This window comes from Sciurus vulgaris (genome assembly GCF_902686455.1).
Source record: "Sciurus vulgaris genome assembly, chromosome: 15".
In the NCBI taxonomy this organism is placed as follows: domain Eukaryota; kingdom Metazoa; phylum Chordata; class Mammalia; order Rodentia; family Sciuridae; genus Sciurus; species Sciurus vulgaris.
Window position 1 is genome coordinate 78,785,850 of NC_136476.1, and position 72,089 is coordinate 78,857,938.

At 37.5% G+C, this 72,089-nt stretch overlaps 3 protein-coding genes and 1 pseudogene across 4 annotated transcripts; all 4 read right to left on the minus strand.

The window, feature by feature from the left end:
* Nucleotides 1-3,505: 3,505 nt before the first annotated feature.
* LOC306645745 (olfactory receptor 1J21-like) lies at nucleotides 3,506-4,498 on the minus strand (the record flags this gene model as incomplete). Its single annotated transcript, XM_079113827.1, has 1 exon — nucleotides 3,506-4,498. The coding sequence occupies one exon, from the start codon at nucleotides 4,496-4,498 to the stop codon at nucleotides 3,506-3,508; it is 993 nt and encodes a 330-aa protein (XP_078969953.1).
* Nucleotides 4,499-19,645: 15,147 nt separating this feature from the next.
* LOC306644909 (olfactory receptor 1J21-like) lies at nucleotides 19,646-20,584 on the minus strand (the record flags this gene model as incomplete). The annotated part of the gene is made up of 1 exon (XM_079112163.1): nucleotides 19,646-20,584. One exon carries the CDS (start codon nucleotides 20,582-20,584, stop codon nucleotides 19,646-19,648), a length of 939 nt encoding a protein of 312 aa, XP_078968289.1.
* Nucleotides 20,585-40,432: 19,848 nt separating this feature from the next.
* On the minus strand, nucleotides 40,433-41,425 carry LOC306645743 (olfactory receptor 1J21-like; the record flags this gene model as incomplete). The annotated part of the gene is made up of 1 exon (XM_079113825.1): nucleotides 40,433-41,425. The coding sequence occupies one exon, from the start codon at nucleotides 41,423-41,425 to the stop codon at nucleotides 40,433-40,435; it is 993 nt and encodes a 330-aa protein (XP_078969951.1).
* A 15,137-nt stretch (nucleotides 41,426-56,562) lies between these two features.
* Nucleotides 56,563-57,466, minus strand: LOC306644910 (olfactory receptor 1J21-like; annotated as a pseudogene). The gene has a single exon. The product of its transcript is annotated as an olfactory receptor 1J21-like (transcript).
* Nucleotides 57,467-72,089: the final 14,623 nt, after the last annotated feature.

Consider the following 72,089-nt stretch of genomic DNA (forward strand, 5'->3'; position numbering starts at 1 on the left):
ACAGCATCTCCAAGTGACCCCTTAGGGACTTTCTGCTGCAGGAACCAGAGTTCACAGCAAGCTTAGCCGACTGCCCCTGCATGCACATGCCCTGAGATGTAGGGTCCACCTGGAGGGTCCACTAACCTAGTACAGAATGGATTGCACCCAGGGAGTGCTCAAGCTGGGGATATAGAGCAGGATGGGGCTCACTTTTCTTTGGGGTCAGGAGGCTTGTGGAATTAGCCAGACAGAATCCAGAAACTGAACAATTGGGCATATTTGCAGTTGGGACAAGACCAGTGGAGAGGTGGGCACTTTCCTCCAACAGTAGAGTCCTGATGCATATTAAAAAGAAAATAGAAGTAAGGTCTATGGGTGAATAGGTGTAGACCCATATAAGAAACAAGTACATACAAAAAACTTAAAATGATGCAGCTGGCATTACAGAGATGTGGAGAAAAGATGAATTATTTAAAATAATTTTAAATACTTTATATTAAAAGGAAAGTATTTAAATGAATTCATACCTCAAACTACATTAAAAACAACCACCTCCATACATTTTTTTAAGAATTTCAAGGACTAAAGGCAAAGCTTTAAATTTTGACATGAAAATATGGCATACTCTCATGAGGCTCATAGGGCAAAGGAGTTGTTTTATAAAATTCAGATATATTTGGTTAAAGAATCGTGTAAATTGTATGACTTACTAGCCAATGCCAGCACCAAATTCCTTCTGGGAATAGAATATTCATGTGCCATAAACGGGTCCTGCTGAATTGTCATCAAATCATATACTATTGTAATCCCTGACGACATCTAGCTCAGTTTCTGAACCAGGTGTTAATTAGATTAGGTGCATGTGTTTCACTCAGAGAGCTCAACTGGTTTCTAATTTCCAAAGTCACAAACAATCACTTGACTCTGGACAATCTCTCTCTTCTCTCTCTCTCTCTCTCTCTCTCTCTCTCTCTCTCTCTCTCTCTCTCTCTCTCTCTCTCTTTTTGGCTTGGTCAGTTTTGTGGGTTGGTTGACTAATGCATAGGGACATGTATTCAAAGTCAAAGCAGTATATGGAATACATTTTCTACATTGTAAATCCCTTTTGCTTTATCCCCTTTGCTTTCCCCTACACCAAACCCTTAGAACAACTGATCATTTTGTTGCCTCCACAGTTTTGCATTTTCTACAATGCCACGTAACCCTTTCAGACAGGCTTACTATTGTACGTGTTTTATAGAAGAGATTAGCAGTGAGAGTTAAATACATGCCATGAACTCCAGTATTTCTTCCGTGTGTACAATTTACAGAATCTCTGTGATAAACACACTGGATACGTGCACTAGAATGTTAGCAGCATTGCTCATAATAGCTGAATGTTGAAAGCAAAAAAAAAAAAAAAACTCCATGAAAACAGATCAGAGAAGTTTGTTATAGTTACACAAGTGGCAGATGAAAATATAGAGATGAATTTCACAAAGGCAAGAGAAGACCACAAAAGCCAGACATAGCGGAACACATGTCGTCTTTCATTTACATGCGTATCTAGAGCAGACAAAATTTATGGATCACTGAAGTGTTAAAACTCCCCTGAGAAGTGAATATTGACAAGAGTGAAGCTACTGAGTACCTCCAAGAGAAGAAAAGATAAAATCGAGGAGGGACTGAAAAGGTTTCAATGATATTGTTAGTTTTTTTTTATTATTTAAGCCTACAGAGTTTTAAGTGAATATTTCTGTTAACATTATTTAAAATGCAATCATACCCCACATATGAAGAACACATAAATGCATACATGCACATTAAGACATTGTGGATACAAATACACATAGCTAAACTATATCTTTTAGGTATGTTACTTCAATATTTTCCTAATGCGTAAAGTAAAATTTTTAGTAAAATGTTTAAAATATTGCTTTGGTTTGAAAAACATTCAAGTGGCTAACAGGCTTCAGGATCCGACCTCTCACACACAGGGTGACTACTCTAGAACTGCAGACAGGAGGCTTTGTGGCACATGGCTAGTTACTAAAGGTCTCTCAAATGCGAATTTCCTCTTTTATACAAAATACTGGAGTTAAAGGAATACAGATATGTCTGTCAGAGTAATCAGCTTATAGCAATGGAGTTCAGTGCCTTTGCCTGGAGCAGAAACAAGTGTCTTAAGGAATTAAGAGAAAACTTGGCCATTTCTGATGGAAACATAGAACCCTGCATTTATGCAGTTGGGTTAAGAAGTAACTGTTTTCATTTTTAAATGAAATATAGTTGGATTAAACTAAAACGAAGACCTGCTTGAACTCCCTGCATGCCTGGACTTCCTGACCTCCTGCCCAGCCTTTCTCCAGTCCCCAGCCAGAGAGGCTGAACCCCTTACTGGAATGGGCCCATCTCCCACGTAACATCACCACCTGAAAGGCCTTTCAACAACCGTCACTCTCAATGCCCTGCCTCACACCCACGTGGCCCCTGCAGGTCCTGGAGGACTCCAGTCGACTTGCTGTTCCTACGTGAGTCCTGCACCCATTCTGTGTAGACCACTGGATGACTGGCAATTTGTGACAAGGGACCCTCTCCTTGAGAAAATATTATGTGCCTAGTTATCATCACTCTAAGAACAAATGCAAAACAGTTTTTGACAATGATTAAGAAATAACCAACAGTTTAGGAAAATAGAAGAAAAGTTGAGGAAAAACTGGTCATCAGTACCAAATTAATCCAAAAAATCTGCTGTTCTGCTCGGAACTTGGACCAGGGACAGTAACGCCATGCTATGTACTTTAAGAAAGCTATAATAAAAACTTTTGAATGTTTCACCACAAAGAAATGAAAAATGATTGAGAGAATAAATATGTTTGCCACCATTTGAACATTACACAATGTAAATACATACCAAAACATCACACAGCACAGCATGAATATGTATAATTTTTATGAGTATTTTAATATAAATGAGTAAATAAGAAATTAGGAAAACAGATAAAACTGCATTTCTTATTACACTTAAAAGGAAAATAAATTCAAAAAGTATTACAAAATTATACGCAAAAGTATAATCATGAACCCACTAGTAGTAAAATTTTAATCATCTTCAGAAAGAAAAAATAAACTTTGTTAGAACCAGTGAGGGCATGGGGGCGAGACAAAGATAAAAGCTGAGACTACATAATAATTTTAAATGTATTTAGGATGAGTACACATGAAAAGGAAAAATTAGAAGCAGGTAATTAGGCAGGGGTGTTTTCAACATTAACAATTAAACATAGACCAAAGCTATGTCCCCTGTGAAACACAGCTGAATAAAGTGTGTCACATCAAGATTCACTAAGACACAGGGTTGGGCACGTGACTCCATGGGAGAGAGCTTGCCTAGTATCGTGAAGCTCTGGGTTCAACTCGCAGTATGGTCAAAAAAAAAAAAAAAAAAAAAAAAAAGATTTGCTAAGAAAGAGCAATTCAAAGAGGAAATGATGCATGTACACTATTTAAATCTCACATCCAGCAATTGTTAAAATAATGGCCATCATGCTGAAAATATTCCCCTACTCAGGACATTTTCCAGAGCTCCTTTCATATCCCGATTCCTCAGACTGTAGATGAAGGGATTCAGCATGGGGGTGACCAGACTGTAGAACACAGACACAATGACATCCTTGTCTTTACTGCTATTGGATGAGGGGACAAAGTAAAGTGCAATAATTGCTCCATAGTACAGAGAAACCACAGAGAGGTGGGAGCCACATGTGGACAAGGCTTTGCAGATCCCCTTGATGGAGGGTCTTCTCAGGATGGTGGCCCCAATGTGGCCATAAGAGACCAGAATGCATACAAATGGCACAGAAATGACCACCGTTCCTACAGTGAGGATGACCAGCTGGTTGATGGTGGTGTCTGAGCTGGACAGCTTAATTAAGGCAGCAAGCTCACAGAAGAAGTGGTGGAGAGTGTTGTCTCTAAAGAAAGAGAGACGGGTTAGAAGGAGGGTGTGCACAAGGGAACCAGCAAAGGACAAGACCCAAGACACAATCACTAGCAGGAAACAGAGGCTCTGACTCATGATGGTGGTGTAGTGCAGGGGGTGACAGATGGCCACATACCTGTCATAGGCCATTGAGGTCAGGAGGAAGCTGTCAACACCTCCAAATAATAAGAAAAAATATGCCTGGCAAATGCACCCAACATAAGAGATGGACTGAGTCTGCGTCAGCATGTTCATGAGCATCTTTGGAGCTGTGACTGAGGAGAAGCAGATGTCAGTGAGGGCCAAGTGGCTGAGGAAGAAGTACATGGGGGTGTGGAGGCAAGAGTCCAGCCTGATGAGCAGGATGATGAGCAGGTTCCCCAGCAGCGTGGTCAGGTACATGGCCAGGAACAGGGCGCAGTACATGCCTTGCTCCTCTGGTTGGATGGGGAGCCCCAGGAGGAGGAACTCAGACACACTGCTCTGGTTGTCCCGCCTCATGTTCTTCAAGTTCTCTTTTGCTGGAAATGGAAATGTGAAAGAATGATAAATCATTGTGACTATTATGTAATAAAAACATGACTTTGAAATAGTAAGTGCATTTCAACTTGAATAACTCAAGCTTTTTGCTACCCTAGTGATATTTTGGAGAAAGGATGTTATTTGTACATCTAGGAACAACATGACATCTTTTGAAAAAAACTCCATGAATCATCTGAAAAAGAATGATATCTGACCAGATCAACTCAGAGATTAGGAGACAAGGTGAAAGGCCAGGTCAGGAATCAGTTAACAGAAAAATGAGTGGCTGGCTCATCTCTAATGGACTGTAGGCATCTCTTAACCTTCTCCATCCCTTGGAAACACACTTTGGCTAATGCTTTAATTGCAGGAACCAGATCAAATGCAGAGAATCAAGTGGGAAACTGAATCTGTAAGATTTCAGCATGTGCAGAGGTGGTAGAAATATCCTAAGATGCAAGTTGAGGATAGAATTTAAGGGTTAAATATGAATGAATAACAAAATATCAAGTGGCATACCTTGTCATACATCCATCAGTTTTTTCTTGAAAAAAATTCTTCCCATTCAACATGTTTAATCTTCCAGCACCCTTTCCATAGGAATTTCCAAGAACATGTGGGAAAAGTAGGTTTCTCTGCCAAATTCCCATTTATGTTGCAACTTGAAATAGATCACTTTTATTCAAGTCCTTGGAACGGCAATAAACACTTGCCATTTCCAGTTACATCTGGGATCTGCCAGAGAACAGACTCTCTGTAAATGTCAATCTAGCATAAGGAAATAATAACTTCTCCATTTTTTCTGTTCCTAACCTAGTTTTTATGCCGAAAATTCTTAACTGATATATTTCTTGTCATAATTCTAAGATTCCTTACCTTATGATGATCAATCCTCTCTCTTTCTTCTTCAAGTCAATTGGCCTTACACATACCCATGTGAACAATTACAAAGTAGCAGGGACAGAGAACATGAAGATCTGTCTGCTAAACAACAGAATCCACATTCTATACAAAGGCTAATTCAATTTGAACATCTCTATGAGAGTCAGAGAGTTCTAATCTCAAATTAGAACTCATTACTCATTTTGGAATTAACTACAGTTTCATTAATGTACCAATTCTCTCAACTTGAGTGAAATTATCTTTAACACTCCATTATTCTTCCACCCACTATGTTAAAAATTCTGTTAATATACCACCACATCATGTACAACAAGAAGAATGGGAAGTTATATTCCATGTAATTATTATATGTCAAAATACACCCTACTGTCATGTATAATTAAAAAGAACAAGTAAAAGAAATCAAAAACTTTTTTAAAAATCCCATTAATGTGATGTTGTCACCTGAGTTGGATACATTCAATCATGCTACTCATTATTACATGAATAACTGATAGTTTATCACAATAAAATGGTGATTAGTTGTCTGTTAGGTTACTTCTAATATTTTGCTATTATAATAAATAACAATGTTCACCTGTTATTTTGGATGTTGGGACATATGTTGATGCTATAAGTTCCTGCAAAATTGTGGGGAATGTAGAGTCATAATTTTGAAAGATTTTCAGATAACAAAAGGCTAAGGTGGCAGGAAGTTGATTCTTCAGTGTACTTTAAAAAGAGTCCTTAACAGAAGAACTTGTCACATGAAGAACAAAAAAATGAACCCTCCAGTTAAGAATTTGAAGATGACAGGGCTAGAGCACTTGATGAGCAGAGAAAACTCAAGACCACAGTCATCCTGGGAAAGGTATAAATGGAGAGTTATGGAGAATCAGGAATTACAAGACTTTGTCAGTTATTCTATTCCAGAGCAATAGCAAACTTGAGAAAAGATTTAAGTAAAGAAGAGAGAAAATTTTTTAAATAGCTTGCTGTCTATTGGGTGGAGAGATCAGATTATAGCAAGACAGGAGTGTCAAACGGAATCAAAATAGGAGGTAATTACAGTAGTGTAAATACAAAATAATACTTGTATACACCTGGATTATAACAGTGGAGATGAATAAAATTACAGAGATTTGGTATAAAATTTGGAAGATATCACAAGATCGAATGAAGGTTGAAGATAGACAAAGGCAGAAATTTTTCTAATATCCTCTCAAAAATGAAATATAAGATCAGTCTCAGATAAATATTTCTATACAGATATTTGATTTTGTTCTATCTATTCAAAATTTGGATAGGTACTCAGCTGGAGATAAATACCCTACAGGGAACCATCTGCCAGATTCTGGTGTGAGGAAATGTAGAATCTAGGGATCAGAAGCACACATTGGATACACACACATGTGTAACACAGAAACACAAGCAATGATGCTACTGAATGTGAATTCTACTCCTGCTCTGCCTGGGCCCCTTACGTGAGGAGCACAGATACTTTCAGCTAATAGCCATGGGAAAGTCCTTCCATTTTCCTCCAGCAGACGTGGAAAGCTGTGAAGCAAGTGGCGTCTTAAAAGGACTCAAGTTTCCAAAGCAACAGGGAACTGAGTTATCAGTTCAGAATCAAACTATATATACACATATACACACACATCTGTGCACAGCTTCACGATGGATCATGGGAGGCCCTACCTCTGTCTCCATCTCCAAATTAGAGGAGAAAACAGATATAATTGCTTTATTGCTTCTCTTCCCTTGGGAGAAGAACTAAGCATTGTAGCAGGCCTGAGGGATCTTACTCTTGGAGGAATACTGACATTAGGGAAGGCAGCTACTAGGAACCTGGTAATACACGATGCCTTTTGCCTTCTCCGTTTACCTGGTGAAAGTGTAACTCAGAGTCCATCATAAACCAGGGTGAAGGCTGAGTGGGATAACACAGGATCTTGGTAATGAATCCTATCAACACTATAGTACCATTATTCTCTGATTAAAAGAGTGAAGGAGGATATATGTCCCAGTCACCACTGGACCCTGAGGAATGGAGTAGAGTTTCTATGAATCTGTCTCTTGGTAGGAAACTATGGTGTCAGCATTAGATTGCTGCAACATTCTTACAACAACATGAAAATGACTATTTGATCTATACACTCTACTAATCCCCTTTAAAAACTGATCGCAATCCATTCAGTACATCTCCACTGCATTTCTTCCTGGTAGAAAATCAATACCATGTGCTCACTATTCAAGGTGAAGATCTATAAATATTTATAATTATTACTATTCAGATTTCTAATGTTCCCAGCACCATTTGTTGAGGAGTCTTTTTTTCCAATGCATGTTTATGACACCTCTGTCTAGTATGAGACAACTATATTAATGTGGGTATGTCTCTATGTCTTCTATTCTGTACCACTGGTCTTCATGACTGTTTTGGTACCAATTCCACACTGTTTTTGTTACTATAGCTAACATGTAATTTAAGATCTAGTGTTATGAGGCCTCCTGCTTCACTTTTCTCACTGAGGATTGCTTTGGCTATTCTGGGACTTTTATTTTTCCAGATGAATTTCATGATTACTTTCTGTTTCTATGAAGAACATCATTGGAATTTTAATAGGAATTGCATTAAATCTGTATAGTGCTTTGGTAGTATGACCATTGTGACAATATTAATCCTGCCTATCCAAGAACATGAAAGATCTTTCCATCTTCTAAGGTCTTCTTCAAGTTCTTTCTTTAGCATTCTATAGTTTTCATTGCAGAGATCTTTCATCTCTTTTGTTTGATTGATTCACAAGTAATTTATCTTATTCATGAGGCTATTGTGACTGGTATAGTTCTCCTAATTTCTTTTTTAACTTTTTTATTTGTTCTTTTTAGTTATACATGACAGTAGAATATATTTCGACATATCATACATACTTGGAGTATAACTTCTCATTCTTGTGGATGTACATGATATGAAGTTAAACTGGCCCTGTATTCATATATGAACATAGGAAAGTTACATCTGATACTTTCTATTGTCTTTCCCATTCTCATCCCCCCCAATTTCCCCCATTCCCCTGTCCAATCCAGTGAACCTCCACTGCTCCCTCCCTTTTCCCCCTTCTGTTGTGAATCAGCATCCACATATCACAGAGAACTTTTGACTTTTGGTTATTGGGGTTTGGCTTATTTCACTTAGCGTGATAGCCTCAAGTTCAGTCCATTTACTGGCAAATGCCATAATTTCATCCTTTTTTATGACTAATTTTTATTGTGTATTTGTACCATATTTTCTTTATCCATTCATCTCTTGAAAGTCACCTAGGTTGGTTCCATAGTTTAGCTATTGTGAACTGAGCTGCTATAAACATTGATTTGGCTATGTCACTATAGTGTGCTGATTTTAAGTCCTTTGGGTATTTGCTAAGGGGTGGGATAACTGGGTCAAATGGTGGTTCCATTCCAAGTTTTCTGAGGAATCTCCACACTGCTTTCCAGAGTGGTTGCACTAATTTTCAGTCCCACTAGCAATGTATGAGTGTACCTTTTCCCCCACATCCTCACCAACATTTATTGTTACTTATATTCTTGATTATTGTCATTCTGACTGGAGTGAGGTGAAATCTCAGTTTAGTTTTAATTTGAGTTTCTCTAATTGCTAGTGATGTTGCACATTTTTCATATATTTGTTGACTAATCATATTTCTTCTTCTGTGAAGTGCCTGTTCAATTCCTTTGCCCATTGATTGATTGGGTTATTTGGCTTTTGGCATTAAGTTTTTTGAGTTCTTTATATATCCTAGAGATTAATGCTCAATCTGAAGTGCAAGTGGCAAAGATTTTGTTCTAGTCTATAGGCTTTCTCTTCACTATATTGGTTCACCTCCTGTGACGAAGCTTTTTAGTTTGATACCATCCCATTTATTGATTCTTGATTTTACTTCTTGCACTTTAGGAGTCTTGTTGAGGAATTTGGTTCCTAAGTCAATATGATGGAAAGTGGGCCTATTTTTTTCTTCTAGTAGGTGCAGGGTCTGTGGTTTAATGTCTAGCCCTTGATCCACTTTGAGTTGAGTTTTCTGGGTGATAGACATGGTCTAATTTCATTTTGTTACATACGGATTTCCAGTTTTGCCAGAACCATTTGTTGAAGAGGCTATCTTTTCTCAAGTGGATATTTATAGCAACTTTGTCTCCTATGAGATAGCTGTTTTTATGTGGATTTTTCTCTGTGTCTTCTAGTCTGTACCATTGGTCTATATGCCTGTTTTGGTGCCAATACCATGCCATTTTTGTTACTATAGCTCTGAAGTATAGTTTGAGGTCTGGTATTGGAATAACTCCTGCTGCACTTTTCTCACTGAGGAATGCTATGGCTGTTCTGAGCCTCTTATTTTTCCAAATGAATTTCATGACTGCTTCTTCTCTTTCTATGAAGAACATCATCTTAATAGGAATTGCATTAAATATGAATAGCACTTTTGGTAGTATGGTCATTTTGACAATATTGATTCTGCCTATCCAAGAACATAGGAGACCTTTCTGTCTTCTAAGGTATTCTTCAATTTCTTTCTTTAGTGTTCTATAGTTTTCATTGTAGAGGTCTTTCAGCTCCTTTGTTAAATTGATTTCCAAATTTTTTGAGGCTATTGTGAATGGGATAGTTTTCCTTATTTCTTTTTCAGTTGATTCATCAGGTTTAAGGTCTTCTAACAAAACATGCCAGTGATGATTCTCTCTCTTCTCCTTCTCCTCCCCCTTCATCTTTCTACTACTTATTATTATTTGTTCTCTCTCTCTCTCTTTTTCTCTCTCTTCAGTATAAGGATTTAACAAGGAGTTACCTATCTGCAAACCAAGAAGAGAGCACCAAATCAGTTAAAAATTTGATCTTGGATTTATAACCTCCAGAACTGTGAGAAAATAAATTTCTGTTGTTTAAACCAACTTGTCTATGTATGGTGCATTGCTGTCAGTCCACGAAAATGGAGTCATACATGTACATATGTACGAGTATGTATTTTAGAGGTGCATACATATAGCAATAAAATGAAAATAATCGATAGAATTAAAAAATAAAATTTTGCATAGTCATTTCCTCCTGAGGAGAGACAGTAGTATGTGGATAGTTCGAAAGCAGATTCAAATGAAGCTTTCTTAAAAATAAATATTTGTTAATGGAGGTTAACATTCATAGATAGAAATGAGCATGCAGGAAATGCACAATTTCATGAATTTTGACAAAAGAAATATGCCATGTAATTATCAGCTGAATAATGAAATAGCCCTCCATAGTGCCCCTCTTAGTCATTTTCTCTAAATGTAAATCTTATTCTACTACCACAATTACGCTTGACTGATTTATTTACCTCATAAAATGAAATGCAAACAAAGCCTGTGTTCTTTTTATATTTTAAGCTATTTTATATAACTGCATGTACTTATGTGCTTGGACACTAATGAAACAGTACATCCAATTGGGGAAATACATATCAATACACACTTCAGAAAGTTTTGTTGAGTCCCTTCCCAGCCAATGTCATCCAGAAGCAACCAGTAACTTTGCTGCTTTAACAATACATTAATGCCATAAAAGGGTGTCTCTAGGTCTGGTACGGGATGTAGAACTTGTACTGGAACTAGTATGAGCTCCATGGCTAGCATTAGACTGATGCTAGGCTTCGTTCTAATGTGAAACTACTATTACAGTTGACATCAAATCATTTAATTTCTGTCCATTAGACTAGCAGCAAATCTTTCCATAGAAACTGTACACGTCAAGAGGGCATGGAATGACACATTTTGAGTCCTAAGAGAAGTAGCTGCCAAATAAGATGACTGTACATAGCAAGGCTACACTTGAGAAATAAAGTTCATATAAAGACATTTTAAAATAAGCAAAAATTGAGGAAATTCATGACCACCCAAAGAATCCTACCAAAGATGCTTAAGAAAATCCTATACTCAGAAGTAGAAGAAAGATAACTATCATGAGAGCATGAAAAAGTATAAATACCACTAGAGAAGTAGACACTGAAAACAAAAATAGAAAATAATCAAACATTAGCAATACAGTAAACCATAAAACACCAGTAAGAGGGGAAGAAATGGACAAAGCATATTCAAAACAACTGGAGGAAAATTTTTAAATTGGCAGACAAAAATCCATACATTTGAACAATAACTCTGAATGTACATGCTCTTAATTCTTAAATTAAATTTTTCTTTTTATAGTGGCTGAATAAATTTTAAAAACCAGACTCAATATTATGCTGACAATAAGAAAGTCACTTTACCAGTAAAGCCACGCAAAGAGTTAGATGGAAAATAATAATCTAAGCAAATGGAATACTAAAGAAATCAAGAGTAGCTATAATTAAATATGAAAGAAATAGATTTTAAGACAAAAGCAATGAGACAAAGAAGGTCAGTACATAATGATTCAGGGATCAACAAACCTATATGAGCAAATGTCAGAGCACCCACATTTGTAAAACAAACACTATTAGACCTAAAGAGAAAGATAGGCTCCAATAAAGCAGTAGAGGTTTACCCCCTTATCACTGATGGGTGCACCATCCAGACACTAAAAAATCTACAAAGAAACATCAGAGTTAAACTGTGCTACAGATCAAATAAGCTTAACAGGCATTTACAGAATATTCCATCCAACAGCTTCAGAGTACAGTCTTTTCCTCAAAGCATGAAACTTTTTCTAGCATAGGCTATTATGGTGTGGTATGAGGTGTCCCCCAAAAGTTCATGTGTGAGACAATGCAAGAAGATTCAGAGAGAAATGATTGGGTTGTAAAAGTCTTAACCCAATCAGTCATTTAATCCCCTGATAGGTAGGAACTAACTGAGTGGTAACTGAAGTGGTAGGGTGTGGCTGGAGGAGATTGAAATGATTGAATTGAGGCATGGCTTTAGGGTATATATTTCGTATCTAGAGAGGGGAGACTTTCTCTCCTCTCTCTCTCTCTTTCTCTCTCTCTCTCTCTCTCTCTCTCTCTCTCTCTCTCTCTCTCTCTCTCCCTCTCTCTCTCTCTCTCTCTCTCTCTCCTTCCTGACCACCATGATGTAAGCTGCTTCCCTCCATCACCCTCTCCCAACATGATGTTCAAGCTCACCTTGAGACCCAAGGAATGGAGCCAGCCTTCTATGGACTAAGACCTCTGAAACCATGAGCCCTCAAATAAACCTTTCCTCCTTTACAGTTGTGCTGGTCAGGTCATTTAGTCATAGCAGCAACATAGCTGACTAAAACAGAGACCTTATGTTAGGCCACAAAATAAGTATTAACAAATTGTTAAAAAAGAAATCATGTCCTGTGTCTTTTCTTATCACAATATAAAACTAGAAGTCAGCAGCAGGACAACCTTTAGAAATTATACCAACATACTGTAATGAACAACACACTTTTGAATAAGCCTTAATGGGTCACTGGGGAAGTGGAAAAATTTCTTGGCAGAAATGAATATGAAAACGGAACATACCCAAACTTGTGGAATCTCACATTGTACTACAGAACAATAATAATTAAAAACAGCATGGTATGGTCATCAAAACAGACGTGAAAAACAATGCTATAGAAGACACAGAGACAAACCCACATGTATACAGTCATCTGATACTTGACAAAAGTGCCAAAAAATATGCATTGGAGAAAAGGTGGCCTTTTTTAACAAATCATGCTGGGAAAACTGGATATCCATATGTAGAAAAATGAAACTAGGTTCCTGTCTCTCATTCTGCACTAGGTCAACTCCAAGTGGATCAAAGACTTACAAATTAGACCATGAACTGCAACTGTTGGAGGAAAATAAACATAGAATCAAGACCCCAACATACTGGAGCAGATGCCAGGTTCCTTAACAAGATTCTAAAAGTGCAAGAAATAAAACCAAGGATGAATCAGTGTGATGGAACCAAATTAAAAAGCTTCTGCCCAGCAAAGAAAGCAAAAACACACAGAGAGCCCGCAGGAGAAGGTCTTTGGCAGCTACTCCTCCGACAGGGAATTAAGATGCAGAGCACACAAAGCACTCAAAAATCTTAACACCAAAGCACAGATAAGCTGATCAAAAACTGAAAACAAAAGAACTGAACAGACCCTTCTCAAAAAAGAATACAAATGGCCAACAAATTGTCAATGTTTCCTAAATTAAGGAGACTGGAAAAAAGAACACATTTTGTTGCTAATATTGTTTTCGACATTTGAAAAATGTGTTGCTATTAAAAAGAGTACATGGAGTCCTGCTATAGTAATAGACAAACACGACTACCAGCTTCTAAGGTTAATAAGCGGTTTATTATATTATGTGCATAAAAATTTACACAATTCCATTACAAAGCCTATGGTGTTCATAATTTTATATACAGAGTGGAAGTGTTGAGTCGTGGTACACACTGCTACACTTTAGTCCTCTTCCCACATAGTAAGGCTTATCATGAACTCCTGGTTTTTCAGCAAACTGGGGAGTGATGGATATCCAAAATTAAAAGCATGATACACAGATTATATAGAGGTACACATATCTGAGAAATGATTTATCTACAAAAATTTTAAATGATGGTGTTAGCATTGCAGAGGAGTGTAGAAATGGTGAAATGTGAAAATTAATTTGAGGTATTTATTATTCATAAGAAAAAATAATTAAAGGAACTTTTACCTCAGACTGTATTAAAAATAATCAACTTCTTTATTTCAAGGAATTCCAGGGACTGAAGGTAAAATTTAAAACTTTTACATAAAAGCTCGGCATACTTTTCATCAGGTACATAGGACAAGGGAGTACTTTTGTTAAAAAAAAAAAAAAAAACTCACATATATTTTGTGAAACAACAGTGCAAATCACATTGTTTCACTAGCCAATGCCAGCCCCAAATTCTATTAAGATGAAAAATCTCCAAGTGATATAATACCCCAGTCTTGTTGGATTGTTACCAAAGCAGATACAATTGATATTCAATTCTACTAACTCCTGATGACATCTAGTCTAATTTCTTATCACACAGTATTGATTAGGCCAGACTTGTGTGTTTTAGTCTAGGAACACAATTGGCTTCTATTTTCTAAAGTCACAGACTTCCCCTTGATTCCAAAGATTCTCTTGTACTTATAAGTTGTCAGTCGTGTGTGTGTGTGTGTGTGTGTACAAATGGTATTAATATGAAATTGTTCTAGAGGGGATTCCACTGGGGTATTCCTACTACTGAAGCAAACAATGCACCCCTGTATTTGCATAAATACTGGGAATATAAATCTACGTTCCTCAGCTTCTGCACTTTTCCTGATGCAACATCCCTTACTTATCGTCTTGAAAATACGATGATCACCACGTCCAGGGTGACTTCCTCAAAAATCACTTAGAAAACCAATTATAAGTGGAGGAATTAATAACTTCAAACACATTAACTATTTTTACTACTGGTAGATAAAAAAGTAAAAATCTTTATATGATGAAACGCATTTGCAATATAAAAAGGATGACTTTATCACTTTAGCCAGTAAATGGAAGGATCTAAAGACTCTCAAGCTAAGTGAAGGAAGCCAAACCCCAAAAACCAAAAGTCAAATATTCTCTTTGATATGTGGATGCTAACACACAACAAGGTGGGAGGGGAAGAATTGAAGTTCTGTGGATTGTGGAACAAACCTAGATGCCCTTCAATAGATGAATGGATAAAGAAACTGTGGTATATATACACAATGAAATATTACTCAGCCATGAAGAAGAATAAAATTATGGCATTTGCAGGTAAAAGGAAAGTTGAAGAATATCATGCTAAGTTAAATAAGCTGATCCCATAAAACCAAAGGCTGAATGATTGCTCTGATAAGTGGATGCTATACATAGTGAGGTGGAGGGGGGTAAAGAAAGAATGCAGGAACATTGGATTATGTAGAAGGAAATGAGAGGAGGGGAGGGGGCAGGGGGAAAGAAAGATAGTGGGATGAGATGGACATCATTACCCTATGTACACGTATGATTACAAAAATGGTGTGACTCTACATCATGTGCAATCAGAGAAATGAAAAGTTGTACTCCATTTGTGTACAATGACTCAAAATGCATTCTGCTGTCATGTTTAACTGAATAGAACAAACAATTAAGAAAAAAAAAGAAAAAGGGGAATGAAGGGAAGGGGGGTAGGAATAAGAATGACTGTTGAATGAATCAGACACCAATTTTCTATGTTCATATATGAATATACCACAATACACCACCACTGAAACTCCACATCGTATACAATCACAAGAATGGAATCCTAATTAGAATAAGTGAGTATATATAATATGTCAAAATATACTCTAATGCCATGCACATCTAAAAAGAACATACAAAAATAAAATAAAAATTTTAAATATGGACAAAGGATTAATTTCCAAATTACATGAAGACTGTCTATAACACAATAAATAAAAGACAAACCACCCAATAGAAAAGCAGGAAAAAACATGATCATATATTTCACGTGAAGAAATTCTAGAGCAACAAGGATAATGATGCTTGTTCTCATGATCCAGTGTGGGTCTCCCAGTGGGTAGAAGGCTTTTCACTCTCTGATAATTCAAGAGTCAGGCTCAATTTTTCTGAGAGCAGCAGGTCATCTATTTCCCCCCGATAGAGAAGATCCATCTGTTTCTTTAAGAACCTGGTCAGGAAATAACACACCTTCTCTTCCACTGTTGGGAATGTGTTGTCTCAACCCCCTAGATCAGTAAAAAAGATGAAGCAACTCCTTCCCAGTGATATCTTTGCAGATAATGAGTTGGATAGACAGTCAGGCATCTCTGTCACAAATAGCCAGTAAACATAGGGTTAGTTGCTTTATTGCATTAATGATCATGGTAACAGGAAGTAAAAGCAGAGTTAGACGTAATTTGCTATTCTCTACGTTTGCAGAAATAGTGAAATCTTTGTGTTTAAAATGTTAAGAGGAAAAGCGAGAGGAACTCTCAAGCTCTGTAGATACATGTTTAAATTAGTGTAATTTAAAAAAATAAGAATGGTCCTAGTCTTTTAAATCTCTCTCCTGTTTCCCAAGGTGGTTGTACTAATTAGCAGTCCTACCAACAATGTATGAGTGCACCTTTCCCCACATCCATGCCAGCATTTATTACTATCTGTATTCTTGATAATTGTCATTCTAATGGAGAAGATAACCCAACTATTCCACCTCTTCTTATTTATCCAAGAAAATGAAAATCAGCACATTGTCATAATGCAGGCATACCAGTGTTTACAGAAGCACAATTCACAGTAGCCAAGTTATGAAACCAGCCCAAGTGCCCATCAACAAATGAATGGATAAAGAAAATGTGGTATATACACAATGAAATTTTACTCAGTCATAAAGAAGAATGAAATCATATCGTTCGCAGGTTAAGGGATGGGACCAGAGAGCATCATGCTAAGTGAAATAAAGTAGGCTGAGAAAACCACTGGATGAATTCTTTCTTTCATTTGTGGAAATGAGAGTGAAATAAGGGAAATATAGTGGAGGGCACATGAAAATAGGAGGGAGATAAATAGAGCAGAGGAAGGAAACTGAGGAGAGAAGAAGGAGGGGAAAGAGAGGAACTGGGCAATAAACTGGCCAAATTATGGTGTTTCCTATGTGCACACACCAGTGACTCCACCTTCATGTACATCCACAAAGCACCAATTCTAAAGAAAACAATCCACAGAGGGAAGACCAGGAGAGTAGAGGAAGGGGAACATGGAGAAGAAAGGAAGGGAGGGGATTGGAGAAGAAAGGGAATGTGGAAGTCCTGGGGATGGAAATGGAGCAAATTATATTCCATGCATGTATGAATGTGCCGACACGAACCCCACCACTAGGCATAACTATAGTGCAGTAGTGAAACACTGAAAAATCAGTGGACTCCCTTTACAGCAGTTTCAGGCTTACTGAAAAATTGAGCAGAGACTCTTCCCATTGGCCTGCAATTTCCATGAGTAATACTTTACATCGGTATAGGACCTTTGTTACAACTGAATCAATATTGGTAAGCCAAAATTGACTAAGTCCATAGCTTACGTTAGGGTTCATTCCCTTTATTCTACAGCTTTTGCTTTGATTGTTTTTCTCTTAGTTTAGTTTTGACAAATGGATAGTGATGTGTATCTAAAGTTACAGTCTCAAAGAATAATTTGGGGGCCCTAAAAATTTCATTTGTTCTACTTATTCACCCCTCCCTTTATCCTACCAAATCTTGGCAATCATTGATTGTTTTATCATCCTTGTTTTGCATTTTCTAGAATGTCATTAGATAGTTGTAATCATGTCCAATGTAGCCTTTCCAGAAAGGTTTCTTAGTATAACTATTTTCTAGAAGAGTTTAGTGGTGATAGATAAACTGCGTATACGCTTGCCCTACAATCAAGTAATTCTTCTGTATATACAATTTACATAACACTTTACATATACACACAGTATAGATGCACATAACATTTGTAGCAGCATTCTCCATAATAGCAATTCAGTGACTCAAAAACAATGATCACTGAAAATAGAGGAAATAAATGTGTTATACTCTCATAGTGGAAGGTGAAAATATATGAATGAATTTGACAGGGATAATAGTAAAAGAAAAGACAAATAAAATAGAATATAAAGTTTTATTTACATGCAATATGGAGTAGGAAAGATTGTTTAAATGTTAAAGTCTTACATATAGTAAAGGAACATAGAAAATAGTAAAAATACTGGGTAACTTCAAGAGGAATGAAAACACAAATCAGAAATGACCAAAGGAATTCAGTGTACTGTTAGTTTTCTAGATACTTTTAGCTAAGATATTGATTTATAGATATTTTCTAGATATTTCTAGCCAAGGTACTGTTTAATAAATATTAATTTTGATATTTTTCTTTAAAATGTGATCATTTGTCATCTCTATATGAACACATACACATTTTAGGATGCTACAGCCGTCGAGATCCCCAAACGAAAAGAAAAAACATACCTGGCACATGTATTTAAACTGCACATATGTTATGTATGTTATTTTGTTTATGTGTGATTTCAGTATTTCTTAAAGATTAAAGTAAAATTTCTAGCAAAATTGGTAAAAATGTTGCTCAGGTTTGAAAATTATCCAAGTGGTTTTGTAGGTCCCAGGATGTGACTTCACATACAGCAGTCTGACTTCCAGTTTTACTATATTGCTAACTTAGTGCCAGATGCCTAGTTAGTAAACTTCTGATGAATTTGAATTGCCTCTTTAACACCAAACACCGGAGTTAAAGTAAATAATACATGCAAGCATATTTGTTACAATAATCAATTTACAGCAATAAAGTTAAGTAACTTTGCCTTGAGCAGAGGCAGTTTCTCAAGAACTAAAAGAACACACTACCCTTTCAGATGGAAATGTAGAACACTGTATCTGTAGAGCTGGGGAAGGGAAATGCCTTTTTTCTTTTTATAATAAAATATAGTTGGACTGAACTACACTGAAGACTGACAAAAACTGAGTCTGGGTTTCCTAGACTTCCTAACATCCCATGTTGCCTTTCTCCAGTCCCTACTCAGATGGGCTGAATCCTCCTATGAGAGTGGGCTTGATCCCCCACGAACACATCACCACCTGGAAGGCTTGCAAAAATCTCTCCTCTCCCTACTGCACCTCACACCCACGGAACATTCTGGGGCTCGTGTAGAGGGCTCCATTCAAGTCTATGTTTGACATTTGGGCTGTGTATCTGTTTTATGGGTCCCATTGTCCCAGCATTCCACAGACAGAAAGCCATCTGAAATTATAATCCCTGAAAAGACTTGAAGGGACAGGATGGGGAAAAATTGTTCAAAGAATACTAAGTTACAGTAGGGGAAATAATTTGTGCCCCATGGCACAGTATGGTAACTGTGATAATGATACAATTTTATGTATTTCAGAAAGCAAGAAGAAACAGTTTTAAATAATTTCACACAAGGAAGTGACAAATGTTTGAGAAGAGAGATATGCTTTCCTTTGTTCAAATAATATACATGATATATAGCATGTATGGAAGCATTGTATGCTGCCTTATAAATGTGTACCATTTTATTTGGCAATTAAAAATGAAAACATATAAAATGTTATTAAAACCTAAACTAAATCTAGAGTTTTAATTAAGGTTACACACAAAAATGAATTCAAAAGGAATTACAAAATAAAACACAAAAATAAAATCATAAAGCAAGGAGAAAATGATTTATTATTTGAGAAGTGAGAAAACTGTCATGAAAGTCTACAAACTACCAAATTTTTAAAAAGACTGATACACCTGATAGGGAAGACAATGGCCATCATAGTGAAATTATTCCTCTCCTGAGAATGTTTCTCAGAGCTCCTTTCATATCCCGATTCCTCAGACTGTAGATGAAGGGATTCAGCATGGGGGTGACCAGAGTGTACAACACAGACATAATGACATCCTTGTCTTTACTGCTATTGGATGAGGGGACAAAGTAGAGTGCAATAATTGCTCCATAGTACAGAGAAACCACAGAGAGGTGGGAGCCACATGTGGACAAGGCTTTGCAGATGCCCTTGATGGAGGGTCTTCTCAGGATGGTGGCCCCAATGTGGCCATAAGAGACCAAAATGCACATGAGGGGCAGGGTAACAATTGCTGATCCTTCAGTGAGGATAGCCAGCTGGTTGATGGTGGTGTCTGAGCTGGACAGCTTAAGTAAGGCAGAGAGGTCACAGAAGAAGTGGGGCAGAGTGTTGCCTCTGAGGAAAGACAGCTGGGCTAGAAGGAGGGTGTGCAAAAGGGCATTGGCAGAGGATAAGATCCAGGACACAATTACTAGCAGAAAGCAGAGGTTCTGGCTCATGATTCTTGGATAATGCAGTGGGTGACAGATGGCCACATACCTGTCATAGGCCATTGAGGTCAGAAGGAAGCTGTCAAGATCTGCAAACAATACAAAAAAGAATTCCTGACAAATGCAGCCAGCATAAGAGATGGACTGAGTCTGCGTCAGCATGTTCATGAGCATCTTTGGAGCTGTGACTGAGGACAAAGAGATGTCAGTGAGGGCCAAGTGGCTGAGGAAGAAGTACATGGGGGTGTGGAGGTGAGAGTCCAGCCTGATGAGCAGGATGATGAGCAGGTTCCCCAGCAGTGTGGTCAGGTACATGGCCAGGAACAGGGTGCAGTACATGCCTTGCTCCTCTGGCTGGATGGGGAGCCCCAGGAGGAGGAACTCGGACACACTGCTCTGGTTCTCCCTCCTCATGCTCTTCTTGTTACCTTTTTCTGGAGATGGAAAGGAGATGGAAATGAGAAAGAATGAGAAGTCACTGGGAATATTTTACAAGAAAATCATGTTTTGAACTACTCAGTAAGTGCATTTTAACCTGAATCTCTCAGGATTTTTGACACCCTAACGGGCCAGTGAGGGTCAGGAAAAAGGATATTTGTCCACCTATAAAACAACTGAACATCTTTTGGGGAAACCATGAAACATCAGAATGAATATTGAATCAGACCAAGTTCCACTTGAAGAGTTCAGGATGGAAATTTGAGATTAGGGAATTAGTGTGCATGACCAGGTTAGAAATAAGCTAATGAAATGACTGTAAGATGATGTGCTGTCTAATGGGTTTTTTACCTCTCTTAACCTTTGCCATGTCTCTGAAATACATTTTGGGTAATGGTTTACTTCCATGAATTGAATCAAGAAACTTCAGTGGACAGCTTTGGATCTACATGATATTAAGATCTGTAGACTTGGTGGAAATATCATATGGAGCAGGTTGAGATAAGGGCATTAAAGAATGAATATAAGTCTATAACAAAAAATATCTAAGAACATATCTTGAAAGTTGTTTATCAGTTCTTCCTTTAAGAAAATCCTTTCCCACTCAATATTTTTGACTTTCCATCTCTCTTACTAAAATAATTTTCAAGAAGTGTGGATAAAACTTCTGTTTCATGTTATTTGTCCACCTAGAAAACCCAAAAATAAACCCTTGGGTATTCCCTCAACTCAAATCAAATCCCTCTACTGAAGTCCTTATAACATCAGGAAATGATGGACTTTTCTGGTTATCTCCTAAACCAGTCAAAGAATTTCTTTGTGTCTGCCTAACAAAAAAAAAAATAATATAATCTTCATGAATCTTAGCCTAAGATTCTTTTTAATTAGCACATTTTAATTACATATAATAATGGGTTCATTGAGGCATATTCACACATGTTAAAACATACTTTATATCCTTTACCCATTCATCCTTTCATGGTATACCAAAGAATCTTAACCAATATGTTTGTTACATTTCAATATTTTCTACATTGTATATATTATCATTTCTCTCTTTTTCTCCTTCAGGTCGGTTAGTCTTGGACCTACCCATGAGAGCTATCACAAAATAAGAAAACAGGTTATAATCTGTCAACCAAAAATTAGAATCCATATTCTTTGTAATATTTTTGAAAACTGAAGGAAATTCAATTCTTATATTATGTACATGGACAAATATGTAATGACAAATCCTATTAACATATACAACTATAATGTACCAATAGAAAATGTGGGGAAAGGGTGAAGGAAATTATCATTTAAAGAGCTAAGGAAGTGTCTCACTATCTGACTTATCATAAACTCATTTGGGAATTTAAAGTTTACATACTAACAACTCTCACAATTTGATTGAAATTATCTTTAAATTTCTTATATCCTTCAGCACACTGTGTTAAAAAATTATATTAATGATACCTTCTGAGCTGACATGGATTATACCTTTGGTTGTTACTTATTACCATGTTGGTAACAATCAGTTTACCACAATGAAAATAGTAATTGGCTATCATTTGGGCATAAGAATTTTTCTAATATTTTTTATTTCCAGCATATTGTAAACATTGTTCTTACATCATTTTTTATACCAGCACATTTATCTGGAATAAATACATGGAATTCTCAGGAATGGAATTTGAGGGACACTATTCATGGTTTTGATAGAGTGCCAAATTACCAGAGGCTAAGGTGGTAAGGAAGTCAATTCTTCGTATTGTTTAAAAGGAGTCCTTAATAGAAGAACATGTCACCAGAAGATGTTTAAAAAAGGGCATTCTAGTTTAATATCTGGAGACAACAGAGCCAGGGCATTTAAGAAACAGAAAATTCCAGACCATAGTAAGTCTGAGAAGTACACAGGTTGAATTAATGAGAATCCAGAGTATATAAAAGTTCTGACCTTATCGTAGAACTTTTTATTGTTTGTTCTATTTAGTTATACATGACAGCAGAATGCATTTTGATTCATTGTACACAAATGGAGTACAGCTTTTCATACCATTTGTGTGATCATATGTGTACATTGGGTTATGATGTCTGTCTCATTCCACTTTCTTTCCTACCCTCTGCTCCCTTCCCTCCTCTCCCCTCATTTCGCACTATGCAAGCCAAAGTTTATCATAGAAATTCTTTAAATATTTTTAAGTTGTAGATGGACACAAAGCCTTTATTTTATTTATTTATTTTTATGTGGTCCTGAGGATCCAACCCAGTGCCTCACACATGCTAGGCAAGCACTCTACCACTGAACCACAACCCCAGACCTGAAATTTTTAATCTGTTCTAGAACAGTAGCACACTCAAGTAAAGAATTAAGTAAAGAAAGGATTAATCTTTCTGGCTCCTAGGTAGAGATTAGATTATACCAAAGAAAGAGTGTCAGCAGGAACCTGAGTAGGAGCTTATTACAGCAGTTGAGGTACAAAATGATACCTATCTGCCCTTGTAATATGGCAGAAGAGATGAGGAAAATAATAGAGATTTAGAATACATTTGGAAGAAAACCCAACAAGACCTAAAGAAAAAGTTAAGGAAAAAGAGGTGTGTTTTTCCACCTCTCTCTCTCTCTTTCTCAAAGCTTAGATATAGGATCAATCTGAAATAAACTATGCTATGGGAAGTTTTTTCCTATTATCTCAAATTTTGGATCAATACTCAATTCAAGATAAATTACACGGAGCTATTTGTCAAATTGTTGTATGAGTGGGATAGTGTTTAGGGATCAATTGTACACCCTGGACAAACACACATAGACACAAGACACCCAAGATTGTACTACCGATGTAAATTCTACACCAGCTGTGACATAGCCCCTTACATGATGAACACAGGTTTCTTCAGCTACAAGTCACAAGGTGGTTCTCCCATATCTTCAGGAAGGCACAAAATACAGTAAGCAAATGGCATTTCTAAAAGACTTGAAGTTCCATACGACAGAAGAGTTGGTTCAGAACCATTCAGGATAGGCATACAGATATACATTTGTTCACAGCTCCTGAGAAATCACTGTGAACTCTTATTTTACAAACCATGGAGAGGACCTGGGGTGGGGTGGCAATCCCCGATCCCAGATCCAAATTAAACACAAACCAGGTATAATTGCTTCATTGCATTTGACTCCCTTGGGCTAAGAGGCTGAAGCAGGCATAAGAGTTCACCCTTGGAGGAATAATGACAATAACCACAAGCCAGTTATTAGGAACCTGGTGATTCACAATAGCTTTGCCTTCTCGGCTGAACTTGGGGAAAGTGTGATTAAGATTCCATAACAAGTCAGGCTAGAGGTTGAGAGTGATAACCAAAGTTTCCTGCTTTTGACCCTGTACTATTTCAAGAACACCAGAAAAACTCAAATACTATTACTATGAATAAAAGAATATGGAGTGTTAAATCTCATCATTACTAATGGACCTGGAGAATAAAATATAGTTTCTATAAATTTCCTTAAAAGCATTCTATTGGTGCACATTTCCCATGATACCATAAAATAATGCTTGCTTTTAACTCAACTTACAAAATGAATCCCTAACCCATTTCATACATCCTCAGGTCCACTTCTCCAATGCTGGTAGAAAATTAGTATCATGTGCTCATCGTTCAGGTGAACATGTTTGAATATCTGTAAATGTTAAATTCATGTTAAATTCAACTTGAAATGGTAACTGCTACTCAAGTGAAGAAGTTCTGCAGGATATTTAAACTACTGGAATGGTTTCTGGGTCCTGCCAATCATGGTTGATCATCTGTTTCCCTGCTGATAATATTCCTTTTCTGTTATGTAGAATCAAGGGTTGACAAACTTCCATCTCAAACACAACAATATCATTGTCACCCAACTCTTCCCCCACATGAAAGAATATAAATAAAAAACAAATTTCATGAGATGGCAGATTAGAGGAAAGGTTTTCTCTCCAACAGTTCCATAGCAGTTCTGTAGCCCGAGATTTTAAAAGTGGGAAGACTGTTCCTCTGCAAGGTGGGTGACTAAGGGAGTAAACTGAAATTTAATACTGGACAGCAAATAATCATAGAGACACAGAATGTTAGAAACTTTGATCACAGTATAGGAAAGAGTATGTAACAGAGGCACAGCCGGCCCACCACCAAGGGGACAGGAAGCACAGACAAAAAGAGAAAAGCTTGGTGAATAAAATGGGCTTGGGAGAATCTGTGGAATAGAGAGAGGGGTTGGTCTTCATAGATACAGAGATAGTGGGAGAAGTTAAGTGAAAAGTGTTTCAGTTCAACCTCTGGGAGGCAGATTATCCCAGAGGAGTCCAAGTTCCTGTGTAGGAAGCATGTCTGAGTGACCTCATGTCAGTGAGCAAAGTTGGGAGACTAGGAAATCATAGGAAGTTGCCAGTCCGACCCATCAGTGCCTATTGTGGGGTCCAGAGTGTGCCTGGGTCAACGTGATTGACATGGCACAGACAGGACAGTGCTGAGGGTGGTAGAGGGTGGGGAAGGTGAGGAGAGAGAGCCCATGGGTGTTCTATGTGCCTATGAAGATTCCAATAACCAGTCTGAGAGCTAGTCTGATGCCCAACTCACCACTCCTCTTCAGTGTAGTTCTAGAAACTCCAACCAGAGCAATGAGACAACAGAAGGAAATTCAAATGATACAAATATGAAAATAAGTCAAATTATCTTTTTGCTGATGGCATGAGCCTATGTCTAGAAGATCCAAAATAACTCCACCAGAAGACTTCTAGAGCTGATAAATGAATTCAGCAAAATAGTAAAATAAAAGATCAACATTCATAAATCAATAGTGTTCCTATATTCTATCAACAATTCTGCTGAGAAAGGAAAACAATAATATCAAAAATAAAATAAAATGCTTGGGAATCAGTTCAGTCAAGGAGGTCAAAGACCTCTACAATGAAAACTAACGAACACTAGAGAAATAAATTGAAGAAGACCTTAGAAGATGGAAAACCTTCCAAGTTCTTGGATTGGGAGAACTAATAATGTCAAAATACTATACAGAGTTAATGCAAACTCCATCAAAATATCAATGACTTTCTTCACAGAAATCAAATAAAGAGTCCTAAAATTCATTTGAAGGAAGACCCAGAATCGCAAGGTAAATTGTGAGTAAGAAGAATGACCCTGGAGGCATCCCAATACCTGATATTAAATTATACCACAGAGCTACACTGAAAAAACAGCATTGTATTAGCAATAAAATAAGCATGAAGACCAAAAGAACAGAAGACAAAGACAACCCACATAGTTACCAGTCCTCTGATACTTGACAAAGATGCCAAATATATATGTTGCAGGACAGATAGCCTTTCAACAAATGTCGCTGGAAAACAGGACTTTCATGTGTGGAAGAGCAAAACTAGATCCCTATCTCTAACCCTGCCCAAAAATCAAATCAAAGTTGATCACTGATTTAGGAAACTGAGGATTTACACCAGAAACTCTGCAGCTACTAGAAGAAAACCTATAGTCAACACTCCAACATTTTGATGCAGGGACCAACTTCCTTAATAAGACTCTGAAAGCTAAAGAAAAAAACCCAAGAATCAATAAATGGGATCAGCATGAAATTTAAAATCTTCATAACAAGGGAAATGATAAATAGCATAAATATAGAGCCTAAAATATAGAAAAATCCTCTGACAGAGGATTAATATCCAGGTGCATAAAAATTCAAAAGTTTGATACCAAAATACAGCCCATCAAGAAATGGATAAAAGGACTAGACAGACATTTCCCAGAAATGAAACAAGCAGCCAACAAATATCTGAAAAATATTCAACATTCCTAGCAATTAGGGAAACACAATAAAAACTACACTGAGATTTCATCTCAATGCAGTCAGAATGACAATCAGAAGAATACAAATAATAAGAAATGCCAGTGAGGATATAGGGGAAAAGTTACACTCATACACTGTTAGTGGGACTGAAAATTACTAGAACCACCCTAGAAAGCATGTTGGAGATTCCTCAAAAAACTAGCAGTGGAACCACCATATGACCAAGTTATCCCACTCCTTGCTATTTATTCAAAAGAACTAAAATCAGAATACTATAGTGATACAGCCACATTAATGTTTATAGCAGAGCAACACACAAGAATCAATATATAGATCTAGCCTAGACGCCCATCAATAGGTGAATGAATTAGTAAAATATGGTAAATGTACACAACAGATTTTTATTTAGCCATCAAAAAGAACAAAATTATAGTATTTGCTGGCATGCACCATATGGTGGAACTAGAGAATATCATGCTAAGTGAAATAAACCAGGCTCAGAAAAATCAAGAGTTGAATACATTCTTTCATATATGGAATCAAAAGTGAAATAATGGGTAGGAATCTGATATCATAAAGATACAGGATTTGTCAGTGGAGTAGAAGGAAATTGAGGGTGAGGGAGTAGGTATTGGAAATGGAATGAAACATAGAATTAATTTGATAAAATTACACTATGTGTATGTATAAATATGCCAGTGAATTCCACCTTTACATATGTGCATGAAGTGCCAATTATAAGTAAATGCTTGAGTGGAAGGTACACCATAGAATAAAGGATGTGGAACAGGTGGAGGGAAAAGGAAACATGGGGAGCTGGGGAGTGAGGTAGAGCAAGCTAAATAAATTTCCTGCATGTATGATTATGTCAAAATGAACCCAACTGTTATTCAACTATAACACCCTTACAAAAGGAAACAAAAACAATAAAGTTCATGACTCTACAAGGTTTCTCATTTATCATCACCAGGAAAAGCATCTCTGTGTTGACAAATGACATCATTACTTCCCCAGGTACCATCAGATACCATTACCTAGTTGACCTTCTTCCATGTCTTCTTCCATAGCAAGCCTTTCTCATCTTTTTGAGTATTATTCAAAACATGCCCCCTGCTTTAGCTACTAATTCAGTAATAGAATATACTCAAAGACACAGTCACACAAAACTGAAAAACTGGCCAATAAGATGAACAGGGACTTCAAAATATGAACTTCAAAGGAGCTAATTCCCACCCACAAAGATGATCAACCTCAAAATTAATCAAAAAAGCCATACTGAAACCTCAGTAACAGTCCACTTTATAACAAGGGACCAGAAAAAAACTGTTTTTGAAGATTGTCTTTGAAGACAATGTTGTGTATGATCTGGATGTCTTGGTGACCTTTAACAGAGAAACAATGTGGCACCATGATTGACAACTGAAAACTTGCCTCGCCGTGGACCATGCATCCTAGCATCAGTGCGTACCCAAAGGCGTCCTGCCCTAAACAACTGCAGACAAATAAGCAGGATCATAGCAACATTGAGATTCCTATTATCAAAAGGGCAGGGGGAGTTCAACAAAGAATAAGTGTGATGATTTTACAGAAGAAATGGTGTGGAGCAATTCTGTGCTATACAATAAGTAAATTAAGAAAAGTAACAATGGTTTTCTTAAGTAAATTTAAGAAAAGCACAAATCTCCAACAATATGGCAAAACAGAGAAGCAAAATTTTTTGTAGATACATTGTTAGTGACTGAATGCTTGTTCCTCCCCCATAGATTTATAAACTGAAGCCCTACCCACCAGTGTTGCTAATTAACTAAAATAATGTTAAGGGAGATATCTCTGATAGAAAGACAATATAAGAAGGCAGCCGTGGTATAGTATGGCAGGAAGAGGGTCCTCAACAAGAAACCAAATCAGTAGAAACATTGATCATGTATTTCTAGCCACATAAACAGTGATAAAATAATTCTCTATTGTCTTTGTCTAAGTCAACCTGACCATGGTCTAATATATGAGAGCCCAAGCAAGTAAAGTCATGGTCATATCTCTGTGAAATATAAATATACATTTTAGAGATAAACACATATGGAAATAAGTTACAAAAAGTAAAATCATAAACACATAATCTAAATTTGGGCTAGGCGTTTCCTCCTGAGATGAGACAGGGAGGTACCCCTGGCAGTGCATAATAACATGTTCAAAACCTCCCTGCTGAGTCCAACAAGTTCTTCCTTTGGGATCAGAAAAGAGTATGCTTGTATGTTCCTACTATTCCTATTTTTCTAGTGTTTTAAGCATGAAGGGGTGCTGTATTTTATCAAATGCTTTCTTGCAACTACTGAAATAATCATGTGATTCTTAACTTTAAGTCTATTGATGTGATGAATTACATTTATTGATTTCCAGATGTTGAACCAACCTTAAATCCCTGGGATAAGCCCACTTGATCATGGTGCACTAGCTTTTTAATATATTTTTGTATGCAATTTCCCAATATTTTGTTAGGATTTTTGCATCTATGTTCATCAGGGATATTGGTCTAAAGTTTTCTTGATATGTCTTTGTCTGCTTTTGGTATCAGAGTGATACTAGCTTCATAGAATAAATTTGGAAGTGTCCCTCCTTTTCTATTTCCTGGAATACTTTGAGGAGTATTGGTATTAGTTCTTCTTTTTTTTATTTTATTGTAAACAAATGGGATACATGTTGTTCTCTGTTTGTACATGGAGTCAAGGCATACCATTTGTGTAATCATAAATTTACATAGAGTAATGTTGTTTGATTCATTGTTATTTTTTCCCTTCCCCCCACCCCTCCCACCCCTCTTTTCCTTCTATACAGAGCTTCCTTCCTTCCATTACTTGCCCCCCTCCCTAACCCTATACTCTAATCCTAACACTAACCCTTCCCACCCCCATTATGGTCATCATCCACTTATTAGCGATATCATTCTTCCGTTGGCTTTTTGAGATTGGCTTATCTCACTTAGCATGATATTCTCCAATTTCATCCATTTGCCCTGCAAATGCCATAATTTTATCATTCTTTATGGCTGAGTAATTTCCATTGTATATATATACAACAGCTTCTTTATCCACTCATCAATTGAAGGGCATCTAGGTATTAGTTCTTCTTTAAAGGTCTTGTAGAACTCAGCTGAGATTCCATTTGGTCCTGGACTTTTCTTGGTTGGTAGGCTTTTGATGGCTTTTCTATTTCAGTGCTTGAAATTAATCTGTTTAGATTGTGTATGTCTTCCTTGATTTAGTTGGGAGGATCATATGTCTCTAAAAAATTTGTCAATGTCTTTGATATGTTCTATTTTGTTGGAGTATAGATTTTCAAAGTAGCTTTTAATTATGTTATGTATTTCAGTGGTGTCTGTTGTGATCTTTCCCTTTTCATCATGAATGCTAGTAATTTGAGTTGGTGGGAGGAGGAGGCACGCAGTGAGTTGCTTGGACTCCTAGTGATCGCACCAGAATACTGGGCGGCTGTTTGGAGGAAGAGGAGTGCAGCGGGTTTCTGGGACTCAGAGCGATTGTAGGAGGCCCGAGGTGGCTGCTCAGAGGACGGGCCGCATAGCCAGGCGATTAGGTGCAGAGCAGGGTCCAAGGATCTAGGAGGCTTCTTGGTGGAAGAGCCACACAGAGACACGCTTAGGGGCAGAGCGAAGGTTCCAGGACTGCAGGCAGATTCTCTGAGGAGGGGCAGCCTAAGGAGATTCATCTGCGAAGGGTGAGGCTCCCAGGCCCAGGAGGTAGGGCCGGGCCCCTGGGAACTTTGCAGAGGAAGGCAGCCCAGCCCAGGCGGTAGCTGTAAATTGAGGGGAACCTCTAGGAGGGAACTGACCAGCGAGACCGCCCCACCGGGTGAGTCTTCCCTGCCGAGTGAGGTTTCCCCACAAGAACGGTAAAAACCACTCGACTCCTGGACTCCTGCGTGAGTCATGAGTCGGGTCCCAGCGCACTGGAATAAAACACCTCTTGCGGTTTTCATCAAGTGACGCCTTCCTGCGGTTGATTGGGGTTGCCGACGATACATGGGACAGAGTTGGGGTTTCCTTTTTGGGGGCCTTACATTTGGGGGGCTCGTCCGGGATAAGATGCCCCCCCCCTCATCCACGGAGTCGAACTTGGAGGTAAGAAGGGGCACCTCGAAGTTGTCTGTCTTTGTCTTGTGTTTTGTTAGTTGGTCTGGTTGTGTGAGTGTGCTTTCGGTTTCGGTGGCAACAGTTCTGTGACTCGTGAGAGTGGCCGAACAGTGGTCGGTAGACGTGCCTGGGGGGCCACAGGTTGCAGCCCTGGGGGACGCCCTAAGGGTGGAGGAGAGCCAGGGACGCCTGGGAGTCTCCGTCGGTAAGGGCGCTGATGGGTTCAATGGTGGATCAGAGATTGGCGCCCGTCTGTATCTGGTTCTGTTGTGTGTTTGTTGGCGGAGGTGGAGGAAGGGTTGGAACAACTGCAGGGTTCTCGGGCCCGGGCTACTCTCAGGTGGACCCCAAAGGTTCCTTCTCTGGACTCCTCCTCCAGACAGCCCTGAAGGGTAACTTAGCAAAGTAGCTTCAATCTCAAAAGTAATGAAAAATAAGGTCTCATAATTTTAACATCCAACCTGTCCTGATGAGATGGCTAAAATGCCTTAGACACAAAGTTTCTGTTAAAACCTGTTAGATCCTTCCAGATCTCAGTCAAGGCTTACATTGAAATATAAATAAAGAAGCCTAAAGGCTCAGTAGGAGACCGGTCTCAAACCCAGGGAAAGAAAAGGTAAAAAGAGTCTTTAAAACTCCAGCAAAGTAAATGCTATGGTACTTTACTAAAGTAATTAACGGCCGTATCATTTTTCCAGGACTCTTGTTTTTTTTAATTATATGTTTTTTTGAGCTCATGATTTTTTTGATCAGTTCTATTTTTATTCAACTAGAGTTTTGAACATCTGTTACATGCAATGGAGATTCACCTATAAAGTTACAAGGCCTTGATTTTGTGTTATTTGTATGTCGTGCTGTCTAATGTCATGTTTTGTCTGTATCAAAACTGAGCGCTCCTAAATTAAAATTTAAAAATAGATCCAGATACTTTTAATTCACGTGATTTAAAAAGGTTCAAATTGGGTAAACTAATAAAAACAAAATGTCTTGTGAAAATAACTCACAAGTCTCTAGGTGGTCAAGCTAATAAAATATTGATGTTAATAAAGTGTCTAATATTCAATTGTTTCTAGGACTTTTCTTCAACAAGAAAGAGACAGCAAATACTGTACAGGACACTTGTCTGATATCTTGGTTTTTACAGAACAAGTGAAATTAGAGTTAACATGTATGGATTACTCAAATGTGTTTTGTAAAGACATCTGATTAATGTACAAAGTTAAAAATGCTAATTGTTAAATAACATCGAGTACTTTTTAACTCCTTAAATTCCATGGGGTATCATACTTAAAAATTATTGGTGTTTTCATAGGGTTGGTAAATAAAGTGTTTAAAATTGCTTTGTGTCATTACTAAAAAACTAGGTTATTAAGAGTTATGTCCTAACAGGTTAAAACCCCAACCTGGAGGGTGAGTGATCCATCTGCTAGGCTCCAAGGAGCTCTTAGATTTGGTGTTAATGTTACCATCTCCCCTCTCACAGTGTTTCAGTTAGAGTACTATAACAACAAAGTATTTTATCTTGCTAAAATAGAGTAAGTTAATCTAAATTCAGAAATTTCATAAGAGTTGTTTCAGAATGTGAACAAAAAGGGGTCAACAAACAGGAAAGAGAAAATAAAAGGTTCTAGGTATGGAATATATTTAGTAAAAAGGAAATGTTTCTGGGTCTAAGTAAGTGCTAAGAAAGTCTGTGTAAGTAAAGGGCAAGTTCAACAAGTTTGTGTGTAACTAAGTTGGGTTATATGTATGTGAGAAGCTAAAACTAGGTAAGGGTTTTCCTAGGCAAAATACTAATGTTCTGATATAAAACCAAAGTTTAATCTGTATGGTAAAATGGACATGGTAAATGACAAGGATTGTGAAACACTAATTTACTCTTAACTTTCGTGTCTATTAAGTTTTATTCTTTAGAACAATTAGTCTTAAAAATTGGGGTGTATACAATTATGGTTAAACAACTGTTATAGAGTATTGTACTATGTTACAGAGTCTACATTTCTCTTTAAAAACTCAATTTGGTAAGATAAAAGTGTCAAGGTAATTGTGAAATGGTCACTAGTTGTATATTAAATGTGTTCATATTTTTCAGGACCACAAGTTTTTAAAGCAAGGAATTTATTAAGCTCTGCTATCCTCCAGATTAAACTTGTCTGTAATGGTAATCTTAAACTTATAAAGAGTAAATTTTATTGGGGATTTATTTCTATCATTTAATGTTCTATTATAGGACCTGCTATCAATAGGGTATGTGTAAAATTTGTTACTTTTTACACTGAGATAAAGAATTTCAAATGTAAATGTATTTCTAAACATTAGAGTCTGATTTGTTTAAAGGTTAATATTGTGAAATATGAAAGAAACATGAAAACATTTTGCCACTTAATCACACAAAAGGAAAGTTAAAAGCTCTCTCAGCCTTTCTTTGATTCATGTTTTAGATACTATGTTAAATTGTGTTAATTATAAAGTATATATAGACTCAGGAAACAGTATATGTAAACTACTTAATGATATTTAAGGAAGAAGCAAAGATCAACATCAGAATTAGAACACTTAAGATCTGTAAAGAGCCCTGCCTTACCTGAGATAAGGCTCTGCCTCCCACCTTACTGCATGTTAGAGTGACTCCAAAATAAGTCAGACTTCAGCTTATTTAAAGTTATAGTCAAAAGATTGGTTCTTGTTGTAAAAGTACTGTGATCTCAATAGGGATAGAATGTAGTTCTCAATCAAAATTCAAGATAGCTGTTATACAAGCTGAATATATTTTTACTCTTACTAATTTCATTTTGTAAAACTGTTACCTGTTAATGTTTTGCAGAAGTAACTGCTCCAAGAACACACAACCTAGGTAACTTGTGATAATAAGCCATCACCTATGGAACAGATAGTGGTAACTTCCAGTACTAATGCAGACTCCAGTTAGATAAAAGGGTAAATAACTGTAAAGTTATAGACATTGAAGTTAAAGCCCAGTACTCTTACTTTATCACTGGTGAGACTGGCTTGCTGGATAATTAAGATCAAATTTAGAGATTGGAGTTAAATACAGAGGTCAAGAAAAGTCCATATTTGGGTCTTGCCCTCAACGTCAGCCTGAACCCAGGGAATAAGAGAACTTCTCTAAGGAGCGTTGCAACTCTGGGTCACACAACCTCCTGATCAAGGAGATTGTTGAGACTAGAGGATGAAAAATCACCCAGTGCATCTGCTGCAGAGGAGGGTCATGGAAAAAGGGAAACATCCCTTGATGCTTCTAAAGGAAGTCACCTCATCAAGAGACCCTGCCTAATCAAAGTCACTGGTGGAGCTAAGGAGCCGCTCTTAAGTTCTGTATGAGTGACCCCTGTGGGAATTCGGCTGACTCTTTAACAAGACAGGAACCAGGTCAATTTGACCAGCTTGGTCTTAGATACCCAGCAAAACAGTTAAAACCAAAATATAGCCATTCTTGGGCATTTAAAGGAAATAATAGTTAAATGTAACTTAAGATGTACACTTCTATTAGCCCACTAGAATAAAGGCTGGAAGCTACAAATGAAAGAAAGATTCTTCAGCAAATGTGCCTGATAACTATCAAGAGAAACTGCCAGAGTCAGAAGTTTTTAGTCAGTTTAAAGCCTGCAGACCTTCCTAAGCTACACAGGTAGACTTAATCTATGTTTGCTAGTATGATTATCTATTCCTAAGTAACAGAAGTATAGAGATCTCTACTACACACAGGTTATACCAATAAAGGGATATTTTACAAAATCAGATGACATTAAGTAGCTTAACTATATTTTCTGGGGACATCTATGACATTAAGAGTTAAATGTTGTGTTACATTCCTGATAACTTGGACAATGTTAAAGTCCCCAAATAAAGGCCTTGTCCTCTCCAGCCTTTGCTAGGCCTAGTTATGGGAACAATTTCTCAGTTCTTTCACCTCCTGGTGAGAGATTAACTTCTGTCATTTTCATGATACTCAGTGGCATGTTTCAAATGCTGCAACATTTACTTGTACTAATCTCATTTCAGTACTCATGTCTTTTTGTTCTTCTATCATAGAAGCACCCACCCCCAGAGGACTTTACAACCTGCTCTTCCCCAAACCAGGCTTCTTCCTGGGACCCCTTGATTGACCCGATTTTTTAAAAAAGAAGGAACTCCAAACTGCTTGCCCCTCGCTGCCCCCATTCAACTTCGAAAGCAGCCAGAACGACCGACGCCCCTTTTCATTTCCTTAACAAGAAGTTATGGGTTCCTAAAGCTAAAGGGGGGAATGAAGCCAGATGGGAATAGGTAGTTAGTGTAGAAATAGGGGATCAGGTCAAATCGAGGAAATGAAGCCATGAGGTCATCTGCCTCTGCAAGTTGGAGACTGCCCCTGGAAGAATGGAATGTCAAGGCTCTCCAGAACCCATTGATTACCAATTTACCTGCCTTTATCAAGGACTGTTTATCAAGAACTGCAAACAAGGGGCTGCTAATTGGTGCCCCCTGGGCTCTTGCCTGCCTGAAATTCCCTAGTCAACTTCATCAGGGAGAGAGTAAGTGCTGTACAGGTACTAATGCTCAGGCAACAATACCAGTCCCTCCGACAAGGAAATAGCTTTGGAGAAGAGTATATGGAGACAGAAATTCCATGATTAGAACTTGCCAGAAAATAAAATGGGGAAATGAAAGAATGGACATTTTTTAAGCTGTCTGTTTTATCTCAACTCCCTAAGGTCTCCCTCCCAGTGACGGGAAAAATCCCTTAAAGCTGTTCCAGGAATCAGCCCCAAACAGGGAGTAAAAGGGTAAATTGAGCCAGATAGCCACATAGTGCTCAAACAGTAGGATTACCAGAAACTATTGACCAGAATCTATACCCTGTTGTAAAACATTGTGAAACATGTTGTATGTTATCAGCAAACCCAGACCCCCTTTGAAATTTCCCCGGCAGCTTTGTTCCCCTTTTCCCTTTCATGTGCGACCCCTCCCAATGTGTGGTCTCTGCCTTTATAAACCTACAAGATTTTCTGCTAGGGACTCGACTCCTGGACTCCTGAGTGAGTCATGAGTCAGGTCCCAGCACGCTGGAATAAACACCTCTTGTGGTTTGCATCAAAAAATAAATAAATAAAATAACGGTAAAACCAGATACACAGGCCCAAACAGGCCTAGCCTCAGCCCGCAGCCCTAGTTCCCTGTTGGATGACCATTGGTCAACAAGTGGAGGCACCTCTGCCCACTAGCAGGGAATATACCCCACCTGAAGGCCACCACTCCTAGAGAGGCAGCTTCCTTGTGGAGTACCACATTATCAACTTCCTCCAAGACTTCAGCCTACTGAAGGCTAAGAGGGGATATATATAGAAATCTTCAGGGACATTGTAAGTCAATAGAGGAAATCTGCAATCTCTCAGCGGTCCACTGATACCTGAACAATATGAGAAAACAAGGAAAGAAATGCTGCAAACGAATCTAGATGTTACATCAATAAAACCCAATGACAGCATGGCAGAGGAAATGACAGAAAAGGAGTTCAGAATGTACATAATTAAAATGATCAGGGAAGCAAACGATGAGATGAAAGAGCAAATACACGCACTGAATGATGAGATGAAAGAGCAAATGCAGGCATTGAATGATCGCACGAATCGACAGTTAAAAGAGCAAATACAGGGAGCAAAAGATCATTTCAATAAAGAGTTAGAGATATTGAAAAAAAACCAAACAGAAATCCTTGAAATGAAGGAACAATAAACCAAATTAAGAACTCCATAGAAAGCATATCCAGTAGGATAGAACACCTGGAAGACAGAACCTCAGACATTGAAGACAAAATATTTAACCTTGTAAACAAAGTTGAACAAAAATAGAAGATGGTAAGAAATCATGAACAGAATCTACAAGAACTATGGGATATCATGAAAAGGCCAAATTTAAGAATTATTGGGATTGAGGAAGGCCTAGAGAAACAAGCCAAAGGAATGAACAATTTATTCAATGAAATAATATCAGAAAATTTCCCAAATCTGAAGAATGAAATGGAAAATCAAGTTCAAGAGGCTTATAGGACTCCAAATACACAAAATTACAACAGACCCACACCAAGGCACATTATAATGAAAATGCCTAACATACAAAATAAAGACAGAATTTAAAGGCTGTGAGAGAAAAGAACCAAATTACATTCAGGGGAAACCAATACGGATATCAGCAGATTTTTCAATCTAGACCCTAAAAGCTAGAGGGGCCTGGAACAACATTTTTCAAGCCCTGAAAGAAAATGGATGCCAACCAAGAATCTTATACCCAGCAAAACTTACCTTCAAATTTGACGATGAAATAAAATCCTTCCATGATAAACAAAAGCTAAAAGAATTTACAAAAAGAAAGCCAGCATTACAGAACATTCTCAGCAAAATATTCCATGAGGAAGAGATGAAAACAAAGAAGCAAATCAGCAAAGGGAAGAATTATCCTAAGGAATTGTTAAATAAGGAGGAAACAAGTTGTGTCAAACAAATAAATAAATAAAATTTAATAAATGAACCAAATGACCGGGAAACCAAATCATATCTCATAATAACCCTGAATGGTAATGGCCTGAATTCATCAATCAAAAGACATAGACTGGCAGATTGGATTAAAAGAAAGATCCAACAATATGTTGCCTACAAGAGACTCACCTTATAGAAAAAGATACCCATAGACTAAAGGTGAAAGGATGGGGAAAAACATACCGTGCACATGGACTCAGCAAAAAGCTGGAGCATCCATCCTCATTTCAGATAATGTGGACTTCAAGCCAAAGTTAGTCAGAAGGGATAAAGAAGGTCATTTCATACTGCTTAAGGGAAGCATAAATCAGCAAGCTATAACAATGATAAACATCTATGCCCCAAACAGTGGCTCATCCATATATGTCAAACAATTCTTCTCGATTTCAGAAACCAAAAAGACCATAACACAATAATACTAGGTGATTTTAACACGCCTCTCTCACCACTGGACAGATCTTCCAGACAAAAATTGAACAAAGAAACCATAGATCTCAATAACACAAACAATAATTTAGACTTAACGGACATTTATAGAATATACCACCAACCAAGAGTGAATACACTTTCTTCTCAGCAGCACATGGATCCTTCTCTAAAATAGACCATATATTATGCCACAAAGCTAATGTTAGCAAATACAAGAAGATAGAGACACTAGCATGTATTCTATCAGATCATAATGGTTTGAAGTTAGAAATAAATGAAAGAGTAAAACACAGAAACTATTCCAATCTGGAGATTAAACAATATGCTATTATATGATGAATGGATAACAGAAGATATTAGGAAGGAAATTAAAAAATTCTTAGAGGTAAATGAGAACAAAGAAACATCATATCAAAATGACTAATGCATAGGGACATGTATTCAAAGTCAAAGCAGTATATGGAATACATTTTCTACATTGTAAATCCCTTTTGCTTTATCCCCTTTGCTTTCCCCTACACCAAACCCTTAGAACAACTGATCATTTTGTTGCCTCCACAGTTTTGCATTTTCTAATGCCACGTAACCCTTTCAGACAGGCTTACTATTGTACGTGTTTTATAGAAGAGATTAGCAGTGAGAGTTAAATACATGCCATGAACTCCAGTATTTCTTCCGTGTGTACAATTTACAGAATCTCTGTGATAAACACACTGGATACGTGCACTAGAATGTTAGCAGCATTGCTCATAATAGCTGAATGTTGAAAGCAAAAAAAAAAAAAAAAAAAAAAACTCCATGAAAACAGATCAGAGAAGTTTGTTATAGTTTCACAAGTGGCAGATGAAAATATAGAGATGAATTTCACAAAGGCAAGAGAAGACCACAAAAGCCAGACATAGCGGAACACATGTCGTCTTTCATTTACATGCGTATCTAGAGCAGACAAAATTTATGGATCACTGAAGTGTTAAAACTCCCCTGAGAAGTGAATATTGACAAGAGTGAAGCTACTGAGTACCTCCAAGAGAAGAAAAGATAAAATCGAGGAGGGACTGAAAGGTTTCAATGATATTGTTAGTTTTTTTTTATTATTTAAGCCTACAGAGTTTTAAGTGAATATTTCTGTTAACATTATTTAAAATGCAATCATACCCCACATATGAAGAACACATAAATGCATACATGCACATTAAGACATTGTGGATACAAATACACATAGCTAAACTATATCTTTTAGGTATGTTACTTCAATATTTTCCTAATGCGTAAAGTAAAATTTTTAGTAAAATGTTTAAAATATTGCTTTGGTTTGAAAAACATTCAAGTGGCTAACAGGCTTCAGGATCCGACCTCTCACACACAGGGTGACTACTCTAGAACTGCAGACAGGAGGCTTTGTGGCACATGGCTAGTTACTAAAGGTCTCTCAAATGCGAATTTCCTCTTTTATACAAAATACTGGAGTTAAAGGAATACAGATATGTCTGTCAGAGTAATCAGCTTATAGCAATGGAGTTCAGTGCCTTTGCCTGGAGCAGAAACAAGTGTCTTAAGGAATTAAGAGAAAACTTGGCCATTTCTGATGGAAACATAGAACCCTGCATTTATGCAGTTGGGTTAAGAAGTAACTGTTTTCATTTTTAAATGAAATATAGTTGGATTAAACTAAAACGAAGACCTGCTTGAACTCCCTGCATGCCTGGACTTCCTGACCTCCTGCCCAGCCTTTCTCCAGTCCCCAGCCAGAGAGGCTGAACCCCTTACTGGAATGGGCCCATCTCCCACGTAACATCACCACCTGAAAGGCCTTTCAACAACCGTCACTCTCAATGCCCTGCCTCACACCCACGTGGCCCCTGCAGGTCCTGGAGGACTCCAGTCGACTTGCTGTTCCTACGTGAGTCCTGCACCCATTCTGTGTAGACCACTGGATGACTGGCAATTTGTGACAAGGGACCCTCTCCTTGAGAAAATATTATGTGCCTAGTTATCATCACTCTAAGAACAAATGCAAAACAGTTTTTGACAATGATTAAGAAATAACCAACAGTTTAGGAAAATAGAAGAAAAGTTGAGGAAAACTGGTCATCAGTACCAAATTAATCCAAAAAATCTGCTTCTGCTCGGAACTTGGACCAGGGACAGTAACGCCATGCTATGTACTTTAAGAAAGCTATAATAAAAACTTTTGAATGTTTCACCACAAAGAAATGAAAAATGATTGAGAGAATAAATATGTTTGCCACCATTTGAACATTACACAATGTAAATACATACCAAAACATCACACAGCACAGCATGAATATGTATAATTTTTATGAGTATTTTAATATAAATGAGTAAATAAGAAATTAGGAAAACAGATAAAACTGCATTTCTTATTACACTTAAAAGGAAAATAAATTCAAAAAGTATTACAAAATTATACGCAAAAGTATAATCATGAACCCACTAGTAGTAAAATTTTAATCATCTTCAGAAAGAAAAAATAAACTTTGTTAGAACCAGTGAGGGCATGGGGGCGAGACAAAGATAAAAGCTGAGACTACATAATAATTTTAAATGTATTTAGGATGAGTACACATGAAAAGGAAAAATTAGAAGCAGGTAATTAGGCAGGGGTGTTTTCAACATTAACAATTAAACATAGACCAAAGCTATGTCCCCTGTGAAACACAGCTGATAAAGTGTGTCACATCAAGATTCACTAAGACACAGGGTTGGGCACGTGACTCCATGGGAGAGAGCTTGCCTAGTATCGTGAAGCTCTGGGTTCAACTCGCAGTATGGTCAAAAAAAAAAAAAAAAAAAAAAAGATTTGCTAAGAAAGAGCAATTCAAAGAGGAAATGATGCATGTACACTATTTAAATCTCACATCCAGCAATTGTTAAAATAATGGCCATCATGCTGAAAATATTCCCCTACTCAGGACATTTTCCAGAGCTCCTTTCATATCCCGATTCCTCAGACTGTAGATGAAGGGATTCAGCATGGGGGTGACCAGACTGTAGAACACAGACACAATGACATCCTTGTCTTTACTGCTATTGGATGAGGGGACAAAGTAAAGTGCAATAATTGCTCCATAGTACAGAGAAACCACAGAGAGGTGGGAGCCACATGTGGACAAGGCTTTGCAGATCCCCTTGATGGAGGGTCTTCTCAGGATGGTGGCCCCAATGTGGCCATAAGAGACCAGAATGCATACAAATGGCACAGAAATGACCACCGTTCCTACAGTGAGGATGACCAGCTGGTTGATGGTGGTGTCTGAGCTGGACAGCTTAATTAAGGCAGCAAGCTCACAGAAGAAGTGGTGGAGAGTGTTGTCTCTAAAGAAAGAGAGACGGGTTAGAAGGAGGGTGTGCACAAGGGAACCAGCAAAGGACAAGACCCAAGACACAATCACTAGCAGGAAACAGAGGCTCTGACTCATGATGGTGGTGTAGTGCAGGGGGTGACAGATGGCCACATACCTGTCATAGGCCATTGAGGTCAGGAGGAAGCTGTCAACACCTCCAAATAATAAGAAAAAATATGCCTGGCAAATGCACCCAACATAAGAGATGGACTGAGTCTGCGTCAGCATGTTCATGAGCATCTTTGGAGCTGTGACTGAGGAGAAGCAGATGTCAGTGAGGGCCAAGTGGCTGAGGAAGAAGTACATGGGGGTGTGGAGGCAAGAGTCCAGCCTGATGAGCAGGATGATGAGCAGGTTCCCCAGCAGCGTGGTCAGGTACATGGCCAGGAACAGGGCGCAGTACATGCCTTGCTCCTCTGGTTGGATGGGGAGCCCCAGGAGGAGGAACTCAGACACACTGCTCTGGTTGTCCCGCCTCATGTTCTTCAAGTTCTCTTTTGCTGGAAATGGAAATGTGAAAGAATGATAAATCATTGTGACTATTATGTAAAAAACATGACTTTGAAATAGTAAGTGCATTTCAACTTGAATAACTCAAGCTTTTTGCTACCCTAGTGATATTTTGGAGAAAGGATGTTATTTGTACATCTAGGAACAACATGACATCTTTTGAAAAAAACTCCATGAATCATCTGAAAAAGAATGATATCTGACCAGATCAACTCAGAGATTAGGAGACAAGGTGAAAGGCCAGGTCAGGAATCAGTTAACAGAAAAATGAGTGGCTGGCTCATCTCTAATGGACTGTAGGCATCTCTTAACCTTCTCCATCCCTTGGAAACACACTTTGGCTAATGCTTTAATTGCAGGAACCAGATCAAATGCAGAGAATCAAGTGGGAAACTGAATCTGTAAGATTTCAGCATGTGCAGAGGTGGTAGAAATATCCTAAGATGCAAGTTGAGGATAGAATTTAAGGGTTAAATATGAATGAATAACAAAATATCAAGTGGCATACCTTGTCATACATCCATCAGTTTTTTCTTGAAAAAAATTCTTCCCATTCAACATGTTTAATCTTCCAGCACCCTTTCCATAGGAATTTCCAAGAACATGTGGGAAAAGTAGGTTTCTCTGCCAAATTCCCATTTATGTTGCAACTTGAAATAGATCACTTTTATTCAAGTCCTTGGAACGGCAATAAACACTTGCCATTTCCAGTTACATCTGGGATCTGCCAGAGAACAGACTCTCTGTAAATGTCAATCTAGCATAAGGAAATAATAACTTCTCCTTTTTTCTGTTCCTAACCTAGTTTTTATGCCGAAAATTCTTAACTGATATATTTCTTGTCATAATTCTAAGATTCCTTACCTTATGATGATCAATCTCTCTTTCTTCTTCAAGTCAATTGGCCTTACACATACCCATGTGAACAATTACAAAGTAGCAGGGACAGAGAACATGAAGATCTGTCTGCTAAACAACAGAATCCACATTCTATACAAAGGCTAATTCAATTTGAACATCTCTATGAGAGTCAGAGAGTTCTAATCTCAAATTAGAACTCATTACTCATTTTGGAATTAACTACAGTTTCATTAATGTACCAATTCTCTCAACTTGAGTGAAATTATCTTTAACACTCCATTATTCTTCCACCCACTATGTTAAAAATTCTGTTAATATACCACCACATCATGTACAACAAGAAGAATGGGAAGTTATATTCCATGTAATTATTATATGTCAAAATACACCCTACTGTCATGTATAATTAAAAAGAACAAGTAAAAGAAATCAAAAACTTTTTTAAAAATCCCATTAATGTGATGTTGTCACCTGAGTTGGATACATTCAATCATGCTACTCATTATTACATGAATAACTGATAGTTTATCACAATAAAATGGTGATTAGTTGTCTGTTAGGTTACTTCTAATATTTTGCTATTATAATAAATAACAATGTTCACCTGTTATTTTGGATGTTGGGACATATGTTGATGCTATAAGTTCCTGCAAAATTGTGGGGAATGTAGAGTCATAATTTTGAAAGATTTTCAGATAACAAAAGGCTAAGGTGGCAGGAAGTTGATTCTTCAGTGTACTTTAAAAAGAGTCCTTAACAGAAGAACTTGTCACATGAAGAACAAAAAAATGAACCCTCCAGTTAAGAATTTGAAGATGACAGGGCTAGAGCACTTGATGAGCAGAGAAAACTCAAGACCACAGTCATCCTGGGAAAGGTATAAATGGAGAGTTATGGAGAATCAGGAATTACAAGACTTTGTCAGTTATTCTATTCCAGAGCAATAGCAAACTTGAGAAAAGATTTAAGTAAAGAAGAGAGAAAATTTTTTAAATAGCTTGCTGTCTATTGGGTGGAGAGATCAGATTATAGCAAGACAGGAGTGTCAAACGGAATCAAAATAGGAGGTAATTACAGTAGTGTAAATACAAAATAATACTTGTATACACCTGGATTATAACAGTGGAGATGAATAAAATTACAGAGATTTGGTATAAAATTTGGAAGATATCACAAGATCGAATGAAGGTTGAAGATAGACAAAGGCAGAAATTTTTCTAATATCCTCTCAAAAATGAAATATAAGATCAGTCTCAGATAAATATTTCTATACAGATATTTGATTTTGTTCTATCTATTCAAAATTTGGATAGGTACTCAGCTGGAGATAAATACCCTACAGGGAACCATCTGCCAGATTCTGGTGTGAGGAAATGTAGAATCTAGGGATCAGAAGCACACATTGGATACACACACATGTGTAACACAGAAACACAAGCAATGATGCTACTGAATGTGAATTCTACTCCTGCTCTGCCTGGGCCCCTTACGTGAGGAGCACAGATACTTTCAGCTAATAGCCATGGGAAAGTCCTTCCATTTTCCTCCAGCAGACGTGGAAAGCTGTGAAGCAAGTGGCGTCTTAAAAGGACTCAAGTTTCCAAAGCAACAGGGAACTGAGTTATCAGTTCAGAATCAAACTATATATACACATATACACACACATCTGTGCACAGCTTCACGATGGATCATGGGAGGCCCTACCTCTGTCTCCATCTCCAAATTAGAGGAGAAAACAGATATAATTGCTTTATTGCTTCTCTTCCCTTGGGAGAAGAACTAAGCATTGTAGCAGGCCTGAGGGATCTTACTCTTGGAGGAATACTGACATTAGGGAAGGCAGCTACTAGGAACCTGGTAATACACGATGCCTTTTGCCTTCTCCGTTTACCTGGTGAAAGTGTAACTCAGAGTCCATCATAAACCAGGGTGAAGGCTGAGTGGGATAACACAGGATCTTGGTAATGAATCCTATCAACACTATAGTACCATTATTCTCTGATTAAAAGAGTGAAGGAGGATATATGTCCCAGTCACCACTGGACCCTGAGGAATGGAGTAGAGTTTCTATGAATCTGTCTCTTGGTAGGAAACTATGGTGTCAGCATTAGATTGCTGCAACATTCTTACAACAACATGAAAATGACTATTTGATCTATACACTCTACTAATCCCCTTTAAAAACTGATCGCAATCCATTCAGTACATCTCCACTGCATTCTTCCTGGTAGAAAATCAATACCATGTGCTCACTATTCAAGGTGAAGATCTATAAATATTTATAATTATTACTATTCAGATTTCTAATGTTCCCAGCACCATTTGTTGAGGAGTCTTTTTTTCCAATGCATGTTTATGACACCTCTGTCTAGTATGAGACAACTATATTAATGTGGGTATGTCTCTATGTCTTCTATTCTGTACCACTGGTCTTCATGACTGTTTTGGTACCAATTCCACACTGTTTTTGTTACTATAGCTAACATGTAATTTAAGATCTAGTGTTATGAGGCCTCCTGCTTCACTTTTCTCACTGAGGATTGCTTTGGCTATTCTGGGACTTTTATTTTTCCAGATGAATTTCATGATTACTTTCTGTTTCTATGAAGAACATCATTGGAATTTTAATAGGAATTGCATTAAATCTGTATAGTGCTTTGGTAGTATGACCATTGTGACAATATTAATCCTGCCTATCCAAGAACATGAAAGATCTTTCCATCTTCTAAGGTCTTCTTCAAGTTCTTTCTTTAGCATTCTATAGTTTTCATTGCAGAGATCTTTCATCTTTTGTTTGATTGATTCACAAGTAATTTATCTTATTCATGAGGCTATTGTGACTGGTATAGTTCTCCTAATTCTTTTTTAACTTTTTTATTTGTTCTTTTTAGTTATACATGACAGTAGAATATATTTCGACATATCATACATACTTGGAGTATAACTTCTCATTCTTGTGGATGTACATGATATGAAGTTAAACTGGCCCTGTATTCATATATGAACATAGGAAAGTTACATCTGATACTTTCTATTGTCTTTCCCATTCTCACCCCCCAATTTCCCCCATTCCCCTGTCCAATCCAGTGAACCTCCACTGCTCCCTCCCTTTTCCCCCTTCTGTTGTGAATCAGCATCCACATATCACAGAGAACTTTTGACTTTTGGTTATTGGGGTTTGGCTTATTTCACTTAGCGTGATAGCCTCAAGTTCAGTCCATTTACTGGCAAATGCCATAATTTCATCCTTTTTTATGACTAATTTTTATTGTGTATTTGTACCATATTTTCTTTATCCATTCATCTCTTGAAAGTCACCTAGGTTGGTTCCATAGTTTAGCTATTGTGAACTGAGCTGCTATAAACATTGATTTGGCTATGTCACTATAGTGTGCTGATTTTAAGTCCTTTGGGTATTTGCTAAGGGGTGGGATAACTGGGTCAAATGGTGGTTCCATTCCAAGTTTTCTGAGGAATCTCCACACTGCTTTCCAGAGTGGTTGCACTAATTTTCAGTCCCACTAGCAATGTATGAGTGTACCTTTTCCCCCACATCCTCACCAACATTTATTGTTTTATTCTTGATTATTGTCATTCTGACTGGAGTGAGGTGAAATCTCAGTTTAGTTTTAATTTGAGTTTCTCTAATTGCTAGTGATGTTGCACATTTTTCATATATTTGTTGACTAATCATATTTCTTCTTCTGTGAAGTGCCTGTTCAATTCCTTTGCCCATTGATTGATTGGGTTATTTGGCTTTTGGCATTAAGTTTTTTGAGTTCTTTATATATCCTAGAGATTAATGCTCAATCTGAAGTGCAAGTGGCAAAGATTTTGTTCTAGTCTATAGGCTTTCTCTTCACTATATTGGTTCACCTCCTGTGACGAAGCTTTTTAGTTTGATACCATCCCATTTATTGATTCTTGATTTTACTTCTTGCACTTTAGGAGTCTTGTTGAGGAATTTGGTTCCTAAGTCAATATGATGGAAAGTGGGCCTATTTTTTTCTTCTAGTAGGTGCAGGGTCTGTGGTTTAATGTCTAGCCCTTGATCCACTTTGAGTTGAGTTTTCTGGGTGATAGACATGGTCTAATTTCATTTTGTTACATACGGATTTCCAGTTTTGCCAGAACCATTTGTTGAAGAGGCTATCTTTTCTCAAGTGGATATTTATAGCAACTTTGTCTCCTATGAGATAGCTGTTTTTATGTGGATTTTTCTCTGTGTCTTCTAGTCTGTACCATTGGTCTATATGCCTGTTTTGGTGCCAATACCATGCCATTTTTGTTACTATAGCTCTGAAGTATAGTTTGAGGTCTGGTATTGGAATAACTCCTGCTGCACTTTTCTCACTGAGGAATGCTATGGCTGTTCTGAGCCTCTTATTTTTCCAAATGAATTTCATGACTGCTTCTTCTCTTTCTATGAAGAACATCATCTTAATAGGAATTGCATTAAATATGAATAGCACTTTTGGTAGTATGGTCATTTTGACAATATGATTCTGCCTATCCAAGAACATAGGAGACCTTTCTGTCTTCTAAGGTATTCTTCAATTTCTTTCTTTAGTGTTCTATAGTTTTCATTGTAGAGGTCTTTCAGCTCCTTTGTTAAATTGATTTCCAAATTTTTGAGGCTATTGTGAATGGGATAGTTTCCTTATTTCTTTTTCAGTTGATTCATCAGGTTTAAGGTCTTCTAACAAAACATGCCAGTGATGATTCTCTCTCTTCTCCTTCCTCCCCCTTCATCTTTCTACTACTTATTATTATTGTTCTCTCTCTCTCTCTTTTCTCTCTCTTCAGTATAAGGATTTAACAAGGAGTTACCTATCTGCAAACCAAGAAGAGAGCACCAAATCAGTTAAAAATTTGATCTTGGATTTATAACCTCCAGAACTGTGAGAAAATAAATTTCTGTTGTTTAAACCAACTTGTCTATGTATGGTGCATTGCTGTCAGTCCACGAAAATGGAGTCATACATGTACATATGTACGAGTATGTATTTTAGAGGTGCATACATATAGCAATAAAATGAAAATATCGATAGAATTAAAAAATAAAATTTTGCATAGTCATTTCCTCCTGAGGAGAGACAGTAGTATGTGGATAGTTCGAAAGCAGATTCAAATGAAGCTTTCTTAAAAATAAATATTTGTTAATGGAGGTTAACATTCATAGATAGAATGAGCATGCAGGAAATGCACAATTTCATGAATTTTGACAAAAGAAATATGCCATGTAATTATCAGCTGAATAATGAAATAGCCCTCCATAGTGCCCCTCTTAGTCATTTTCTCTAAATGTAAATCTTATTCTACTACCACAATTACGCTTGACTGATTATTTACCTCATAAAATGAAATGCAAACAAGCCTGTGTTCTTTTTATATTTAAGCTATTTTATATAACTGCATGTACTTATGTGCTTGGACACTAATGAAACAGTACATCCAATTGGGGAAATACATATCAATACACACTTCAGAAAGTTTTGTTGAGTCCCTTCCCAGCCAATGTCATCCAGAAGCAACCAGTACTTTGCTGCTTAACAATACATTATGCCATAAAAGGTGTCTCTAGGTCTGGTACGGGATGTAGAACTTGTACTGGAACTAGTATGAGCTCCATGGCTAGCATTAGACTGATGCTAGGGCTTCGTTCTAATGTGAAACTACTATTACAGTTGACATCAAAATCATTTAATTTCTGTCCATTAGACTAGCAGCAAATCTTTCCATAGAAACTGTACACGTCAAGAGGGCATGGAATGACACATTTGAGTCCTAAGAGAAGTAGCTGCCAAATAAGATGACTGTACATAGCAAGGCTACACTTGAGAAATAAAGTTCATATAAGACATTTTAAAATAGCAAAAATTGAGGAAATTCATGACCACCCAAAGAATCCTACCAAAGATGCTTAAGAAATCCTATACTCAGAAGTAGAAGAAAGATAACTATCATGAGAGCATGAAAAGTATAAATACCACTAGAGAAGTAGACCTGAAACAAAAATAGAAAATAATCAAACATTAGCAATACAGTAAACCATAAAACACCAGTAAGAGGGGAAGAAATGGACAAAGCATATTCAAAACAACTGGAGGAAAAATTTTTAAAATTGGCAGACAAAAATCCATACATTTGAACAATAACTCTGAATGTACATGCTCTTAATTCTTAAATTAAATTTTTCTTTTTATAGTGGCTGAATAAATTTAAAAACCAGACTCAATATTATGCTGACAATAAGAAAGTCACTTTACCAGTAAAGCCACGCAAGAGTTAGATGGAAAAATAATAATCTAAGCAAATGGAATACTAAAGAAATCAAGAGTAGCTATAAGTAAATATGAAAGAAATAGATTTAAGACAAAAGCAATGAGACAAAGAAGGTCAGTACATAATGATTCAGGGATCAACAAACCTATATGAGCAAATGTCAGAGCACCCACATTTGTAAAACAAACACTATTAGACCTAAAGAGAAAGATAGGCTCCAATAAAGCAGTAGAGGTTTACCCCCTTATCACTGATGGGTGCACCATCCAGACACTAAAAAATCTACAAAGAAACATCAGAGTTAAACTGTGCTACAGATCAATAAGCTTAACAGGCATTACAGAATATTCCATCCAACAGCTTCAGAGTACAGTCTTTTCCTCAAAGCATGAAACTTTTCTAGCATAGGCTATTATGGTGTGGTATGAGGTGTCCCCCAAAAGTTCATGTGTGAGACAATGCAAGAAGATTCAGAGAGAATGATTGGGTTGTAAAAGTCTTAACCCAATCAGTCATTTAATCCCCTGATAGGTAGGAACTAACTGAGTGGTAACTGAAGTGGTAGGGTGTGGCTGGAGGAGATTGAATGATTGAATTGAGGCATGGCTTTAGGGGTATATATTTCGTATCTAGAGAGGGGAGACTTTCTCTCCCTCTCTCTCTCTCTCTCTCTCTCTCTCTCTCCCGTCTCTCTCTCTCTCTCTCTCTCCTCTCTCTCACCTCTCTCTCTCTCTCTCTCTCTCCTCTCCTTCCTGACCACCATGATGTAAGCTGCTTCCCTCCATCACCCTCTCCCACATGATGTTCAAGCTCACCTTGAGACCCAAGGAATGGAGCCAGCCTTCTATGGACTAAGACCTCTGAAACCATGAGCCCTCAAATAAACCTTTCCTCCTTTACAGTTGTGCTGGTCAGGTCATTTAGTCATAGCAGCAACATAGCTGACTAAAACAGAGACCTTATGTTAGGCCACAAAATAAGTATTAACAAATTGTTAAAAAAGAAATCATGTCCTGTGTCTTTTCTTATCACAATATAAAACTAGAAGTCAGCAGCAGGACAACCTTTAGAATTATACCAACATACTGTAATGAACAACACACTTTTGAATAAGCCTTAATGGGTCACTGGGGAAGTGGAAAAATTTCTTGGCAGAAATGAATATGAAAACGGAACATACCCAAACTTGTGGAATCTCACATTGACTACAGAACATAATAATTAAAAACAGCATGGTATGGTCATCAAAACAGACGTGAAAAACAATGCTATAGGAAGACACAGAGACAAACCCACATGTATACAGTCATCTGATACGTGACAAAAGTGCCAAAAAATATGCATTGGAGAAAAGGTGGCCTTTTTTAACAAATCATGCTGGGAAAAACTGGATATCCATATGTAGAAAAAATGAAACTAGGTTCCTGTCTCTCATTCTGCACTAGGTCAAACTCCAAGTGGATCAAAGACTTACAAAATTAGACCATGAACTGCAACTGTTGGAGGAAAATAAACATAGAATCAAGACCCCACATACTGGAGCAGATGCCAGGTTCCTTAACAAGATTCTAAAGTGCAGAAATAAAACCAAGGATGAATCAGTGTGATGGAACCAAATTAAAAAGCTTCTGCCCAGCAAAGAAAGCAAAAACACACAGAGAGCCCGCAGGAGAAGGTCTTTGGCAGCTACTCCTCCGACAGGGAATTAAGATGCAGAGCACACAAAGCACTCAAAAATCTTAACACCAAAGCACAGATAAGCTGATCAAAAACTGAAAACAAAAGAACTGAACAGACCCTTCTCAAAAAGAATACAAATGGCCACAAATTGTCAATGTTTCCTAAATTAAGGAGACTGGAAAAAAGAACACATTTTGTTGCTAATATTGTTTTCGACAATTTGAAAAATGTGTTGCTATTAAAAAGAGTAACATGGAGTCCTGCTATAGTAATAGACAAACACGACTACCAGCTTCTAAGGTTAATAAGCGGTTTATTATATTATGTGCATAAAAATTTACACAATTCCATTACAAAGCCTATGGTGTTCATAATTTTATATACAGAGTGGAAGTGTGAGTCGTGGTACACACTGCTACACTTTAGTCCTCTTCCCACATAGTAAGGCTTATCATGAACTCCTGGTTTTTCAGCAACTGGGGAGTGATGGATATCCAAAATTAAAAGCATGATACACAGATTATATAGAGGTACACATATCTGAGAAATGATTTATCTACCAAAAATTTTAAAATGATGGTGTTAGCATTGCAGAGGAGTGTAGAAATGGTGAAATGTGAAAATTAATTTGAGGTATTTATTATTCATAAGAAAAATAATTAAAGGAACTTTTACCTCAGACTGTATTAAAAATAATCAACTTCTTTATTTCAAGGAATTCCAGGGACTGAAGGTAAAATTTAAAACTTTTACATAAAAGCTCGGCATACTTTTCATCAGGTACATAGGACAAGGGAGTACTTTTGTTAAAAAAAAAAAAAAAACTCACATATATTTTGTGAAACAACAGTGCAAATCACATTGTTTCACTAGCCAATGCCAGCCCCAAATTCTATTAAGATGAAAAATCTCCAAGTGATATAATACCCAGTCTTGTTGGATTGTTACCAAGCAGATACAATTGATATTCAATTCTACTAACTCCTGATGACATCTAGTCTAATTTCTTATCACACAGTATTGATTAGGCCAGACTTGTGTGTTTTAGTCTAGGAACACAATTGGCTTCTATTTTCTAAAGTCACAGACTTCCCCTTGATTCCAAAGATTCTCTTGTACTTATAAGTTGTCAGTCGTGTGTGTGTGTGTGTGTGTGTACAAATGGTATTAATATGAAATTGTTCTAGAGGGGATTCCACTGGGGTATTCCTACTACTGAAGCAAACAATGCACCCCTGTATTTGCATAAATACTGGGAATATAAATCTACGTTCCTCAGCTTCTGCACTTTTCCTGATGCAACATCCCTTACTTATCGTCTTGAAATACGATGATCACCACGTCCAGGGTGACTTCCTCAAAAATCACTTAGAAAACCAATTATAAGTGGAGGAATTAATAACTTCAAACACATTAACTATTTTTACTACTGGTAGATAAAAAAGTAAAAATCTTTATATGATGAAACGCATTTGCAATATAAAAAGGATGACTTTATCACTTTAGCCAGTAAATGGAAGGATCTAAAGACTCTCAAGCTAAGTGAAGGAAGCCAAACCCCAAAACCAAAAGTCAAATATTCTCTTTGATATGTGGATGCTAACACACAACAAGGTGGGAGGGAGAATTGAAGTTCTGTGGATTGTGGAACAAACCTAGATGCCCTTCAATAGATGAATGGATAAAGAAACTGTGGTATATATACACAATGAAATATTACTCAGCCATGAGAAGAATAAAATTATGGCATTTGCAGGTAAAAGGAAAGTTGAAGAATATCATGCTAAGTTAAATAAGCTGATCCCATAAAACCAAAGGCTGAATGATTGCTCTGATAAGTGGATGCTATACATAGTGAGGTGGAGGGGGGTAAAGAAAGAATGCAGGAACATTGGATTATGTAGAAGGAAATGAGAGGAGGGGAGGGGGCAGGGGGAAAGAAAGATAGTGGGATGAGATGGACATCATTACCCTATGTACACGTATGATTACAAAAATGGTGTGACTCTACATCATGTGCAATCAGAGAAATGAAAAGTTGTACTCCATTTGTGTACAATGACTCAAAATGCATTCTGCTGTCATGTTTAACTGAATAGAACAAACAATTAAGAAAAAAAAAAGAAAAAGGGGAATGAAGGGAAGGGGGGTAGGAATAAGAATGACTGTTGAATGAATCAGACACCAATTTTCTATGTTCATATATGAATATACCACAATACACCACCACTGAAACTCCACATCGTATACAATCACAAGAATGGAATCCTAATTAGAATAAGTGAGTATATATAATATGTCAAAATATACTCTAATGCCATGCACATCTAAAAAGAACATACAAAAATAAAATAAAAATTTTAAATATGGACAAAGGATTAATTTCCAAATTACATGAAGACTGTCTATAACACAATAAATAAAAGACAAACCACCCAATAGAAAAGCAGGAAAAAACATGATCATATATTTCACGTGAAGAAATTCTAGAGCAACAAGGATAATGATGCTTGTTCTCATGATCCAGTGTGGGTCTCCCAGTGGGTAGAAGGCTTTTCACTCTCTGATAATTCAAGAGTCAGGCTCAATTTTTCTGAGAGCAGCAGGTCATCTATTTCCCCCCGATAGAGAAGATCCATCTGTTTCTTTAAGAACCTGGTCAGGAAATAACACACCTTCTCTTCCACTGTTGGGAATGTGTTGTCTCAACCCCCTAGATCAGTAAAAAAGATGAAGCAACTCCTTCCCAGTGATATCTTTGCAGATAATGAGTTGGATAGACAGTCAGGCATCTCTGTCACAAATAGCCAGTAAACATAGGGTTAGTTGCTTTATTGCATTAATGATCATGGTAACAGGAAGTAAAAGCAGAGTTAGACGTAATTTGCTATTCTCTACGTTTGCAGAAATAGTGAAATCTTTGTGTTTAAAATGTTAAGAGGAAAAGCGAGAGGAACTCTCAAGCTCTGTAGATACATGTTTAAATTAGTGTAATTTAAAAAAATAAGAATGGTCCTAGTCTTTTAAATCTCTCTCCTGTTTCCCAAGGTGGTTGTACTAATTAGCAGTCCTACCAACAATGTATGAGTGCACCTTTCCCCACATCCATGCCAGCATTTATTACTATCTGTATTCTTGATAATTGTCATTCTAATGGAGAAGATAACCCAACTATTCCATCTCTTCTTATTTATCCAAGAAAATGAAAATCAGCACATTGTCATAATGCAGGCATACCAGTGTTTACAGAAGCACAATTCACAGTAGCCAAGTTATGAAACCAGCCCAAGTGCCCATCAACAAATGAATGGATAAAGAAAATGTGGTATATACACAATGAAATTTTACTCAGTCATAAAGAAGAATGAAATCATATCGTTCGCAGGTTAAGGGATGGGACCAGAGAGCATCATGCTAAGTGAAATAAAGTAGGCTGAGAAAACCACTGGATGAATTCTTTCTTTCATTTGTGGAAATGAGAGTGAAATAAGGGAAATATAGTGGAGGGCACATGAAAATAGGAGGGAGATAAATAGAGCAAGAGGAAGGAAACTGAGGAGAGAAGAAGGAGGGGAAAGAGAGGAACTGGGCAATAAACTGGCCAAATTATGGTGTTTCCTATGTGCACACACCAGTGGACTCCACCTTCATGTACATCCACAAAAGCACCAAATTCTAAAGAAAACAATCCACAGAGGGAAGACCAGGAGAGTAGAGGAAGGGGAACATGGAGAAGAAAAGGAAGGGAGGGGATTGGAAAGAAAGGGAATGTGGAAGTCCTGGGGATGGAAATGGAGCAAATTATATTCCATGCATGTATGAATGTGCCGACACGAACCCCACCACTAGGCATAACTATAGTGCAGTAGTGAAACACTGAAAAATCAGTGGACTCCCTTACAGCAGTTTCAGGCTTACTGAAAAATTGAGCAGAGACTCTTCCATTGGCCTGCAATTTCCATGAGTAATACTTTACATCGGTATAGGACCTTTGTTAAAACTGAATCAATATTGGTAAGCCAAAATTGGACTAAGTCCATAGCTTACGTTAGGGTTCATCTCCCTTTATTCTACAGCTTTTGCTTTGATTGTTTTTCTCTTAGTTTAGTTTTGACAATGGATAGTGATGTGTATCTAAAGTTACAGTCTCAAAGAATAATTTGGGGGCCCTAAAAATTTTCATTTGTTCTACTTATTCACCCTCCCCTTTATCCTACCAAATCTTGGCAATCATTGATTGTTTTATCATCCTTGTTTTGCATTTTCTAGAATGTCAGTAGATAGTTGTAATCATGTCCAATGTAGCCTTTCCAGAAAGGTTTCTTAGTATAACTATTTTCTAGAAGAGTTTAGTGGTGATAGATAAACTGCGTATACGCTTGCCCTACAATCAAGTAATCTTCTGTATATACAAATTTACATAACACTTTACATATACACACAGTATAGATGCACATAACATTTGTAGCAGCATTCTCCATAATAGCATTCAGTGACTCAAAAACAATGATCACTGAAAATAGAGGAAAATAAATGTTTATACTCTCATAGTGGAAGGTGAAAAATATGAATGAATTTGACAGGGATAATAGTAAAAGAAAAGACAATAAAATAGAATATAAAGTTTTATTTACATGCAATATGGAGTAGGAAAGATTGTTTAAATGTTAAAGTCTTACATATAGTAAAGGAACATAGAAAATAGTAAAAATACTGGGGTAACTTCAAGAGGAATGAAAACACAAATCAGAATGACCAAAGGAATTCAGTGTACTGTTAGGTTTTCTAGATACTTTTAGCTAAGATATTGATTTATAGATATTTTCTAGATATTTCTAGCCAAGGTACTGTTTAATAAATATTAATTTTGATATTTTTCTTTAAAATGTGATCATTTGTCATCTCTATATGAACACATACACATTTTAGGATGCTACAGCCGTCGAGATCCCCAAACGAAAAGAAAAAAACATACCTGGCACATGTATTTAAACTGCACATATGTTATGTATGTTATTTTGTTTATGTGTGATTTCAGTATTTCTTAAAGATAAAGTAAAAATTTCTAGCAAAATTGGTAAAAATGTTGCTCAGGTTTGAAAATTATCCAAGTGGTTTTGTAGGTCCCAGGATGTGACTTCACATACAGCAGTCTGACTTCCAGTTTACTATATTGCTAACTTAGTGCCAGATGCCTAGTTAGTAAACTTCTGATGAATTTGAATTGCCTCTTTAACACCAAACCCGGAGTTAAGTAAATAATACATGCAAGCATATTTGTTACAATAATCAATTTACAGCAATAAAGTTAAGTAACTTTGCCTTGACAGAGGCAGTTTCTCAAGAACTAAAAGAACACACTACCCTTTCAGATGGAAATGTAGAACACTGTATCTGTAGAGCTGGGGAAGGGAAATGCCTTTTTTCTTTTTATAATAAAATATAGTTGGACTGAACTACACTGAAGACTGACAAAAACTGAGTCTGGGTTTCCTATACTTCCTAACATCCCATGTTGCCTTTCTCCAGTCCCTACTCAGATGGGCTGATCCTCCTATGAGAGTGGGCTTGATCCCCCACGAACACATCACCACCTGGAAGGCTTGCAAAAAATCTCTCCTCTCCTACTGCACCTCACCCCACGGAACATTCTGGGGCTCGTGTAGAGGGCTCCATTCAAGTCTATGTTTGACATTTGGGCTGTGTATCTGTTTTATTGGGTCCCATTGTCCCAGCATTCCACAGACAGAAAGCCATCTGAAATTATAATCCCTGAAAAAGACTTGAAGGGACAGGATGGGGAAAATTGTTCAAAGAATACTAAGTTACAGTAGGGGAAATAATTTGTGCCCCATTGGCACAGTATGGTAAACTGTGATAATGATACAATTTTATGTATTTCAGAAAGCAAGAAGAAACAGTTTTAAAATAATTTCACACAAGGAAGTGACAAATGTTTGAGAAGAGAGATATGCTTTCCTTTGTTCAAATAATATACATGATATATAGCATGTATGGAAGCATTGTATGCTGCCTTATAAATGTGTACCATTTTATTTGGCAATTAAAAAATGAAACATATAAAATGTTATTAAAACCTAAAACTAAATCTAGAGTTTTAATTAAGGTTACACACAAAATGAATTCAAAAGGAATTACAAAATAAACCAACAAAAAATAAAATCATAAAGCAAGGAAAAATGATTTATTATTTGAGAAGGGAGAAAACTGTCATGAAAGTCTACAAACTACCAATTTTTAAAAAGACTGATACACCTGATAGGGAAGACAATGGCCATCATAGTGAAATTATTCCCTCTCCTGTAGAATGTTTCTCAGAGCTCCTTCATATCCCGATTCCTCAGACTGTAGATGAAGGATTCAGCATGGGGGTGACCAGAGTGTACAACACAGACATAATGACATCCTTGTCTTTACTGCTATTGGATGAGGGGACAAAGTAGAGTGCAATAATTGCTCCATAGTACAGAGAAACCACAGAGAGGTGGGAGCCACATGTGACAAGGCTTTGCAGATGCCCTTGATGGAGGGTCTTCTCAGGATGGTGGGCCCCAATGTGGCCATAAGAGACCAAAATGCACATGAGGGCAGGGTAACAATTGCTGATCCTTCAGTGAGGATAGCCAGCTGGTTGATGGTGGTGTCCTGAGCTGACAGCTTAAGTAAGGCAGAGAGGTCACAGAAGAAGTGGGGCAGAGTGTTTGCCTCTGAGGAAAGACAGCTGGGCTAGAAGGAGGGTGTGCAAAAGGGCATTGGCAGAGGATAAGATCCAGGACACAATTACTAGCAGAAAGCAGAGGTTCTGGCTCATGATTCTTGGATAATGCAGTGGGTGACAGATGGCCACATACCTGTCATAGGCCATTGAGGTCAGAAGGAAGCTGTCAAGATCTGCAAACAATACAAAAAAGAATTCCTGACAAATGCAGCCAGCATAAGAGATGGACTGAGTCTGCGTCAGCATGTTCATGAGCATCTTTGGAGCTGTGACTGAGGACAAAGAGATGTCAGTGAGGGCCAAGTGGCTGAGGAAGAAGTACATGGGGGTGTGGAGGTGAGAGTCCAGCCTGATGAGCAGGATGATGAGCAGGTTCCCCAGCAGTGTGGGTCAGGTACATGGCCAGGAACAGGGGTGCAGTACATGCCTTGCTCCTCTGGCTGGATGGGGAGCCCCAGGAGGAGGAACTCGGACACACTGCTCTGGTTCTCCCTCCTCATGCTCTTCTTGTTACCTTTTTCTGGAGATGGAAAGGAGATGGAAATGAGAAAGAATGAGAAGTCACTGGGAATATTTTACAAGAAAATCATGTTTTGAACTACTCAGTAAGTGCATTTTAACCTGAATCTCTCAGGATTTTTGACACCCTAACGGGCCAGTGAGGGTCAGGAAAAAGGATATTTGTCCACCTATAAAACAACTGAACATCTTTGGGAAACCATGAAACATCAGAATGAATATTGAATCAGACCAAGTTCCACTTGAAGAGTTTCAGGATGGAAATTTGAGATTAGGGAATTAGTGTGCATGACCAGGTTAGAAATAAGCTAATGAAATGACTGTAAGATGATGTGCTGTCTAATGGGTTTTTTACCTCTCTTAACCTTTGCCATGTCTCTGAAATACATTTGGGTAATGGTTTACTTCCATGAATGAATCAAGAAACTTCAGTGGACAGCTTTGGATCTACATGATATTAAGATCTGTAGACTTGGTGGAAATATCATATGGAGCAGGGTTGAGATAAGGGCATTAAAGAATGAATATAAGTCTATAACAAAAATATCTAAGAACATATCTTGAAAGTTGTTTATCAGTTCTTCCTTTAAGAAAATCCTTTCCCACTCAATATTTTGACTTTCCATCTCTCTTACTAAAATAATTTTCAAGAAGTGTGGATAAAACTTCTGTTTCATGTTATTTGTCCACCTAGAAAACCCAAAAAATAAACCCTTGGGTATTCCCTCAACTCAAATCAAATCCCTCTACTGAAGTCCTTATAACATCAGGAAATGATGGACTTTTCTGGTTATCTCCTAAACCAGTCAAAGAATTTCTTTGTGTCTGCCTAACAAAAAAAAAATAATATAATCTTCATGAATCTTAGCCTAAGATTCTTTTAATTAGCACATTTTAATTACATATAATAATGGGTTCATTGAGGCATATTCACACATGTTAAAACATACTTTATATCCTTTACCCATTCATCCTTTCATGGTATACCAAAGAATCTTAACCAATATGTTTGTTACATTTCAATATTTTCTACATTGTATATATTATCATTTCTCTCTTTTTCTCCTTCAGGTCGGTTAGTCTTGGACCTACCCATGAGAGCTATCACAAAATAAGAAAACAGGTTATAATCTGTCAACCAAAAATTAGAATCCATATTCTTTGTAATATTTTTGAAAACTGAAGGAAATTCAATTCTTATATTATGTACATGGACAAATATGTAATGACAAATCCTATTAACATATACAACTATAATGTACCAATAGAAAATGTGGGGAAAGGGTGAAGGAAATTATCATTTAAAGAGCTAAGGAAGTGTCTCACTATCTGACTTATCATAAACTCATTTGGGAATTTAAAGTTTACATACTAACAACTCTCACAATTTGATTGAAATTATCTTTAAATTTCTTATATCCTTCAGCACACTGTGTTAAAAATTATATTAATGATACCTTCTGAGCTGACATGGATTATACCTTTGGTGTTACTTATTACCATGTTGGTAACAATCAGTTTACCACAATGAAAAATAGTAATTGGCTATCATTTGGGCATAAGAATTTTTCTAATATTTTTTATTTCCAGCATATTGTAAACATTGTTCTTACATCATTTTTTATACCAGCCACATTTATCTGGAATAAATACATGGAATTCTCAGGAATGGAATTTGAGGGACACTATTCATGGTTTTGATAGAGTGCCAAATTACCAGAGGCTAAGGTGGTAAGGAAGTCAATTCTTCGTATTGTTTAAAAGGAGTCCTTAATAGAAGAACATGTCACCAGAAGATGTTTAAAAAAAGGGCATTCTAGTTTAATATCTGGAGACAACAGAGCCAGGGCATTTAAGAAACAGAAAATTCCAGACCATAGTAAGTCTGAGAAGTACACAGGTTGAATTAATGAGAATCCAGAGTATATAAAGTTCTGACCTTATCGTAGAACTTTTTATTGTTTGTTCTATTTAGTTATACATGACAGCAGAATGCATTTTGATTCATTGTACACAAATGGAGTACAGCTTTTCATACCATTTGTGTGATCATATGTGTACATTGGGTTATGATGTCTGTCTCATTCCACTTTCTTTCCTACCCTCTGCTCCCTTCCCTCCTCTCCCCTCATTTCGCACTATGCAAGCCAAAGTTTATCATAGAAATTCTTTAAATATTTTTAAGTTGTAGATGGACACAAAGCCTTATTTTATTTATTTATTTTTATGTGGTCCTGAGGATCCAACCCAGTGCCTCACACATGCTAGGCAAGCACTCTACCACTGAACCACAACCCCAGACCTGAAATTTTTAATCTGTTCTAGAACAGTAGCACACTCAAGTAAAGAATTAAGTAAAGAAAGGATTAATCTTTCTGGCTCCTAGGTAGAGATTAGATTATACCAAAGAAAGAGTGTCAGCAGGAACCTGAGTAGGAGCTTATTACAGCAGTTGAGGTACAAAATGATACCTATCTGCCCTTGTAATATGGCAGAAGAGATGAGGAAAATAATAGAGATTTAGAATACATTTGGAAGAAAACCCAACAAGACCTAAAGAAAAAGTTAAGGAAAAAGAGGTGTGTTTTTCCACCTCTCTCTCTCTCTTTCTCAAAGCTTAGATATAGGATCAATCTGAAATAAACTATGCTATGGGAAGTTTTTCCTATTATCTCAAATTTTGGATCAATACTCAATTCAAGATAAATTACACGGAGCTATTTGTCAAATTGTTGTATGAGTGGGATAGTGTTTAGGGATCAATTGTACACCCTGGACAAACACACATAGACACAAGACACCCAAGATTGTACTACCGATGTAAATTCTACACCAGCTGTGACATAGCCCCTTACATGATGAACACAGGTTTCTTCAGCTACAAGTCACAAGGTGGTTCTCCCATATCTTCAGGAAGGCACAAAATACAGTAAGCAAATGGCATTTCTAAAAGACTTGAAGTTCCATACGACAGAAGAGTTGGTTCAGAACCATTCAGGATAGGCATACAGATATACATTTGTTCACAGCTCCTGAGAAATCACTGTGAACTCTTATTTTACAAACCATGGAGAGGACCTGGGGTGGGGTGGCAATCCCCGATCCCAGATCCAAATTAAACACAAACCAGGTATAATTGCTTCATTGCATTTGACTCCCTTGGGCTAAGAGGCTGAAGCAGGCATAAGAGTTCACCCTTGGAGGAATAATGACAATAACCACAAGCCAGTTATTAGGAACCTGGTGATTCACAATAGCTTTGCCTTCTCGGCTGAACTTGGGGAAAGTGTGATTAAGATTCCATAACAAGTCAGGCTAGAGGTTGAGAGTGATAACCAAAGTTTCCTGCTTTTGACCCTGTACTATTTCAAGAACACCAGAAAAACTCAAATACTATTACTATGAAATAAAAGAATATGGAGTGTTAAATCTCATCATTACTAATGGACCTGGAGAATAAAATATAGTTTCTATAAATTTCCTTAAAAGCATTCTATTGGTGCACATTTCCCATGATACCATAAAATAATGCTTGCTTTTAACTCAACTTACAAAATGAATCCCTAACCCATTTCATACATCCTCAGGTCCACTTCTCCAATGCTGGTAGAAAATTAGTATCATGTGCTCATCGTTCAGGTGAACATGTTTGAATATCTGTAAATGTTAAATTCATGTTAAATTCAACTTGAAATGGTAACTGCTACTCAAGTGAAGAAGTTCTGCAGGATATTTAAACTACTGGAATGGTTTCTGGGTCCTGCCAATCATGGTTGATCATCTGTTTCCCTGCTGATAATATTCCTTTTCTGTTATGTAGAATCAAGGGTTGACAAAACTTCCATCTCAAACACAACAATATCATTGTCACCCAACTCTTCCCCCACATGAAAGAATATAAATAAAAAACAAATTTCATGAGATGGCAGATTAGAGGAAAGGTTTTCTCTCCAACAGTTCCATAGCAGTTCTGTAGCCCGAGATTTAAAAGTGGGAAGACTGTTCCTCTGCAAGGTGGGTGACTAAGGGAGTAAACTGAAATTTAATACTGGACAGCAAATAATCATAGAGACACAGAATGTTAGAAACTTTGATCACAGTATAGGAAAGAGTATGTAACAGAGGCACAGCCGGCCCACCACCAAGGGGACAGGAAGCACAGACAAAAAGAGAAAAGCTTGGTGAATAAAATGGGCTTGGGAGAATCTGTGGAATAGAGAGAGGGGTTGGTCTTCATAGATACAGAGATAGTGGGAGAAGTTAAGTGAAAAGTGTTTCAGTTCAACCTCTGGGAGGCAGATTATCCCAGAGGAGTCCAAGTTCCTGTGTAGGAAGCATGTCTGAGTGACCTCATGTCAGTGAGCAAAGTTGGGAGACTAGGAAATCATAGGAAGTTGCCAGTCCGACCCATCAGTGCCTATTGTGGGGTCCAGAGTGTGCCTGGGTCAACGTGATTGACATGGCACAGACAGGACAGTGCTGAGGGTGGTAGAGGGTGGGGAAGGTGAGGAGAGAGAGCCATGGGTGTTCTATGTGCCTATGAAGATTCCAATAACCAGTCTGAGAGCTAGTCTGATGCCCAACTCACCACTCCTCTTCAGTGTAGTTCTAGAAACTCCAACCAGAGCAATGAGACAACAGAAGGAAATTCAAATGATACAAATATGAAAATAAGTCAAATTATCTTTTGCTGATGGCATGAGCCTATGTCTAGAAGATCCAAAATAACTCCACCAGAAGACTTCTAGAGCTGATAAATGAATTCAGCAAAATAGTAAAATAAAAGATCAACATTCATAAATCAATAGTGTTCCTATATTCTATCAACAATTCTGCTGAGAAAGGAAAACAATAATATCAAAATAAAATAAAATGCTTGGGAATCAGTTCAGTCAAGGAGGTCAAAGACCTCTACAATGAAAACTAACGAACACTAGAGAAATAAATTGAAGAAGACCTTAGAAGATGGAAAACCTTCCAAGTTCTTGGATTGGGAGAACTAATAATGTCAAAATACTATACAGAGTTAATGCAAACTCCATCAAAATATCAATGACTTTCTTCACAGAAATCAAATAAGAGTCCTAAAATTCATTTGAAGGAAGACCCAGAATCGCAAGGTAAATTGTGAGTAAGAAGAATGACCCTGGAGGCATCCCAATACCTGATATTAAATTATACCACAGAGCTACACTGAAAAACAGCATTGTATTAGCAATAAAATAAGCATGAAGACCAAAAGAACAGAAGACAAAGACAACCCACATAGTTACCAGTCCTCTGATACTTGACAAAGATGCCAAATATATATGTTGCAGGACAGATAGCCTTTCAACAAATGTCGCTGGAAAACAGGACTTTCATGTGTGGAAGAGCAAAACTAGATCCCTATCTCTAACCCTGCCCAAAAATCAAATCAAAGTTGATCACTGATTTAGGAAACTGAGGATTTACACCAGAAACTCTGCAGCTACTAGAAGAAAACCTATAGTCAACACTCCAACATTTTGATGCAGGGACCAACTTCCTTAATAAGACTCTGAAAGCTAAAGAAAAAAACCCAAGAATCAATAAATGGGATCAGCATGAAATTTAAAATCTTCATAACAAGGGAAATGATAAATAGCATAAATATAGAGCCTAAAATATAGAAAAATCCTCTGACAGAGGATTAATATCCAGGTGCATAAAAAATTCAAAAAGTTTGATACCAAAATACAGCCCATCAAGAAATGGATAAAAGGACTAGACAGACATTTCCCAGAAATGAAACAAGCAGCCAACAAATATCTGAAAAATATTCAACATTCCTAGCAATTAGGGAAACACAATAAAAACTACACTGAGATTTCATCTCAATGCAGTCAGAATGACAATCAGAAGAATACAAATAATAAGAAATGCCAGTGAGGATATAGGGGAAAAGTTACACTCATACACTGTTAGTGGGACTGAAAATTACTAGAACCACCCTAGAAAGCATGTTGGAGATTCCTCAAAAAACTAGCAGTGGAACCACCATATGACCAAGTTATCCCACTCCTTGCTATTTATTCAAAAGAACTAAAATCAGAATACTATAGTGATACAGCCACATTAATGTTTATAGCAGAGCAACACACAAGAATCAATATATAGATCTAGCCTAGACGCCCATCAATAGGTGAATGAATTAGTAAAATATGGTAAATGTACACAACAGATTTTTATTTAGCCATCAAAAAGAACAAAATTATAGTATTTGCTGGCATGCACCATATGGTGGAACTAGAGAATATCATGCTAAGTGAAATAAACCAGGCTCAGAAAAATCAAGAGTTGAATACATTCTTTCATATATGGAATCAAAAGTGAAATAATGGGTAGGAATCTGATATCATAAAGATACAGGATTTGTCAGTGGAGTAGAAGGAAATTGAGGGTGAGGGAGTAGGTATTGGAAATGGAATGAAACATAGAATTAATTTGATAAAATTACACTATGTGTATGTATAAATATGCCAGTGAATTCCACCTTTACATATGTGCATGAAGTGCCAATTATAAGTAAATGCTTGAGTGGAAGGTACACCATAGAATAAAGGATGTGGAACAGGTGGAGGGAAAAGGAAACATGGGGAGCTGGGGAGTGAGGTAGAGCAAGCTAAATAAATTTCCTGCATGTATGATTATGTCAAAATGAACCCAACTGTTATTCAACTATAACACCCTTACAAAAGGAAACAAAAACAATAAAGTTCATGACTCTACAAGGTTTCTCATTTATCATCACCAGGAAAAGCATCTCTGTGTTGACAAATGACATCATTACTTCCCCAGGTACCATCAGATACCATTACCTAGTTGACCTTCTTCCATGTCTTCTTCCATAGCAAGCCTTTCTCATCTTTTTGAGTATTATTCAAAACATGCCCCCTGCTTTAGCTACTAATTCAGTAATAGAATATACTCAAAGACACAGTCACACAAAACTGAAAAACTGGCCAATAAGATGAACAGGGACTTCAAAAATATGAACTTCAAAGGAGCTAATTCCCACCCACAAAGATGATCAACCTCAAAATTAATCAAAAAAGCCATACTGAAACCTCAGTAACAGTCCACTTTATAACAAGGGACCAGAAAAAAACTGTTTTTGAAGATTGTCTTTGAAGACAATGTTGTGTATGATCTGGATGTCTTGGTGACCTTTAACAGAGAAACAATGTGGCACCATGATTGACAACTGAAAACTTGCCTCGCCGTGGACCATGCATCCTAGCATCAGTGCGTACCCAAAGGCGTCCTGCCCTAAACAACTGCAGACAAATAAGCAGGATCATAGCAACATTGAGATTCCTATTATCAAAAGGGCAGGGGGAGTTCAACAAAGAATAAGTGTGATGATTTTACAGAAGAAATGGTGTGGAGCAATTCTGTGCTATACAATAAGTAAATTAAGAAAAGTAACAATGGTTTTCTTAAGTAAATTTAAGAAAAGCACAAATCTCCAACAATATGGCAAAACAGAGAAGCAAAATTTTTTGTAGATACATTGTTAGTGACTGAATGCTTGTTCCTCCCCCATAGATTTATAAACTGAAGCCCTACCCACCAGTGTTGCTAATTAACTAAATAATGTTAAGGGAGATATCTCTGATAGAAAGACAATATAAGAAGGCAGCCGTGGTATAGTATGGCAGGAAGAGGGTCCTCAACAAGAAACCAAATCAGTAGAAACATTGATCATGTATTTCTAGCCACATAAACAGTGATAAAATAATTCTCTATTGTCTTTGTCTAAGTCAACCTGACCATGGTCTAATATTATGAGAGCCCAAGCAAGTAAAGTCATGGTCATATCTCTGTGAAATATAAATATACATTTTAGAGATAAACACATATGGAAATAAGTTACAAAAAGTAAAATCATAAACACATAATCTAAATTTGGGCTAGGCGTTTCCTCCTGAGATGAGACAGGGAGGTACCCCTGGCAGTGCATAATAACATGTTCAAAACCTCCCTGCTGAGTCCAACAAGTTCTTCCTTTGGGATCAGAAAAGAGTATGCTTGTATGTTCCTACTATTCCTATTTTTCTAGTGTTTTAAGCATGAAGGGGTGCTGTATTTTATCAAATGCTTTCTTGCAACTACTGAAATAATCATGTGATTCTTAACTTTAAGTCTATTGATGTGATGAATTACATTTATTGATTTCCAGATGTTGAACCAACCTTAAATCCCTGGGATAAAGCCCACTTGATCATGGTGCACTAGCTTTTTAATATATTTTTGTATGCAATTTCCCAATATTTTGTTAGGATTTTTGCATCTATGTTCATCAGGGATATTGGTCTAAAGTTTTCTTGATATGTCTTTGTCTGCTTTTGGTATCAGAGTGATACTAGCTTCATAGAATAAATTTGGAAGTGTTCCCTCCTTTTCTATTTCCTGGAATACTTTGAGGAGTATTGGTATTAGTTCTTCTTTTTTTTTATTTTATTGTAAACAAATGGGATACATGTTGTTTCTCTGTTTGTACATGGAGTCAAGGCATACCATTTGTGTAATCATAAATTTACATAGAGTAATGTTGTTTGATTCATTGTTATTTTTTCCCTTCCCCCCACCCCTCCCACCCCTCTTTTCCTTCTATACAGAGCTTCCTTCCTTCATACTTGCCCCCCTCCCTAACCCTAACTCTAATCCTAACACTAACCCTTCCCACCCCCATTATGGGTCATCATCCACTTATTAGCGATATCATTCTTCCGTTGGCTTTTTGAGATTGGCTTATCTCACTTAGCATGATATTCTCCAATTTCATCCATTTGCCTGCAAATGCCATAATTTTATCATTCTTTATGGCTGAGTAATATTCCATTGTATATATATACAACAGCTTCTTTATCCACTCATCAATTGAAGGGCATCTAGGTATTAGTTCTTCTTTAAAGGTCTTGTAGAACTCAGCTGAGATTCCATTTGGTCCTGGACTTTTCTTGGTTGGTAGGCTTTTGATGGCTTTTTCTATTTCAGTGCTTGAAATTAATCTGTTTAGATTGTGTATGTCTTCCTGATTTAGTTTGGGAGGATCATATGTCTCTAAAAAATTTGTCAATGTCTTTGATATGTTCTATTTTGTTGGAGTATAGATTTTCAAAGTAGCTTTTAATTATGTTATGTATTTCAGTGGTGTCTGTTGTGATCTTTCCCTTTTCATCATGAATGCTAGTAATTTGAGTTGGTGGGAGGAGGAGGCACGCAGTGAGTTGCTTGGACTCCTAGTGATCGCACCAGAATACTGGGCGGCTGTTTGGAGGAAGAGGAGTGCAGCGGGTTTCTGGGACTCAGAGCGATTGTAGGAGGCCCGAGGTGGCTGCTCAGAGGACGGGCCGCATAGCCAGGCGATTAGGTGCAGAGCAGGGTCCAAGGATCTAGGAGGCTTCTTGGTGGAAGAGCCACACAGAGACACGCTTAGGGGCAGAGCGAAGGTTCCAGGACTGCAGGCAGATTCTCTGAGGAGGGGCAGCCTAAGGAGATTCATCTGCGAAGGGTGAGGCTCCCAGGCCCAGGAGGTAGGGCCGGGCCCCTGGGAACTTTGCAGAGGAAGGCAGCCCAGCCCAGGCGGTAGCTGTAAATTGAGGGGAACCTCTAGGAGGGAACTGACCAGCGAGACCGCCCCACCGGGTGAGTCTTCCCTGCCGAGTGAGGTTTCCCCACAAGAACGGTAAAACCACTCGACTCCTGGACTCCTGCGTGAGTCATGAGTCGGGTCCCAGCGCACTGGAATAAACACCTCTTGCGGTTTTCATCAAGTGACGCCTTCCTGCGGTTGATTGGTGTTGCCGACGATACATGGGACAGAGTTGGGGTTTCCTTTTTGGGGGCCTTACATTTGGGGGCTCGTCCGGGATAAGATGGCCCCCCCTCATCCACGGAGTCGACCTTGGAGGTAAGAAGGGGTACACTGAAGTTGTCTGTCTTTGTCTTGTGTTTTGTTAGTTGGTCTGGTTCTGTGAGCGGGCTTTCGGTTTCGGTGGCAACCGTTCGGTGACTCGTGAGAGTGGCCGAACAGTGGTCGGTAGACGTGCCTGGGGGGGCCACAGGTTGCAGCCCTGGGGGACGCCCTAAGGGTGGAGGAGAGCCAGGGACGCCTGGTAGTCTCCGTCAGTAAGGGCGCTGATGGGTTCAATTGGTGGATCAGAGATTGGCGCCCGTCTGTATCTGGTTCTGTTGTGTGTTTGTGGCGGAGGTGGAGGAAGGGTTGGAACAACTGCAGGGTTCTCGGCCCGGGCTACTCTCAGGTGGACCCCAAAGGTTCCTTCTCTGGACTCCTCCTCCAGACAGCCCTGAAGGGTAACTTAGCAAAGTAGCTTCAATCTCAAAAGTAATGAAAAATAAGGTCTCATAATTTTAACATCCAACCTGTCCTGATGAGATGGCTAAAATGCCTTAGACACAAAGTTTCTGTTAAAACCTGTTAGATCCTTCCAGATCTCAGTCAAGGCTTACATTGAAATATAAATAAAAGAAGCCTAAAGGCTCAGTAGGAGACCGGTCTCAAACCCAGGGAAAGAAAAGGTAAAAAGAGTCTTTAAAACTCCAGCAAAGTAAATGCTATGGTACTTTACTAAAGTAATTAACGGCCGTATCATTTTTCCAGGACTCTTGTTTTTTTTAATTATATGTTTTTTTGAGCTCATGATTTTTTGATCAGTTCTATTTTTATTCAACTAGAGTTTTTGAACATCTGTTACATTGCAATGGAGATTCACCTATAAAGTTACAAGGCCTTGATTTTGTGTTATTTGTATGTCGTGCTGTCTAATGTCATGTTTTGTCTGTATCAAAACTGAGCGCTCCTAAAATTAAAATTTAAAAATAGATCCAGATACTTTTAATTCACGTGATTTAAAAAGGTTCAAATTGGGTAAACTAATAAAAACAAAATGTCTTTGAAAATAACTCACAAGTCTCTAGGTGGTCAAGCTAATAAAATATTGATGTTAATAAAGTGTCTAATATCAATTGTTTCTAGGACTTTTCTTCAACAAGAAAGAGACAGCAAATACTGTACAGGACACTTGTCTGATATCTTGGTTTTTACAGAACAAGTGAATTAGAGTTAACATGTATGGGATTACTCAAATGTGTTTGTAAAGACATCTGATTAATTTACAAAGTTAAAATGCTAATTGTTAAATAACATCGAGTACTTTTAACTCCTTAAATTCCATGGGGTATCATACTTAAACATTATTGGTGTTTTCATAGGTTGGTAAATAAAAGTGTTTAAAATTGCTTTGTGTCATTACTAAAAACTAGGTTATTAAGAGTTATGTCCTAACAGGTAAAACCCCAACCTGGAGGGTGAGTGATCCATCTGCTAGGCTCCAAGGAGCTCTTAGATTTGGTTTTAATGTTACCATCTCCCCTCTCACAGTGTTTCAGTTAGAGTACTATAACAACAAAGTATTTTATCTTGCTAAAATAGAGTAATTTATCTAAATTCAGAAATTTCATAAGAGTTGTTTCAGAATGTGAACAAAAAGGGGTCAACAAACAGGAAAGAGAAAATAAAAGGTTCTAGGTATGGAAATATATTTAGTAAAAGGAAATGTTTCTGGGTCTAAGTAAGTGCTAAGAAAGTCTGTGTAAGTAAAGGGCAAGTTTCAACAAGTTTGTGTGTAACTAAGTTGGTTATATGTATGTGAGACAGCTAAAACTATTTAAGGGTTTTCCTAAGGCAAAATACTAATGTTCTGATATAAACCAAAGTTTAATCTGTATGGTAAAATGACATGGTAAAATGACAAGGATTTGAAACACTAATTTACTCTTAACTTTGTGTCTATTAAGTTTTATTCTTTAGAACAATTAGTCTTAAAAATTGGGGTGTATACAATTATGGTTAAACAACTGTTATAGAGTATTGTACTATGTTACAGAGTCTACATTTCTCTTTAAAAACTCAATTTGGTAAGATAAAAGTGTCAAGGTAATTGTGAAATGGTCACTAGTTGTATATTAAATGTGTTCATATTTTTCAGGACCACAAGTTTTTAAAGCAAGGAATTTATTAAGCTCTGCTATCCTCCAGATTAAACTTGTCTGTAATGGTAATCTTAAACTTATAAAGAGTAAATTTTATTGGGGATTTATTTCTATCATTTAATGTTCTATTATAGGACCTGCTATCAATAGGGTATGTGTAAAATTTGTTACTTTTTACACTGAGATAAAGAATTTCAAATGTAAATGTATTTCTAAACATTAGAGTCTGATTTGTTTAAAGGTTAATATTGTGAAATATGAAAGAAACATGAAAACATTTTGCCACTTAATCACACAAAAGGAAAGTTAAAAGCTCTCTCAGCCTTTCTTTGATTCATGTTTTAGATACTATGTTAAATTGTGTTAATTATAAAGTATATATAGACTCAGGAAACAGTATATGTAAACTACTTAATGATATTTAAGGAAGAAGCAAAGATCAACATCAGAATTAGAACACTTAAGATCTGTAAAGAGCCCTGCCTTACCTGAGATAAGGCTCTGCCTCCCACCTTACTGCATGTTAGAGTGACTCCAAAATAAGTCAGACTTCAGCTTATTTAAAGTTATAGTCAAAAGATTGGTTCTTGTTGTAAAAGTACTGTGATCTCAAATAGGGATAGAATGTAGTTCTCAATCAAAATTCAAGATAGCTGTTATACAAGCTGAATATATTTTTACTCTTACTAATTTCATTTTGTAAAACTGTTACCTGTTAATGTTTTGCAGAAGTAACTGCTCCAAGAACACACAACCTAGGTAACTTGTGATAATAAGCCATCACCTATGGAACAGATAGTGGTAACTTCCAGTACTAATGCAGACTCCAGTTAGATAAAAGGGTAAATAACTGTAAAGTTATAGACATTGAAGTTAAAGCCCAGTACTCTTACTTTATCACTGGTGAGACTGGCTTGCTGGATAATTAAGATCAAATTTAGAGATTGGAGTTAAATACAGAGGTCAAGAAAAGTCCATATTTGGGTCTTGCCCTCAACGTCAGCCTGAACCCAGGGAATAAGAGAACTTCTCTAAGGAGCGTTGCAACTCTGGGTCACACAACCTCCTGATCAAGGAGATTGTTGAGACTAGAGGATGAAAAATCACCCAGTGCATCTGCTGCAGAGGAGGGTCATGGAAAAAGGGAAACATCCCTTGATGCTTCTAAAGGAAGTCACCTCATCAAGAGACCCTGCCTAATCAAAGTCACTGGTGGAGCTAAGGAGCCGCTCTTAAGTTCTGTATGAGTGACCCCTGTGGGAATTCGGCTGACTCTTTAACAAGACAGGAACCAGGTCAATTTGACCAGCTTGGTCTTAGATACCCAGCAAAACAGTTAAAACCAAAATATAGCCATTCTTGGGCATTTAAAGGAAATAATAGTTAAATGTAACTTAAGATGTACACTTCTATTAGCCCACTAGAATAAAGGCTGGAAGCTACAAATGAAAGAAAGATTCTTCAGCAAATGTGCCTGATAACTATCAAGAGAAACTGCCAGAGTCAGAAGTTTTTAGTCAGTTTAAAGCCTGCAGACCTTCCTAAGCTACACAGGTAGACTTAATCTATGTTTGCTAGTATGATTATCTATTCCTAAGTAACAGAAGTATAGAGATCTCTACTACACACAGGTTATACCAATAAAGGGATATTTTACAAAATCAGATGACATTAAGTAGCTTAACTATATTTTCTGGGGACATCTATGACATTAAGAGTTAAATGTTGTGTTTACATTCCTGATAACTTGGACAATGTTAAAGTCCCCAAATAAAGGCCTTGTCCTCTCCAGCCTTTGCTAGGCCTAGTTATGGGAACAATTTCTCAGTTCTTTCACCTCCTGGTGAGAGATTAACTTCTGTCATTTTCATGATACTCAGTGGCATGTTTCAAATGCTGCAACATTTACTTGTACTAATCTCATTTCAGTACTCATGTCTTTTTGTTCTTCTATCATAGAAGCACCCACCCCCAGAGGACTTTACAACCTGCTCTTCCCCAACCAGGCTTCTTCCTGGGACCCCTTGATTGACCCGATTTTTTAAAAAAGAAGGAACTCCAAACTGCTTGCCCCTCGCTGCCCCCATTCAACTTCGAAGCAGCCAGAACGACCGACGCCCCTTTTCATTTCCTTAACAAGAAGTTATGGGTTCCTAAAGCTAAAGGGGGGAATGAAGCCAGATGGGAATAGGTAGTTAGTGTAGAAATAGGGGATCAGGTCAAATCGAGGAAATGAAGCCATGAGGTCATCTGCCTCTGCAAGTTGGAGACTGCCCCTGGAAGAATGGAATGTCAAGGCTCTCCAGAACCCATTGATTACCAAATTTACCTGCCTTTATCAAGGACTGTTTATCAAGAACTGCAAACAAGGGGCTGCTAATTGGTGCCCCCTGGGCTCTTGCCTGCCTGAAATTCCCTAGTCAACTTCATCAGGGAGAGAGTAAGTGCTGTACAGGTACTAATGCTCAGGCAACAATACCAGTCCCTCCGACAAGGAAATAGCTTTGGAGAAGAGTATATGGAGACAGAAATTCCATGATTAGAACTTGCCAGAAAATAAAATGG